General features: G+C 33.3%; 2 protein-coding genes across 3 annotated transcripts; both read left to right on the top strand.

Moving 5' to 3' along the window:
* Positions 1 to 43911: 43911 nt before the first annotated feature.
* On the top strand, positions 43912 to 47577 carry LOC114162743 (BTB/POZ and TAZ domain-containing protein 1-like). 2 transcript variants are annotated; one of them, XM_028046708.1, is made up of 5 exons: positions 43912 to 44169; positions 44269 to 44384; positions 44464 to 44778; positions 44866 to 45179; positions 47231 to 47577. In XM_028046708.1, exons 3-5 carry the CDS (start codon positions 44491 to 44493, stop codon positions 47379 to 47381), a joined length of 753 nt encoding a protein of 250 aa, XP_027902509.1. In that variant the 5' UTR covers positions 43912 to 44169; positions 44269 to 44384; positions 44464 to 44490; the 3' UTR covers positions 47382 to 47577. The 2 variants fall into 2 exon arrangements, with proteins under 2 accessions (XP_027902509.1, XP_027902508.1); XM_028046707.1 differs by having other exon boundaries at positions 43987 to 44169; positions 44475 to 44778.
* Positions 47578 to 52836: 5259 nt separating this feature from the next.
* LOC114163484 (uncharacterized mitochondrial protein AtMg00240-like) lies at positions 52837 to 53820 on the top strand. The gene is made up of 2 exons (XM_028047793.1): positions 52837 to 53022; positions 53407 to 53820. The coding sequence occupies exons 1-2, from the start codon at positions 52837 to 52839 to the stop codon at positions 53818 to 53820; spliced, it is 600 nt and encodes a 199-aa protein (XP_027903594.1).
* The last annotated feature ends 8606 nt before the right edge of the window (positions 53821 to 62426 follow it).

The raw sequence follows: 62426 nt of genomic DNA, 5'->3' as shown, positions 1-62426 counted from the left end.
TTCAATAAACCTTAAGGGCCTGGGTTAGGGTCCAGACCCACTCACAGCCCAAGCTAGAGCCCAAGTCAAGGCCCAGCCCATGGGATGATCAGACATCATTAATGCTCTATAAATACACGTGGACCCCACGCATTCATTAATCATTGATTTGACCCTCTAAGAGCTTTGACTTACTTGAGCTTCGGAGACTCTTCTGCAGGTAACCCCTATTGGGTTCAAGCTGACATGTATCAACCGGGGAGAAACCAACCGAAGAGATAGCGGCTTACATGGTAATGTGACATTTGTGCCTAACTCATCTTATTTGTTCTCTGCAGGAACAATTATTATTATTATTATTATTATTATTATTATTATTATTATTAACTATAATTGTTGTTATCAACTATAATTATTATGATAAGTATTACTACCAACTATAAGTATTATTATTATCATTATTAACTACAATTATTTCTATTATTATATTACTATTACTATTATTATTATTACTATTATTATTAATTAGAACTATAATTATTATAATAGTTATTATTATTATTATTATTATTGTTTTTATTATTATGGTTACATACACATTTTACTTTTACTTATTATCTATGAATCATGTTTCAATTACTTTACCATTTTATTTGTTTTGTTGTCTATTTATCATTACATTTGAATAATTATTTCAATTCAAAAAAATAGTTACTAAAATTAGTAAAATAATAAAACTGAAAAAATATTTTTTTATTTTAAATAATTATTTAAGTTTAAAATATAACAATTAAGAGGATAAAATTGAAAAAACAAAAAAGGATATCAAAGATGTTTATCTCTTTATACATGTAGTTGTATTATTATTATTATTATTATTATTATTATTATTATTATTATTATTATTATTATTGTGACATCTCATTTAAATAGAATAATCTACTCAATAAAATATCGCATGATTATAATAATGAGAAGCAATCAGATGAACATAGAATATAAGAAAGGTAACTATTACAATCATCCAAGAGTGTACTGTGAAAGCAAACTTGGGCATACCACCATGCCATAAACAAACACAAAGGAAGTTGACAGTTTTACAAAAAGACAATGCTCCACAAGAGCTTTGAATTACAAAAAGGCACTAGGGTCATAGAACTGCTCCTGAGAATCACACCTACGAATCCACTAAGCTGCACCACTGCTACTAGCAGGTCTATTTCTAGGATTTCCCCCATCTGCTCCCACCAAGGGTGATCATCGCAAAAGAGAAAACATAATAGGAACATATGCAAAAATGCAAGGGTAAACTAGTGTAATATAAATTTTATCATGGTATAACAGATAAGTACTTAAACAGTCCAAGCATGCAACACAGTAGGCACAGAGAATCATGTTATAGCAAACAAGCAGAACACTATGACTCAATTATCCGGATACATATGCTAAGATCGGATTCACTGGACGCTTGCACTTGTGATGGCCTCTACTGCTCTACAGAGCCATTGCCAATGGGTTTCACCCTACCACACACAAGGTTAGCCCTTAAGTGTCTAAGGCCATTATCCTGCCACAGACTAGGGCCTCCCGCCACTCTCACCACTTGGGTCAGTTTGCTCTACCTGAGACTCACTGACCTAATAGAATATCGGGATGCTGTCCTTACTTGAATCCATATCTTAACATATACACTACACACCACCATGAGATCCCCACCACGAGACTCATGGATTTACGCCTATCACACACCAAACTCATGTTTCGTATATTGCAACCACCACTTTCATTTCATACATTCAATTCTCATTTCACCAAACCATCATTCCACAATTCCATGCCATAGCTCATATCAAACATTCCAATTCCAGTACATGCAGATCAAACAACCAAGCATATTTAATACATACAACTAAATCATAAATAAATTCAAGGAACCAAGATCATTTCTGCCCCATTCTCACTCAGGCTAAAAGCCTTCGCTTAAGCCACAACATTTGTCTTGCTTAAGCTAGGCATTGTCGCTTGAGCGAGTCCTACAACAGTGGTCCTTCTGTGATCTCTCGCTTAGACGAAGCCAGCTCGCTTGAGCGAGACCACCACTCGCCCAAAACCAAGCATCTCGCCTGGACGAGGATGCAAGCAGAGAACATCGGGTTTTCCTCGAGGACTTGCTTAGGCGAGTCATTCTCGCCTGAGCGAGACAATGCGTCGCTCAAAGCAAGAACTCTCCGCTTGAGCGAGATGCTCGAGCAGAACCAGGGCGAGCTTTTGCTACTCTCGCCTAGGCAAGACGGGCTCACTTGGGCGAGAATGACAGTTCTCACCACTGTTAGCACACATGCAGCAGAGAAACAGTTCAAACCAAGATCCAACAATGCATACAACCCAACTTCATTCGATTAAACATACTACTCAAGCTTATAAACATGGAACAAACCAAAAACACACCAAAATAACATTAAACTGGTAAATCTAGCTTCCCTTACCTCACTTAGATGCTAACAAACGCAACAGACCCGCAACTAAGGAGTACTTAAGCTCCAAGGGCTAGAGTAGTGAGCTGAAACATAGAACGAAGACCAACCAGGGTATGAAACTAAACCCTAACTAGACCAACACACTTAAACGGTGAAAAGATGGGGAAAACAGATTCAAAACCTTAAGGTTCACTTACTTGAAGGAGAAATGGTCTTTGCTAGCTCGGAGCTGAACGAGTATGATGCCCTAGCAGAGCACTTACAAGAGATCAAGGGAGGGAACATAAGCTGGTTTCTTTTTCTGAAAAAGAGTAAAGTGATATTGTGAGGGGCTGGACAGAGTATTGGGGTCCCCTGGTGGCTGACCTTGGGCCTACGAAAAGGCTAGGCCCATACCCTTAATTTATTACGGGACGGAATGGTATTTCAATTACTTGTCCTTTTTATTTGTTTTGTTGTTAATGTGTATCTTTATATATACTTATAGATTATTATAGTTGCCATTAGTCTTAGTGTTAGCATTAATATTAATATTTATAGCATAAATATTATTATTATTATTGGTATCATCATCATTATTATTATTATTATTATTATTACTATTCATAATGGTGTTATTATTAGAAGTGCTTTTTTAATTTTTGAAAACGCGGTTATACTAAATACTTTTGCTAAATAGAGTTTTAATCTTTTAAAATTTTTATAAATTATAATTTATATTAATATTATTATTATTAGTACTTTTAATGGTTAAATAAATATAATAACAATTATATTATTATTTTAAAAAAATTTAAAATAAAAACAAAAAACAAAACACAATGTTCACACGGATCATAGGCTATTATAATTATTTCATAAAATTGAGTAATTATATTATATTGTGATATCAATTCTATTTATTGTATTTAAAACTGAAATTATTATTGCATCACTTAAATTTAGTATTTCATTACTTTAATAACAACAATATAACTTAATTTTCATAATATTTCATTACATAATACTTTCACTATCTTATTATTTTAATATACAAAATAAAACAAATACGCTCCGTGTGTACGCACGGGTCAATATACTAGTTAGTAAAAAATCAATAGTTATTTTAAGTATTTTAAAAAGGTTTAGATACAGTAGAAAAGTTAGAGTACATGGAGAACCCCTACAGAAAAATATTGAGTTTCCTACCCAACAATCTCATGGGTTGATCCAATTCAAGTTAGTGAAAAGAAGGGGCACAGTTTTTGTGCGTAAGCATGGTCAATATACTAGTTAGTATAAAAATCAATAATTACTTTAAGTATTTTAAAAAGGTTTGGGTATAGAAGTTAGAGTACATAGAGAACCCCGCAGAAAAATATTGAGCTTCTGACCCAACAATCTCATGGGTTGATCCAATTCAAATGAGTGAAAAGAAGGGGCAACTTTTTGGTCAATTTTTGCCTTATGTGACTATCTTTTGCAAGAAAAAAAGTTGTTTTGATATTTTGTAATGCTCATTTCAAATTCTAAATATTGAATAACAGATCTTTGCAATTGACATCTGTTATTTAATTAATAGATAATGATTTGGATATTTTATTTTATTAAGTGAAATGAGTGAGTTTCAATGTTCTTATTTTTATTTTCTTGATATCTTTTATATTTCTCATCCTTTATAATTCCATTTCTGCGCGTAAAATAAGTGATTTCACTTTTGCCACTTTTAATTTCTTTTTAATTTTCGTTTTGTAAAATATGATATTCCTAGTTGCATTAATAAATTTGGTTTTAAAATAAATAAATAAATAAAATTTGTATCTTATATAGTTACTTGATATTATTATCTTCAGAATATTCATAGTTAGAGAAAGTTATGATTCTAATTATTAGAATCAATACCAGATATATTATGTCAATAATATTATCTCAATATCCCTTATATTATGTTCGTGTATTATTTTTCATGTGTGCAGCCATCATTATCAATTATTTCCTATATTGTTTATTATATTCAATGATGACTTTATAATAGAGATTATGATTGTACTGTATTGTGTTTATATAAACACAACATCTACAATACAAAAACACTGCAATATTTCTCTATTTTATCTTTGTTGGTTTCAGAGCTCTTAAGCTTGAAGGCTCTCAATCTAATCATGTCTTTCGCAGCTAACACAAATTACAAAAATGACCTACCCACAACTGTTTTTGTCAGGTTGGACAAAGATAACTATCTTCTATGGAAGTCACTAGTTCTTCCATTGATAAGTGGTTGCAAACTTGATGGCTACATACTACGAATAAAAGAATGCCTATAACTGTTTGTCACTACGAGTGACAAAACTCAGAAAACCAATCCTAACTATGAAGAGTGGATTGCACAAGATCAAGTTCTCCTAGGGTGGCTAAGAAATTCAATGGCCATTGATATTGCAACACAATTGTTGCACTATGAAACCTTGAAGGAACTTTGGGATGAAGCCCAAAGCCTAGCAGGTGCACACACAAAATCAAGGACAATCTACCTCAAGTAAGAATTTCACAACACTCGCAAAGGAGAAACGAAGATGGATCAATATCTTCTCAAAATGAAGAACTTTGCTAATAAATTAAAGTTGGCAAGATTATCAATCTCCAACTTAGATTTGATGATTCAAATGCTAAATGGACTGAATGTTAATTACAATTCGATGGTGGTCAAATTATCTGATCAAATCAACCTTAGTTGGGTTGATCTACAACCCTAACTATTGCTTTTGAATGCAAAATAGAACAACTGAACAATTTCAATAATCTTTCAATGAATACTTCAACAAACCTTACAACCAAAACTGATTTTAGAAGCAAAAAATCAAGGACACAAGATAATTGGAGGGACTCTAACTTTAGAGGAGGTAGAGGAAGAGCTAGATCTAAAGCAATATGGCAGGTATGTAACAAGGTCGGACACATAGCAATGAATTTTTTTATCGCTATGATAATTCATACATAGGTTCAAATCATAATGTTGAAAATAACAAGAGAGAAAATTACAATGCTTTCATAGCCACCCCCTACAATAGTCAAGGCTATGAATAGTACTTTGATAGTGGAGCTAGAAATCATGTGACCCATCAAAATGAGAAACTTCAAGATCTCAATGAAAACAATGGTACGACTTCTTCTTTCTTCGTTAGAAATGGTGAAAGATTGAAAATATTGGCCTCATGCACAACTAAATTGAATAACCTCAACTTGCATAATGTTCTGTATGTTCCAGAAATAACAAAAGATTTGTTGGGTGTATCTAAGCTAATTATTGACAATAATGTCCTTGTTGAATTTTATGCAAACTACTGTTATATGAAGGGCAAATTGACAGGGAACATACTACTAAAAGGGAAACTGTAACATCCTGGTAGGATATTACTTAAATAAATAAAATAAACCATTTATAAAAATAAATTATTCATTTATTATCAAATCATTTCCCAAAACACGGGAAATTGTAAAACTATAAACTTAATAATCGCGATATAAAGTCAAAATTCCATAATCAGTCGTTACAGTCCAAAAGTCAAAAGCAGTAAAACCAATAATTAAATTACATGAAAATTTAATAAAACAAGTCTTTATAAATTCCCATGTAATATGCTTCCGCTCTCTGCCACTAGGCATCTCTTGGCTCACCTGTAGCATCATCTGCTCCTAGATAACAAGTTACTCGATCATCGCCACACACAAACAAATAGGGTGAGCTATGCACATAGATAAAATAAATAGGAAATAATCCCAACCAAAAATCGCATAAGCATTAAAAAAAAAACCACTTCCCCACACTCATAACCCTTATGAGTTTATGCAAGTATTCTTGATCATGGGACTTTCCCGTGCTTCCACGAACCTCATCGCTCGTAATCCAACCTACGAGTCTATCCCGCTCGTAGTCCTACTTTACGGACTCCCTCGCCCATCATTTGAGCCCATCGATCGGACCTGAACACGCATACCCGCCTTTCCTACTATGAACTCCCTCGCTCATAACATTCCCGAGTTTGAGCATGAAATGAACTCCGCCGCTCACTCATCCCAAACAAGAGTACCTCTAGTGAACAAATCCGTTCACGTTCCGCATGCGGTCCATCCATCACGAACTCCTCGCTCGTGACTCAAACCAAACACATCCCAGATCACCTTTGGACTTAGTCCTTCAAGCGCAACATTACAAACATATTTTCCATTCGTAGCCGTATCCGCCTGGCGCTGCCAAATGCCCCGCCGGCGAAAGAAATCACGCATACCGCCTGGCACCACACCTCGCATCGCCAGGTGCCACACCACAACAGGACCTCTGTTTAACCTCTATCGCCTGGCGGTTCGCCACCCACCGCCAGACGCCCTTCAGTTCAGGAACCCCTATGGTCTCCACGTTGCCTGGCGGCCTTGCTCGTGCCACCAGGCGCTATACCAGTAACGTGACTGTTACTGGTTTGGTTTCTCTACCTATTTGACGCACTTAGCAGTGCGTCAAATGGATGGTATGTGTATCATACCATCCATCTAGAAGTCTTTATTTCACAACTTAATACAAGATCTCAACTCAGATATTTATCCCTACATATAAGCTCACCATTTCAAAGCCCCTTATACTCATGTTAATACTTTAAAACTTCACCATCAACCACTTCCTACATAATTTTAATTCCAATAGTCAATCTCAATCACGACACTTCTGTGATAACATTCAAAAAAATACCTAATAGATTTGCTTAACCCAAAAATAGTGGCTCTCACACCCAATTCAAGTTATTACATTTAACCCATACTTATGTCTTTCCAAGCCTATATTCACCCTTCTTTCATTCTCCCTAATCCATATTAACCTTATTGCTATTTGTAGCATATTCCATTCCCCTTATTGAACCCCAAAATTACGAACCATCAATTAAAAAAAATAACAATTGGCGCTGCTATCCAGCCTATCGCCTGGCGGCGAGAATGAGCCGCCAGGCGGCACATAGTATTCTGGGTAGAACCCAGATTTCCTTCGCACCACCTAAGCCACCAAATTCCCAAGTCTCATCGCAGTCAATTTCTCACATAATCCTAGGCCAATTTCTTGTCTCTCACTTTCCAACTACTATCACCATAGTTTTACAATCGAATAGTCAACCTACTTTACTCCCAAGTCGAACCCATACACAATCTCCCAAACCCTACTAGGGTTGTCGCAATTGAACCTTCTCCACTCAATCACCAAAACATATACGCGCACTCAAACACCCTTTTACATTCGAGAATTTCACCCAATTCATGAATTTACATTGTGCACATAAACCATTCAGAAAATCCAACCAATCCAAAATTCAAAGCTTCGTACAAAAGAAAAATCAGCTTGCGTCGCCTAGCAGGCTTGCCCTTCCCGCCAGGCGGTTCATCTCCAAAAACCCAGAATTGGGTCATCATGTTGCTAAAGGAGAATTTGAATAGACAGCTTGGACACCTCAACAATAAAGTCTTAGAAAAGATGCTGAAGAATTGCAATGTCAAGACATCAACACGTGAACAATTTTCATTTTGTGCCCATAGTAGATCAAATTGCAGATTGTTTAACCAAACCTCTCACACACACAAGGTTCAACATTGAGACACAAACTTGGGATGATTGAGTCACCTCAGTTTGAGGAGGGAGTTAGAGAAAGTTACGATTCTAATTATTAGAATCAATACTAGAGATATTTTGTCAATAATATTATCCTAATATCGTTGATATTATTCCCGTGTATTATTTCTCATGTGTGCAACCATCATTATCAATTATTTCCTATATTGTTTATTGTATTCAATGATGACTTTATTATAGAGATTATGATTGTAATGTATTGTGTTTATATAAACACAACATCTGCAATACAAAAACATTGCAATATCAATAGAATCATGATATCTCCTTCATGATCCTCAATACATTACCTACTTCTAAACACAATTCTCTCCCTCTAGATTATATGACAACCATAACATTATACACTTTTATTCGTGTACATTTTATATTAATTTTAATTATTAATATTATTCATTCATCATTTATCACATTTAATAACATCCAACCCAATATGTAATCAATAACATAATAATATGATGAAAGATAAACAAATTTTAGTATTTATAAACATTTGAAAACATGTTTTACAAAGTTTAGAAAATACTCTCTTGCTCAACGAATTAAGCACATTGCAATTCACCCGGCCAACATTTTGCTCGCCTAACTAAAGGTACAGGTGTGCCTAACAAATTTCAGTCGTTGAACGATAATTTACTTGCACAACAAACAAAACTCCTTGGGTTTTCAATTAATTGAATTTTGTCCAACAAGAGTTGGCTCGCCCAACAACCAAAGCATTGTAAGTATTCATTTAAATAGCTCACCCAAACAATTGGACTTGTCAAACGACAAAAATTCTCAAGTTTTCAATTAATTGACCTTTATCCAACAAGAGTTTTGTTAACCCAACGACTTTGCATAATTAAGAAATTAAAGAGAAAAAAACAACTTATCCAATTGGTTCGAATTGAGATTTTTATTTATTCATTATACCTAATATAGACTATTTTGTTTTAAAATAACTCCTTTAATCAATTTAATTAAATTGAAATATTTTAACTTTTCACTACTAACATACAACAAACTTTTATTATGAATTGATTCATTTAAATCGTACAATATCATGACAAGTATTTTCAACCCTTTAATGAATAAAAATAATTTTTTTCTTCCCTCGACTCAATTATGAAAAGTATATAATAAAGAAGTTAAAATATATATTTGGTCCCTATTTTCATTTAATTTTGTCATTTAAGTCCTATTTTTTTTTTTCAATCAGGTCCTAATAATGTTTGTTAATTTCGTTTAATTTGGTCCTTTTATCTAACATCGTTTAGATAATTAACGGTAATGGATAGTGACTGTCACATGTCACTTCATTATTTTTTTAGGTTTTTTTAATTTTTTAATGTTTTTTAAAAATGTCCATGTGTCAACCCAGCAACGTGCCACGTGTTAGAGTCAATGTTTATATTCAATTTGGTCCCTATATTCGTTATTTTTGTTTAATTTAGTCCTTTTTTTTAAAATGGAGCAATTTTGTCACTCTCCAACTTGAAATCAAATTTAATTTTTATATAAATGTTATAATGATGTTTTTATTAAAATTCATATTTTTATTAAATATTTTGGTTTAGGGTTACAATTAGTTTAAAATTAGAAAGAAAATTTTAAGGACGAGGACTAATTTTAAAATTTAGATCAATGATGTTAATTCTCATCCTTAAAATTTTCACTCTAATTTTAAACTAATTGTAACCTTAAACAAAAAATATTTAATAAAAAAAGTGAATTTTAATAAACACACCATGATAACTTTTATATAAAAATTAAACTTAGACAAATTGCTCAATTTTTAAAAAAATTGGGACCAAAAAATAATGAATATATTGATCAAATTAAATCTAAAACATTGACTCTAACATGTGGCAAGTTACTGGTTTGACACATAGACATTTTTTCAAAATTAAAAAAAAATTAAAAATTTAAAAAAAGTAAAAAGAAAAAACACCACGAAAGAACAGGTAAAGTCACCATTCATTACCGTTAATTATTTAAACAATGTTAGAAAAAAATATCATATTGAATAAAATTAAAAAAAATAGTACCAGATTAGAAAAAAATATTAGGACTAAAACGACGAAAATAGAATAGAATGTATGTTTTAACCTAATCAAAATATATAAGAAGTGTTTGGATCTTGTCTATATAAATTTCAAGTAGGAAAATAACTAAATTTAAATTTTCGTAAATTAAAATTAGTTTATATACAAACTAATTTGTGAATTGTTATTATCTTACCTCTTTATAAGAATTTACTTTTAATGTGTATGAGTTAACTATTTATAAATATTTTTTAATTTTTATAGAAAAAACCTCACCCATACGTGTTCATAATGATTAATATGATTTAATAAAATTGATAGATAACTGAATTTTGAAATATTTGGCAAAGGATTATTTAATTAGACGAACACAACTTTCTTAATTTTAGATAAAATTTATTTTGATAAAAGAAGGTATATATTTTTTCCCAATACATTCTTATTTTAAACAATCAAGGACCATACGTTGATGAGACACCCAAGAATAACATTTAGAAGGACATTTATATTAATAGCAACAATAACATTTATAAGCACATTTATATGCATACCAACAATAACATTTATTATGTAAACCAACAATGTGGGTATTGCTCTTATCAATTTTTCTTTTTTTTAACCTTTCTTTAAATGCAATTACGATTTCGTGATACAAGTAAAATCTAGATGCATAACTAAACAACCTTTTATGATGATTTAAATTAGTAATTTTTAGTTTAATTATTGTTAAAGTAAAAATACAACACTTTAAATATTTTAATTAAGAGCTTAAATACAACAAGCTTAGTAGAACTTGAAAAATATGTAGTTTTCTCTAATAGACACTAATCATCACGAGAGAGGTGAAAGAAACAATATGACAATTCGATCATCAAAGCTGGCTCAAGTAAGTAAAACATTTGTTTTAGATCTTCAAAGAAAGAAGGTCTCAATTTTTTTCTATTAATATTTCTTATTAAATTAATTATAATATTATATTCAAGAAAAAAGGCCTTGAAATGTTTTTAGTACTAATATATCTCTACTAAATTAATTATAAAATTTTTTGTTTAAAAAAAAGCCAAAAATAATATTTTATTACTAATATAGTTCTATAAAATTAATTCTAAGTTTATGTATGAGAATAAAATTTAATTAAATTATTATTAGTGTTTGTTAATTTTTATTGGTATTAAAAATGATATTTAATGAGTTAAAATATTTTTTTAGTAAATTATGATTTTGTTGATGAAAAAGACTATGATTAGTAATATTTATTTTCTTGATCTTGATTATATTTTCTTCTTTTATCTTTATGATTTCTATTGTCTCTCCTTACTTTCTTATATTCTAGAGTCCTTCTTTAGGATTAGAGTTTTGGCAGATTACATTTCTTTAATCCCATGTTGCCAGTCGTGTCTATCAATTTTTTCATCCTCATTTATGGTTAATATATGTTTTCTTCCTATTTTTGTTGTTTTTATTTTGTTTGTTGTATTCGTATTAGAATTAAAAATGTGTTTCTTTTGCACAATTTTTTTGGGTATTTTTAGAATTACATGTTTCTCAAGAGTTTTTTTTTTTTTTTGCATATATCTTGACGAGGAACTAAAATTTTTCTACAAAACTAGTAATTAGATTAAGGTTTAGTCTTTTTTTAGTGGATAATAGATTAAGTGGAGCATAATTCAAAGTTGAGTTTTCTCTAGAAAGATAATTTAAGTTTAGGGATAAAAATATTTACTATCGAGTGGAGAAGAATAATATTTTATTACTAATATAGTTCTATAAAATTAATTCTAAGTTTATGTATGAGAATAAAATTTAATTAAATTATTATTAGTGTTTGTTAATTTTTATTGGTATTAAAAATGATATTTAATGAGTTAAAATATTTTTTTAGTAAATTATGATTTTGTTAATGAAAAAGACTATGATTAGTAATATTTATTTTCTTGTAACCAATCTTGATTATATTTTCTTCTTTTATCTTTATGACTGCTATTGTCTCTCCTTGCTTTCTTATATTCTAGAGTCCTTTTTTAGGATTAGAGTTTTGGCAGATTACATTTCTTTAATCCCATGTTGCCAGTCGTGTCTATCAATTTTTTCATCCTCATTTATGGTTAATATATGTTTTCTTCCTATTTTTGTTGTTTTTGTTTTGTTTTTTGTATTCGTATTAGAATTAAAAATGTGTTTCTTTTGCACCATTTTTTTCCGGTATTTTTAGATTTACATGTTTCTCAAGAGTGTTTTTTTTTGCATATATCTTGATAAGGAACTAAAATTTTTCTACAAAACTAGTAATTAGATTAAGGTTTAGTCTTTTTTTAGTGAATAATAGATTAAGTGGAGCATAATTCAAAGTTGAGTTTTCTCTAGAAAGATAATTTAAGTTTAGGGATAAAAATATTTACTATCGAGTGGAGAAGAATAATATTTTATTTTAATTATTTTTATTGATGATTAATCTTAAAATAAACTTTGCAGGTTTGTGAAAAAAATTGAGACTTGAGAACGAGAAAGAGACTTAAGACTTCAAGACATTATAAGTCTTAGAGAGTTTACTTTCCTGAGAACCTAAACCAGGTTTTATTGTTTTAACTCATTATTTTCATAAACTTATCTTTAGTAGTGTTTTATATATTATAATTTTTTATTTTATATAAAAATTTGTAGATATGTCAACTAGAAATTTTGAATTGAGCGATTTTAAATTCCAAAAGAAGAGAAAAATTGAGCTTTTATTGCATGACAAAAAGGAACTGTCAATAAATTTATAAAAATAAATAACAAAAAATCAATTAGAAAATACAAGTGGGTACTCTTTGAATGAAAGATAATAATAATATAGATATAGGTGAAACCAACAATAGAGAAAAATAAGTACTTAGTGATGAGGATAATTATGATTAAAAAACCCTTGATAATGAGGAGGACATTGAGAGATTAGATGATGATTATACTCTTGATAAAAATATATATTATCCAAGTTAGTGGAAGAATATTGATACAAATTTCAAAAATTTATTTGTAAAAAAAGGTTTTATTAAAATTGTAGTACACCCAGGCGGCTTAGCTTGACTATAGTTGTAAAATCCATCTACATAACCCCCAAGGACGTAAATAATCACCATATATGTTGAGCGAATAAGAGTAACCGGCCTAAGCCGCTAACTTAAGAAAATTAAGTGAGAACTTGACAGACTTAGAGCATTACTAGCAAAGCCCCTAGGGCCCACAATGATTGAACCAAAGGGCCTGGCCTAGGCCCAGGCCCACCTACGACCTAAATAGGGGTCCAGCCCATGACGTGGCTAGACATAATTAATAATCTATAAATATGCATTGACCCCAAATATTAAAGGTATGCATTCATTGATCCCTTGATCAAGAGATTTGACTTTTTGAGAGTTCTTTGTTGACTTGAGCGTCAGAGTCTTCTCCGCAAGTAACCCCTCTTTGGTCCAAACCGGTCCAAGTCGAGACACCAACAGATAGCATATACCAGCCAGAAGGAAGCCTACTAAGGAGATTGCGGATTGAGATAAGGTAACATTTGTGTCTGACATCTCTTATTTGTTCTCCGTAAGGAAGGAAGCCTACTCATCAACCCCTCCTTGTCTACATCACCGCCACGGATCACACCGTAAGCGCCACGCTAGTTCAAGATGTCGATAGCACTAAACACCCTATATACTTCGTCAGCTGAACCTTGCAGGATCCCGAAACCAGATACCAGATGGTGTAAAAATTAGCCCTATCCCTAGCACACACAGCGCGATGCCTATGCTCCTATTTCCAACACCACAACATCATCGTCAAAATTGATTACCCCATCCAGAAGATACTTCAAAAGCCAGACCTTGCCGGCCGCATGTCGTCCTGGGCAGTAGAATTATCCGAGTTTAATATCCGTTATGAACCCCACGACCCCATCAAAGCTCAATGCCTATTAGACTTCGTCAACGACCTGCAACGAACCCCCGACGAAGACTAGTGGACACTCTACGTTGATGGTTCATCAAACCCAAAAGAGGCACATGCCGACATCGTCTTGGAAGGCCCCAACGACATCCTCATCGAAAAATCCCTCCACTTCGCCTTCAGGACATCCAACAACCAAGCCGAATACGAAGCCATCCTCGCTGGCCTATCCCTCGCCCGCGAAGTCGGCGTCAAAACGCTTACGTGCAAAACCGATTCCAAACTCACAGTAGGCCATCTAAATGACGAATTCCAGATCAAAGACCCTACCCTCCTATAATACTATCACCTGGTCTGAAACATCATCCAATCTACTTTTGGATGACTATACATCCAACACATCACCAGATATGAAAATGTCAGAGCTGACATATTATCTAAATTGGCTAGCACTAAGCTAAAAAGCCGACACCGATCACTCTTACAACAAACACTATCCGTACCTTCCATAACAAACACTTGCCATAACCTAACCCAACACCAAGCTGACAATTGGATAACTCCCTACATCCAGTACCTCCGAACCGACATTCCCCCACCTGATGCCAACAAGAGTTGGCTAGCTAAAGCCGCCAAGTATACAATGATAGGTGATGACTTGTACAACCGGGGATATGGCCAGGCCCAAGCTTGACTATAGCCGTAAAATCCGTCTACATAACCCCCAAGGACGCAAATAATCACCATATATGTTGAGCGAATAAGAGTAACCGACCTAAGCCGCTAACTTAAGAAAATTAAGCGAGAACTTGACAGACTCAGAGCATTACCAGCAAAGCCCCTAGGACCCACAGTGATCAAACCAAAGGGCCTAGCCCAGGCTCCAGCCCACCTACGGCCCAAACAAGGGCCCAACCCATGACGTGGCTAGACATAATTAATAATCTATAAATATGCATGGACCCTAACAATTAAAGGTACGCATTCATTAATCCCTTAATCACGAGATTTGACTTTCAGAGAGTTCTTTGCTAACTTGAGCGTTAGAGTCTTCTCCGCAGGTAACCCCTCTCGGGTCCAAACCGGTCCAAGCCGAGACACCAACAAATAGCATATGTCAGCCGGAAGAAAGCCTAATGAGGAGATTACGGATTGAGGTAAGATAACGTTTGTGTCTGACATGTCTTATTTGTTCTCCGCAGGAACAAAAATGAATGATATAGATTTTTCTAAGGATATACGTTTTATCACTTTTCTTCATCAAATTATATTCCAAGGCCTAATTTTTTGCATAAAAAAAAGCTCAAAAAATAAATTTTAAATAAAAGACCTCATTTGTTTTAAGTTTGCTTTAGGTCTTCTAAACTCTTGAGTCGTCCTTGCCGATCATGGGTACTTATGAATTATTTGAAAGATATGATAGAACATTATGGCAACTTCCACTTTTTCCGGTAAGTAACTAAAAATCAATTATATGATAATTACATAACAATACTTAGAGTTAACACACATGAATAATATTCTAAAGTTTAAGTTTGAAAATGTAGAGAATGTCTTCATCATCTGTCTTTAAGAGATTCATGTCTAAGTTCAAAGCTCTATTCAAATATCTTTTGAAATTTGAGCTAAAACTAAAATATTTGCTAACTTTATCTGACACATGCATGCTAACTTGGGGTGTGCTTATATTAGTCGAAGAAGTAAAAAGTTATGCAACTTAAGGAGAAAAGTATGCTAGCTATAAAAGATGTTTTGCAAGGAGAAGAGAATTTAATGTTGCATGAAGTGTAACGACCCTGATTTGCAGAACATATTGCTAATTACATCACTACTTCAAACAACGACAAACAATCTTGTTTAGATTGTAAATGCAAATCTTCCCAAAAGCTTTCCAACTTGGCATAGCTAAGTTAGTCTTGACACCCAATACATATTATATTTTACATTTTTACAATATAATACATTTTTACATTATGATACAAGTTAGATTCGTAGTCTCGTTACTACTTTTCAAAATACTTTGTAGGAACATCTCCTTGATTCTCTGCTCACGTATAACACATATACGATCATTGCAGGTAGGTACCAAAACTCCACGAAAAAAAATGAAGGGTAAGCTAGTGAATTTATAAAATCCCTATTAATTAAAAACTATCACATAAGAAATCAATTTTCTTTCCTTCATCCAAAAACCATCAATTGTCATATATCATCAATTAGCAGATCACATATAATATGAATCAAATGTCTATCATAACACAACTGTCTCGACTCAATCATCACAACATAGCCCTAATGTCTCAATCCTAATGGCTTGAACAAAACACAAACATTTAACTCTACTTTCGAAAGACACATGTATTGGGTAGACTCAAATATATATATATATATATATATATATATATATATATATATATATATATATATCGTCTAACATTTTTGTACATCTACTAATATATCATCTAATACATTCAACTTCCCTACCATCATCTAACACGTGCATTTCTCTTCACATATATTAAAAAAGCTCATCATCACTTAATTTGAATCTTGAATACAGAAAAATGAATTTTTAAACAAAATTGAAACCACTATTTTTACAAATTAAAACTTTATTTTAAAAAGGCATAACACGAAACTATAACTGTAAACTCTCTAACTAATCTATTAACACATCTCTTCTGCATTCACTACTATTCATCACTACTTGAGTTATCCTTTGCTCCTGTGTAACATACATCATCATCGCAATCGACACAAAAATAAACAAACAAAAGGGTAAACTAATATAACAAAGTGTAAACCATAAGGAAAATTAACACTTTGATAGTAACCACATCACAAACCATCACAGATTAACAAAAATCACATTAAGTACTGAAATATGGATCAAAACATCTCATTCATGCTCACATAGAGTCAATCCACATCTCCCTCACATAGAGCTACCAACAAACTCTCTCACCTAGAGCTAGCATGCCTCTTTGTCACAAAGAACTACCATTTTCACTCACACAAAGCTACCTAGTCTCTCGCTCACATGGAGCTACAATGTTACCAATGCACACACACAAAACCAATGTTTCTTATTCATAACATATGACATATACATTTATTCACAAGGATCACCGTAGTACATACATACATATATTGATTTTCACACTAACATATCTACTAATGGATATGATGATGATGCTCAATGTGAATATAAAGTTTTATCTATCAATGAGGATATGAGTAAAAATGATCCTTTTCAAGAGCAAAGTTGTGAGAATAATACAATGGAGGAACCAAATGTAGTAGAAGAACCAACAATATTGGAAGATACACCTAAAGCATCTACTACTACAACAGACTTGGTTAACAATGAAGCAACAAAGTCAAATACTTCAGGTGCAAATGGTTTTCCACAAGATGAGATTATGAGGATTATTGATGATTTGGTTAACCATCCTAATGCACCTTGATGATGCTTAACTTGAGTTGAACTTAAAGGTTCCACACATCAAGTTTGTTGATGTGAATGATGCAAATAAAATTTTAATGGTTATCTTTGTTGACGTGGCTGCGGAGAAAAAAGAAAGGTTGCTCCAATAGATTCAAATTCATTTTATAGCATTGTTGATTAAAAAAAAGTTATATTACATACATATTTATTTTCTGTTTCTAGCCTAAGTAGAAAAATATCAAAAATATGTGTTTTTATTTTTAACAAAAATAAAAATTTTAAAATTAATATAATTGTACAAGGTGATTTGAACTTGGCAAAATTAAAGAACATAAATTTTGACATATGGCCAAATTGAGGCAGTAGTCACATAATCTTTTGCCTTCGCCACAAAATAGGTTTATCAAAGGCAACTTTTGAAATAAATATGAAGGAGACAAATCATATTTAGGATTTTTGTTTTCTCTTTTTGTTTTCTCTTTTGTTTTCTATTTTCCAATTTCTGTTTTATTTTCATAAAAAATATTGATTTCTTTTGAGAAAATTGTGAAAGTATTAACTTTCTACTTAGTGAAACTTTTAAACAATGTCTTATAAGAAATCCACCAAAAATTAATTTCCTATTTTCAGTAAAACATATTTGTATTGGATTGGATTCAACAACTGAGACAATCATAATTCTAGGAAAATAGGAGTCGTGTTGTTATGATTGGATTGTTTATACGATTTGCTAATTGAGTTGATTTGAGAATTACTTGATTTAATCTTTTGTGAAATGGTTTTGACCTTGTGGGTTTTGAGCCTTAATGTAAGGATGAACCATCTATGTCATTCCTATTTTTCTTGACTGACTTGCTCATGTTTTATATATACTAAAAAAATTAAATCGACTATTTTGCTTACAACTTAGGTAAATATGCATGATTTGATATGGCTGAGGCATTTCTTGTTTTTAGCTACTTAGCCAAATAAGCCTACCTGATATTAATCTATTGATAGACCCTTTGGACTTTAAATCTCGTTTTCTTATTTTAAGTCTATTACAAAACCTTAAAAATAAAAACACCATGTTGTTTCTTACCTCAGGAAGAAAGAATGAGCTAGTGAATTATGTAAAGATTGGTTGATGAATAAAGTGTGTGGGTGAGTACCTCACCCACAAATAATAAAAATGGCAAAAAGGAAGAAAAATAATGATGAAAGAGTTTTGAAAAAAAAAATGTAGAAAAATGAAAAATAATTGCCTTCCCCAATAGTGTAGAAAAAAAAAGAATTATTTTTGAAAATATGCTCATTTATTCTTTCTATATTTATTTCAAAAACACAAAAATCTTAACACTTTTTCTACCTTTGCCTTGGCCCCATTACGACCCGTAAAAAGTCTTCATTATATTTCACCACAATAAAAATAGGAATTATCAACGGATAAATTTTGACGGATTATGATCCATCGGTAAATTACCATTATGACAGATATATCTGTCAGTAATGTTAATGAAAGGATTGTCAGGCATAGACCGACGAAATCATTCGTTGGTAATGTCCATATGAAATTAGTCCGTTATTTACTGATGAAAATTGACACATTACAAACGGATAAAATCCTTTGGTAAATAAATAACTAATAACAGAATCGCATTTCACTTTCTTCCTCCCCCAATTTCACTTTACCACGAAAACGCGAAAATGCGAAAACCACGAGCCTAAATCAATCGAACATCGCCGGCCACCCTGCCCCAATTTCACCTTGCCGGTGCCGTGACGTTGCTGCTGCCATTCACTATGCCGTCGACCATTGTCGTGTTTGTGGGTTGGGTTGAGGGAACACAGTGGTCTGTGTAAGTCTTCCCAGCCGGTGCGTTCTTCGACCATCTGACCGTGGTTGTGGTAAGTCTCACTGGCCATGGTCACTCTAGTTCTGTTATTGTTTATCTCTCCACTATGTTTCTCACTATAATCTGTGATTGGTAGGGGCTGTCGTTGGATTCTCGCATTGAAGCTGTTTTGGTGTGGGGCATTTTCCAAATACCATGGGCATTGCTAGGTGTGAGTATTTCCCTCTCTCTATCGAGATCCAGTTCATTGATTGCTTACGTTTTCTCTTGGATTAAATTGATTGATGCATTTGTTGGAATGTGATACCTTCTATTTCACTCTTTAAGTTATGCAATACTTGAGCAATATCAGAGTTTTCCCTTGCTTATGTTTCAATTATTGCTTTCTCTTGCATGGCTTGTTATTGTCTTCCAATTGTTTGATATATGGCATATGGAATTATAATTGTGGGGTTTTTGCGCATGCTTCCCCTTTTCAAGGTTAAAATGGTTTTGTTTGATGTCCAAAAGAAGTGATGTATACTTGGTCAAGCATATAGTCATTCATTTGCATCTTGCAATGTCCAGTTCAGACTTTAGGCCTTAAATTCTTGCATTGTATTAGCTTAGAACAGATTGGTCATGGCCAACTCCTATTTTAGTGGCATTCTACATTTGTAAACTTTATTCTGCACCACTACGCTAAACCACCACTACACTGAAGATTGATCTAGTTGGAAGTATAAAAAAGGACTTCAATTCTCCCTTTTAGATTTTGATTGTTAATACATGTGAAGTCATTGCATATTTTTTCATCTATTTAAAACTTTATTGACATTGGTGTGTCCAATTGAATGTTGATTCTACTGAATTAATGTAGTTAATGGCATTAAAATTTTAGAGGAGCCTTAAACAAATTTTCTAAAGTATCCAACTTATCTTACAAAGCTACATATTTTCCTTCTTGATTCAGGATTATCCCCTTTCATCACCTCTAATTTGGAAGGATCCAGCAAATTCAGTGTTGTTGCTTGGCCATACAAGGTACCCACCACTCTCCCCAAACTGTTTTCAAACATTTTACTCTTTCCTCTGCTCTGTTTGCTTGAGTTATTCCTACTACATCTTTAGCTTGTAGTCTAGCTAATGAGTTCTTGCATGAATCATGGATTGTAGCTAATATATGTATCATATATTAGCTCCCATTCACATAAACAAATATAATGTGTTTTCTAAACTGTGCATAATTTGGCATAAGAGTGGTGTTTAGATGTCAAAAGGAGCAGGAAAACTGCATAATACCAGTTTTCTGCTTCAAACATGTTGTCATGCGCCACCTTTGAACTCTTTCTTGTGCTATGAAAGTTTCTTCTCCCTACTGCTAGAACATGCCGCATCTTGTTTAATTCACCTATATAAAAAACAAACTCATTATCTAAGCAAAGTCTAATTGATAAAAGAATGTTGAAAACTAGGATAACCACTTCAATTAAAAAGAAGTGCAAAATTTCACCTAATCAAACCTAGAATGCATTTCATAATAAACTAAACATAGAGTTGTAGTAAACTAATGAAAGAAAATATGAACAAAGTTTCTAAATAAGTGTAAAAAGGAAAGAGCAAATGCAGGAAAATTAATGCTACTGTAAACTAGTACTCAAATTAATATGCAAATCATGACGAAATGCTATAATATCCACCATGAACCTATAGAACTCTGAAGAGACATTAATGGAAGAGGTTTCATACCTCAATTCTACCTAAAATGTCTACTTAAGAAAAATGTGTTATAGCTCCAATTTCCCAAAATCATGTGTTGAACAAAACTTGGCAGCACATGCAACAAAATTGGTGCAAATTTTGTGCACATTTTACAGCATAAGAAATTTGGTGCAAATTTTGTGTTCTGAATGAATATGATGCTTCCATTCATGGTTTAACCATTTGAAGATGTAAAGTATGATGCAAATTGAGTGTAAACACAAGTGTTTGTACAAAATATTAAGGAAGTTGAAAATACATAATTATATAGAAACATATGAACCTAAAAATTAGTTAATGGGCAAAATGCATGAAATTGAGTCATAGATTATTCAAGGATATCCTATACACTAAACCAACATACTAAATTGCAAAGAATCATACAAATTCATAGAAAAGAAAAATCAAAGATGAAAACAAATTTAAGTGATAAGGACAACCTTGGTTAAGTGAAACAAGTCTTTCAATACCTCTCCAAATGTCCCTTAACCTTTCATCATGTGCAATCAAGTGATATTTAGGGTCTCCAACAATCAAACCTTGATTTGGAGCATTGACTTCAAAAGTCAACCTTTGGGTCAACTCTCCATCCAAACTAATTTTCAGAGTGCGTACTCTAAATCTTTTTCTTTTTGCATAGTAGTCCCTGGTGGGTCAAATAAAGTTTTGACCAACCTTACTTTCACTAAAACTCATTGTTTCATTAATGGTTATGCCTATGCTTATGCCTGCCAATTCATTAGAAATCTGTTTTTGAATTTTTCCTTGCATCTGAATGTGTTATGTTGGGACTTGACTGTTGTGAGTTGAATACCCAATCTGCATTTGTATTCACATTTCATATTCATACAAATTTAAATCTAATGTGATTCTAGGTTATTTTAGTCTGCTACTGTCTGGTGCTGGTTGTAGCTATGTTGCTAGTTTGTTGCCATATAGTGTTTGAACCTACATTTGAGTGATTTAATATTTCTGTTGTTAAGGTGTAAGACCCAAGAAATTTAATTAATTAAATAAACAATTAATTAATAAACTCTTATGAAAATTAATGTTAGCTTTTATGGTGTGTAATAGTACTAGCTCAAGTGGTTGGGAGTACTTAAACATGTGGAAAGGACTTAGGTTTGAGTCCGGTGTATGCCATTTGTGTGTTATTTTAATTGCTTATTATTTTAATAATAAACGCTTGGACATGATGAGTGATAATAAAATCCTAGATTTATAGGAATTATTTCTAAACATGAATTGGTTGAATTGGTTGCGCACTTGCTTCGAAACTTTGTGATTGTGTGTTCAAACCTTGGCTAGCGCATTATGTTTCTTTTATCGTTTATCATTTTTTTGCTACATTGGAGAAACTCTAGAAACCCTAGCAGCTGTAAGGGAAGCCAAAGAGGTGAGGGCTGAGTAGTTACCTAACATGAAATCACAAGTTAATGCCTTTAATGATCATTTTCGTTTTTTGGCAATCAATGGACTTAATTCTTAGGTTAGGAATTAGTTAGAGAGAGGGAGAGTGTGGTTTGTGAGTGCCAATTCATGGGGACTGCTAGGGAGGTTTTTCAGAGCATGAAAATGTGATCAAAGGAGATTGTGCAAAGGTTTGAGAGATTAACAACTGGACGTAGGGTCTTTTGATCCAAACCAGTATAAATACTTGTGTTCAATCTTCTTCTCTATTTCTTTATTTCATCTATTATTGAGTTTAAAGAAATTAATTATTGATTTAATTGATAAATTTTGGAAAAAATTTTAAAGTATTAATTTTATTACTTAAAACCAATTTACCCCCCTATTGGTTTTGTCTGCACGCTCAAACATTCCGTTACGCGATACCAACATTTATGTGTATAATTGTTTTATGATGTTTGTGTAGTATAATGCATGCATGTGGTGCCTTGGTATGATCAAAACCTTCGTTGATTTCACGTTTCTGGAATTTTTCCAGAAAGCGCCTGGCGGCATTGAAGGTTCGCCAGGCGATGCATGAATTATGTGTCGCTTTCTGGGTTTTTGTGATGAACCGCCTGGCAGCAAGGGTGACTCCGCCAGGCGGTGCGAACACTTTTCAAAAACACTAGTTATCATAATTTTCACGCAGTAGGAACTGTCAGGCACTAGTTTTATACCGCCAGGCGCCGAGCTTTTGATTTCTGGACGCTAGGCGCCACAAGTTTTTCTAGTTTGTGCAGTTTTTGTAAAACTGCATTTCCCCATTCGTTAACCGTCTGATTTAGGTGAAATTTTGACAGGTGGTCCATAACATGTTGTTCTTCACTTTGAACGGTGGAGATTTGATTTGGATGTCCGTAGCTAGAGATATAAGTTACTCATGATTGTTGGTTAGGAAGTCTTTAAAATGCATGAATAAACTCTTGATAATTTCAAGTAACTACTAATGTGGCATGAGTTGGAAGCATGAGTGGGTTATGTTGTAAGTCTCTATGAATTTGAATGTTTCTTTGGGTTAGTCACATGTTGAGAATTGGTTTATTGGTGAATACATGTGTATCAATATAAATTAAATTGTTGCATAGGAGGTGTGAAGTGCTATATTAATTTGCATTGGTGCATAGAATCATGTGCTTAAGTTGTTAGAGGATTGCTACTTTATATTTGATTTAAGCATGCATATTCATAAGTTGAAATTGAATGCTAACATGTATTTAAATGGTGGAGTATATATATGAATAAATGAGTCATGTGCCTATTGTCTTATTATTTTATAATTTCATATGAGCATGGTTTACTTTTGGGTTCAAATTGAATGTTGGCATTGATTTAAGATGTGAGTATATATGAATTATAAAAAAGAGGAATGTGTACTTATACTTGAAAGATGCATATGTGTTGTGATGTTGTAATTTGGAATATATGAATGTGGATGTTGATTTCTGGATGTTGAGAATTGAATGGTTGAATGCTAGGAAATGAATTAGAGTACCTAAAATCAGTAGTGTCACATTACTGGTGTAGCGCCTAGCGGTGTACGGTGGACTGTCAGGCGGTAGTAAGAAACAAGGAAATCGTGTGAGTTATGGCGCCCGACGGTGATGTGGAACCATCAGGTGGTCTGCACTGCCATTTCTCCTAGCTACGCTACGCAATGGTGCAGTGGCATGGTACGTTTGTGATATATTTTGCATGGCTTGTTGTGTTGGTCCTGGTATGGGATATGCTTGATCTTATCATGAGCGGGTAAGTTCATGACTAGTGATGAACACGTGATGATAGGAGCGGGGAGGTTCATATCCTGATACTCTCGTGTAGGGATACGAGCGGGGAGGTTCATATGTTCCATGCTCACACTTGAGAGATGTTGTGAGCAGGGAGGTTCGCAGCTGGTGGTAGGGGTGGCAAAATGGGCTGGACCCAACGGGCCAGCCCGTCAGCCTGTGCTAAAAGGAACGGGCTGGGTTGAAGATTTCAACCCGTCAACCCGTTCTGGCCCGTCCTGTCCAGCCCGTTAACTTGACAGGCCAAAATACGGGTCAGCCCGTCCTGACCCGTTGGCCCATTTTAAAAAAATAAAATAACATAAAAATAATTAAAAAGATTAACTTTTTAGATTATATATTTTAAATGTATAAATATATAATAGTATTGTAATTTAAATCATTAACACCTACAATAAGTTTGAATTATTAGTTATAATTGAATAATTTAATATGTAAATTTAATAATTATTTTAACTTATCTAATTAAAAACATTAACTAATCAATTAAAAGTTAAAATAATATTTTATTTGATTAAATATGACTTTAATAATAATTTATATGTATATATAAACAAATTTAAAAAATAAAACAAATTAAAAAAAAAACTAGACGGGCCAACCCGGCCCGGCCCGTTAGCCCGTCCTATACGGGACGGGTTGTAACAATTGGCTTGTTTTTGTTTGACGGGCCAGCCCAGCCCGACCCGTTCTTTTGACGGGCCACATACGGGCTGGGCCAAAACGGGCCAGGCTGGCCCATTTGCCACCCCTAGCTGGTGGATCACGTGTGTTGGACTACGAGTGGGGAGGTCCGTAGAGTTGGAGTACGAGCGGGGAGGTTCGTAGAGTTGGACCACAACGGGCAGGTTCGTGGAAGCATTGGAATCCCTAAGACTAACTTGAGTATGTACCTTGTGTAGCGTAGTATGCTTTTCTTGTTTTTGTTATCATGTTATGATGTGAGACTTGGATCAGGAGATGTTGTGTCATGAGCGGATAAGTTCATGGATGGTGGTGAACACGTGATATGATAAGAGCGAAGAGGTTCATATCCTGATAATCTCGTGTGGGGGGGGTGTTCGTAGGTTCTGTCCTCACACTTGAGAGATGTTGTGAGCAGGGAGGTTCGTAGCTGGTGGTAGGGGTGGCAAAATGGGCTAGACCCAACGGGCCAGCCCGTCAGCCCGTGCTAAAAGGAACGGGCTGGGTTGAAGATTTCAACCCGTCAACCCGTTCTGGCCCGTCCTGTCCAGCCCGTTAACTTGACGGGCCAAAATACGGGTCAGCCCGTCCTGACCCGTTGGCCCATTTTAAAAAAATAAAATAACATAAAAATAATTAAAAAGATTAACTTTTTAGATTATATATTTTAAATGTATAAATATATAATAGTATTGTAATTTAAATCATTAACACCTACAAATTAAGTTTGAATTATTAGTTATAATTGAATAATTTAATATGTAAATTTAATAATTATTTTAACTTATCTAATTAAAAACATTAACTAATCAATTAAAAGTTAAAATAATATTTTATTTGATTAAATATGACTTTAATAATAATTTATATGTATATATAAACAAATTTAAAAAATAAAACAAATTAAAAAAAAACTAGACGGGCCAACCCGGCCCGGCCCGTTAGCCCGTCCTATACGGGACGGGTTGTGACAATTGGCTTGTTTTTGTTTGACGGGCCAGCCCAGCCCGACCCGTTCTTTTGACGGGCCACATACGGGCTGGGCCAAAACGGGCCAGGCTGGCCCATTTGCCACCCCTAGCTGGTGGATCACGTGTGTTGGACTACGAGTGGGGAGGTCCGTAGAGTTGGAGTACGAGCGGGGAGGTTCGTAGAGTTGGACCACAGCGGGCAGGTTCGTGGAAGCATTGGAATCCCTAAGACTAACTTGAGTATGTACCTTGTGTAGCGTAGTATGCTTTTCTTGTTTTTGTTATCATGTTATGATGTGAGACTTGGATCAGGAGATGTTGTGCCATGAGCGGATAAGTTCATGGATGGTGGTGAACACGTGATATGATAAGAGCGAAGAGGTTCATATCCTGATAATCTCGTGTGGGGATACGAGCGGGGGGGGGGGGTGTTCGTAGGTTCTGTGCTCACACTTGAGAGATGTTGCGAGCGGGGAGGTTCGTAGCTGGTGGATCACGTGTGTTGGACTACGGGCGGGGAGGTCCGTAGAATTGGACTACGAGCGGGGAGGTTCGTAGAGGTAGGGCTACGAGCGGAGAGGTTCGTAGAGGAAGCATCATGATCGAGTAGGTTCATGGGAGCATCATATATCTTGAGTCCATGGTCAATTATTTGTCTAAATTGAAGGTTGAAAAACCTAGGGAAATTAAGGTCTTGGCTAAGAATTAACTAGAATAAAATAGATGGGTGTATCTTGATTTTTATTAACTTATATGTTAACTATTTATGAGCTCACCCTATCTGCTTATGTTTGGCGATGATCGTGTAATGCGTTACATAGGAGCAGATAATGTTGTAGGTGGTGTTGGTGAGGTATAGCATCAGAGAGAGGGTTAGTTAGGAAAAGCTTTTACTGGAGTTTATCATTATTATTTGTATGAACTTTGTAAACATTGTTTTACTGAATTTGTTCATCACATATGTCCAAGGGCCATTGTTGGAGCATACTATGCATTTGTTTCAGCACTTATGCATAATTGAATGAATTAATCTTGATTCACTTCTTTCACAGAGCAAGTTCTACTAATGTGTTGTGTAAAAATCACTATGGTCATATTCTGAGCATTATTCTGCTATTGCAGTTTTGAGCATGTGCAAAAGTTGCATGCTTTTGAGTTGGGGTGTTGTCTTTATTAGAGTAACACGTGAATTTTTTATGTGTGAAATGAATATTCACTGTAGTTGTGTTTTGATCCCTTCTATAATATGATTCTACATTTTAGATTTAGTTAGAATAGACTTTCATGTATTAGTGTTAGTTCCTTATATACAAGAAAACTAGGCTAAACTAGGCTAACTAGTTAGTCTCAAACTACTAAAAAGCATATTAAAGGTTAGTTGTTAGTAAATGGAAATCAAAATGTACTCTAAAATGATTCAATAATACTAATGCAACAATGCAAAACAACAAACACATATCACACTCTCATCTTAACTTTTAAAGTCTTAAAATGAGAATTTTTCTTCAAATTGAGTGTGTGGGATTTAAAATATAGTATGACAATGTTATTTTCATCCTTTGTCCATGCATAATATGATGCAAGTGGACTTTAGAAACAAACAAGTGAACAAAATATAAAGAGAATTAAAAAATGACTAGTTCAAGTAAAGTGAGTGCAGAATGGCTTGTAAAGAGTGCCTAAAAAGCATATGAAGGCAAAAAATGAGTTTCAAGTGTTGTTAATGCTTTGAAAATATTTCAATATGATGTAATAGGTAAAATAAACAGTGAGGACCCTCCAACAATCTTAGTTTCATGAAATCACTATCCAAACCCCACTTTCAAGTAAGAAAACTAAGCCAATTATGCACATGCTTGTATGATCATGGGTCAAAACGATTAGCAGTGTGCAAATTCATGATTCTACCATCTAGACATGGTTAATATGATGCTAATGAGTTACTGAAACAATGAATTTTCCTAAAGAACTAATGGAGAATAAAATTCCTAGTTCTAGGTAGTCTAGAAAACCTTCAATGAGCATATCACACTCAAAACTTGTAAAATGCTTGGAATGAGATAATTGAAGGCTTAAACATGTTTCAAATCACTAAACCAAAATTCTAAAACGCTCAAACATTGATTTGGAGCTTTAACGTGAAAATTCAACCTTTGGGTCAACTCTCCATCAAAAGTGACTTTTATAGTGGGTGAAATGTGAACCCTTGCTGAATTTTTTTGGTTTTAATTGCTGGAGCTAATTCTTTGGTTGTAATTGTTGGAAATAATTGTTTGGTTTTAATTGTTGAAACTAATTGTTTGGTTTTATTGGTTATGATTTGTGCTAATGTAGGTGTTTGTGAGTAGGGTTGTTGATTGGTGGTGATTGTTCTCCGCTGGAGCTTCAAAGTAAAGGTGAGTGGCTTATTTTGCTCTTCAATTGTTTTTTTTTGTCTGTTTATGCTTTGAATTTGGTTTTGGATCCATTTTACTATCATTAGGTAATTACTATCGGAATTCCTATAACTAGGTAATTTCAATCAATACTTTTGGTCTGCATAGTCATGGGACTTGCATTCCAATTAGGACAATGATGTTTGGTTACTATTTGGATATCTTACACAATAAGTGAGATATTTCCCCACATTGCTCCACTTAATTCCAATTCTCCCTTTAACAATCTAATTTAAGGCCTTTATTGTTTTATAGAATATGGGTGAACCTCCTTTCAATCGTGCTTGGATGTATGATCGTTGTTATAATGGTAGAAGGGGGTTGAAGGAGTCTTTTGTCTTAGATGTTGAAAATTCTATCCAAGTAGCAAGACAATCTAGATATTTTGAACTTGAAGGTGGGATTAGATGTCCTTTCATTAAGTATGATTGTACAAGGATTTTGACAAATGAGGTTGTCAAAGTTCATCTTTATAAAAAATGGTTCATACCAATTTATTGGATTTGGACATTACACGGTGAAGATATGATAGTTGTTGATTTACATGAAGGTGATAATTATGTTTCTAGAGATGGTGTACATATTGTTGAAATGGAGCAATTGTGTGAGAGGTGGTCAATAACGCTTTGTGTCAATTTCAATCAACCCAATAACCCATAGACACTAACTTAGAAGAGTGTCCTAATGAATCCACACAAAGGTTTTATAATTTGTTAGCAGAGGCAAATCAATCTTTATTTGAAGGGGCGAGAGACTCTAAATTGTCAGTATGTGTTAGACTTCTATCTTATAAGTCTAATTGGAATATTCCCGACCAATGCTTAGAGGCTTTCACCAAACTTTTGTTAGATCTCACACCACCAAATATGAGCTTGCCAAAGAGTTATTATGACGCTAAGAGGTTAGTATCAAAGTTGGGATTGGAGGCTAAAAAAATTGATTGTTATATGAGTGGTTGTATGCTCTGTTATGACAATGATAATGGAAAAAATATGCGGCATTGCTTGAATGTAAATTTTGTCACAAACCAAGATATCACCCACTTCATCAAGGATTAAGGCGCAAAAAACAATTACAGTTAAGTCAATGTTCTATTTGCCTATAATTCCAAGATTACAAAGAATGTTTGCTTCTATGCAAACCACGCCACATATGACTTGGCATAATGAAAACCAAAGCCAAGGAATGCTACGCCACGTATCTGATGGTGGAGCCTAGAAGCACTTTGATCGTAAACATCCTACCTTTGCGTCTGATCCACGCAATGTGCAACTTGGTCTATGTTCAAATGGATTTAACCCTTACATTCAGGCTTCACTTCTCCATATTCTTGTTGGTCCGTGATTGTTACTCCATACAATCTTTCTCCTGAAATGTGCATGTCAAAACCTTATATGTTTTTGAGTTATCTAATACCAGGGCCATCCAATCCAAAGGCCTCTATTGATGTTTACTTGGAGCCCTTAATTGATGATTTTAAGAAGTTGTGGGTTGGTATCTTGACCTATGATGTTTCAAGGAAACAAAATTTTATGATGTGGACTGTTAATAATTTCCATACTTATGGGATGTTATCTGGTTGGGGCACACATGGTAGATTAGCCTGTTTGCATTGCATGGAGCACAATAAGTCATTCACGTTAAATTATGGTCGCAAAAGTTGTTGGTTTGACACAACATCGTAGGTTCTTACCTAAGGGCCATCACTTTAGGAGAAATATTAAAGCCTTTCGAAAAGGGCAAGTTGAAACAGATGGGCCACCTCCTAGGTTGACACCATTACAAGTTTGGAGAAGAGTGAAGCATTTTCCAAAAGTCACTGAAAATGGTGTAACACGGATAGATGGATATGGAAGTGGCATAATTGGACAAAAAGAAGCATTTTTTGGGATCTTCCATATTGGAAAGATAATTTGTTAAGGCATAATCTTAATGTAATGCACATAGAAAAAATTTCTTTGAGAACATATTCAATACTATTATGAATGTGACAGGAAAGACAAAGGACAATGAGAAAACAAGAAGGGATTTAGGATTGTATTGCAAGCGAAAAGACTTGAAGTTGAAGGTTCAAGATAATAGGAAAATATTAAAGCCTAAAGCGAATTACACCTTAACTCCAGATGAAGCTAAATCAGTTTGTTGGTGGATAAAGGAACTTAAGATGCCAGATGGTTATGGTTCCAACTTGGCTAGATGTGCTAATGTAGAAAAGGGAATAATCCATGGAATGAAAAGTCATGATTGCCTTATATTCATGGAGTCATTACTTCCTATTAGCCATTTTTTCAAAGATTTATGCTCTGCAACATTAAAAGAGGAATCTCTAAGAAGAATGGAGGAAAATATTCCAATTATTCTCTGCAAATTAGAGAGAATAATCCTTCCTGAATTGTTTGATTCCATGGAACATCTCCTTATTCATCTCTCCCATGAAGCATTGTTAGGTGGACCAGTGCAATACAGATGGATGTATCCATTTAAAAGGTACTAAAGGACCTCCCTATTCATATTTATAATTAATTTTGTCATCAATTTTTTTCATCATGATGTATTTTTTTATTTGTATAGATTCATGGGTGATTCAAAATGATCAATAAAAAATAAAGCAAGAGTTGAAGGTCCTATTTATGCATCTTATTTACACCGTGAGACAACATATTTTTGTTCTCATTACTTCAACAACTTCATGTTGTCACCAAGCAATTGGAGGAATGAAGTTGAATGTCAAAGAAATGTGTCAACGTTGTCTATTTTTCAACAACATGGTCAACATGTAGGGAGAGAATCGATTCATTGGTTAACTGATGTCGAGTTCAAATCTGCTCATATTCATGTGTTAATCAATTGCACTAAAGTCAAACCATATATTGAGTAAGTTATATCCTCCTTTGTCAACAACTTTGTGGTCAATTTTATATAAGCCTCTAAAAATTTACCCTTGGAATTTATTTTCACTAACTCATTCCTTATGTGCTTGCAAATACTTGAGACTAGTGCTTCTACTCGTATTCATTAAGACTTTCCTGAATGGTTCCAATATCAGGTATGTAATGTACCATTAAAAAGAAGAAGAGGAAGAAGAAGAAGAAGAAGAAAGGGAAGAAAAGGAAGAAGAAGAAGAAGAAGAAGAAGAAGAAGAAGAATAAGAAGAAGAAGAAGAAGAAGAAGAAGAAGAAGAAGAAGAAGAAGAAGAAGAAGAAGAAGAAGAAGAAGAAGAAGAAGAAGAGGAAGAAGAAGAAGAGGAAAAGGAAGAAGAAGAAGAGGAAGAAGAAGAAGAGGAAGAGGAAGAAGAAGACAAAGAAGAGGAAGAAGAAGAAGAAGAAGAAAAAGAAGAAGAAGAAGAAGAAGAAAAAGAAGAAGAAAAAGAAAAAGAAAAAGAAGAAGAAGAAGAAGAAGAAGAAGAACTTAAGAAGAAGAAGAACTTAGGAAGAAGAACTTAAGAAGAAAAACTTAAGAAGAAAAACTTAAGAAGAAGAACTTAGGAAGAAGAACTTAAGAAGAAGAACTTAGGAAGAAGAACTTAAGAAGAAGAACTTAAGAAGAAGAAGAACTTAAGAAGAAGAACTTAAGAAGAAGAAATTAAGAAGAAGAACTTAGGAAGAAGAACTTAGGAAGAAGAACTTAAGAAGAAGAACTTAGGAAGAAGAACTTAGGAAGAACTTAGAAAGAAAAACTTAGGTAGAAGAACTTAAGAAGAAGAACTTATTTGCTCTTCATGTTCTTAGGAAAAACTTTCTTCAACATGTACTAAATTAACTTGTGTACTATTATTCTTACTTGGTATTGATCGTGCTTATGTAATATTTGACAAACATACATGTGGTACATATTATTTTGTATGTTTTATAAAAAATATAGTGTGTCATCTGATATATATTATGATGGAGTTTGATAATGATACAATATTTGATATAATGGAATGTTGGAATGTTGGACTGCTGGATTTATCTGTGTTGGAATTTTCTATATGCAGGTATTGTAGAATGTTAAAAAAGCAAATAAATCGAAACAAAAATTTTACACTTACCGACGGATTACCGACTGCCAGATCCGTCGGTAATAATCGACGGCATGAACGACGAACTTGTCCATTGGTAATTACCAGTGGACGTTTATAATTCGTCGGTAAAGTAGTATCGACGATGAATTTTTTGTCATCGAAAGTCCATCGGTAAAACATCATTACCGACGGATTATGGCCATTACCGACAGATTCAGACCGTCGGTAATAAGAGTTTTTCTTGTAGTGTTTGATTGCATGTTTTTTCAAAGTTTGTGAATATTAGATTCTTGTTAAATATCAGGAGTGTTTATTTACATGAGTATTTTGAGTGAAAATACAAGCCAAAACACTTGAGCGAATTTTGGTGAGAAAATATACATTTGAAACTTGAGTGATATTTCATATTTGATTTTCTTGTAACATCAAAAGATTAGCTCATGTGAGAAAAATATTTTTTTTGTTTTTCCATTTGCATGTACATGATAACTTGATTTCTAGAAAATTGATTTGTTTCTAGTGATGTTCATTTCTTTGACCTAGTCTAGATATGGAATAAAAAGAACAGAATAAAGTTTTGAAATTACTCAATTTTTCCTATGAGTGCAAAAGGATAAGTGTAGGGTGTGTGATGAGTGCATATTTATGTTCTCATTTAGTCCTTAATTTTAAATTATTAATTGACTTTTTGTGTTTAAAAAATTGATTAATTAGGGTTTGTGATAATTAGGTTTTTTGAGCTTATGAGAAAAAAAAAATCTTAAAAAGGGTTATTTACTTGCATAAATTATTTTGCGATATTCAAATATTTGTTTATGCAACTAAAGTTGAGTTAAGTTCATTGAGGGTGTAAAAATAAATTAGTTAAGTGACAAAACACATTTAAAAATAAAGCCAAACTCTGTAAACTCTAGAAAAGTATGTCTTACACCCTCTAATTTACTTATATACTCCCCATTTTCAACAATAGGCCACACAATCAGTTATCACTATTACACCCCCTATCATGTTATTTTTACACCCATTCTAAGACTCATATAAATCAACCCAATCAGAGAATGCCATGTGGCACTATCCTACATTCACAAAATTTATGCAATCACATCTTGACACGTGGTCATGATCCTTGCACACATATTTGCACCAACCATAGGATGCCATGTGTTAACCCCTCATTGCACAGTCAATGGATCAAAGTTGGTCAAAGTTTGGTAAAAACTCAAAACTAGTCAAAGTTTGGTCAAATGGACAAAACAAGAGGAGTTAAAATACAAATATTGATATCTTTGAATTTCTCTACAAATAGTGTAATTATAAAGGTTGAATTGGACATTAATGCAAAAATTAGTTGTTGATTATTTATTACATGTTTTTAAATAATTTACTTATTTAATTATATCAGTAAATATCAACAAACAATCGTTCCCAAATATTTTTAAAACTGGCTAGATGTCTTCAAATCCTTTTAGATATTTATAACCACCACAAAGATAAATTATATTTATGATTATTTAAAAGATATTTGCAGAATATTATATTAACAGAAAGGAGATTTCATCAACAAAAAAGCTAGATCCAAAGCTCAATCAAGTTCTATATAAACACCACAAGAAAATATCTCATTAACAACCAATTTTAGTGATCAAAAGTTGCTAGTCACTATAGTGACCAATTTAGACACCAACTTACAAAATAAAAAATTATTGGTTACTAAAATAGTCACTATTATGAATAAAAAATTATAATTGGTTGCTAAGTGAAAAAGGGGAATGGATCATCACGCACTTGCACAAGTGAAATAAATTGTTTCAAATGTCTTGGTAGAGGTCATATAGCATCTCAATGCCTCACCAAAATGACCATGATTCTTAGGGGTGTTGATAGAATTAGTAGCCAAGATGAAAGTGAGAGTGGAAGTGAGGAATCTAATGAGTCTAATGTAGAAGATGTTCATCCTTGTGATGGGGACCTTGTAATGGTTAGAAGGATCCTCAACAATCAACCTAGTCCACAAGCACTAACACAAAGAGAGAACATTTTTCACACAAGGTGTAAAATTTGGTAAAACACTTGTTCTCTAATTGTGGATAATGGATTGTGTGTAATTTTTGCAGCACTAGGTTGCTTGACAAGTTATCTTTGAATCTCTTACCTCTAACAAAACTTTACAAACTTCTTTAGCTTAATGAAGAGGAAGATTGGGCAGTCAATCATCAAGTGAAGGTAAATCTTTTCATAGGAAAGTATGAAGATAGTGTACTTTGTGCTGTAGTACCTATGGAAGAATGTCATGTCTTATTGGTGAGACCTTGGCACTTTGATATGAAAACCATGCACAATGGTCTCTCACCAACCATATTACCTTCACTCACAAGGATAAAAAGTTTGTTCTTCAACCTCTTTAACCATCTCAAGTTGTTGAGGACAAGCTTCAAATGAAGAACAAAAGAGAAGAAGAGAGAAATGAAGACAAAAAAAAGGTCCTCAAAATGTTCAAAAGCTAAATAAAGATGAATTTGAGGTGGGAGATATTGGTGTTCCTTCTCCTAAGATCATTCAATATGAGAACATTTTAATGATGATATCTTTGAATCAAGTTGTCAATGTTGAACAATCTTCATACCTCCTACTATGTAAAGTAACACTCACATGCACAGCCACATCTCTTGAGCTTAAGAATCTACCTCCTAACATTGAAAAACTTTTGAAAGAGTTTGAGGATATATTCCCCAAGGAAGGGCCTATTGGCCTTCCTCCTTCAGGGGATTGAGAATCTAATACATTTAGTTCTTGGGAAAAGTCTTCCAAATGGACCACCCTATAGAGTCTCAAGTGCAAGAGTTGTTGGAGAAGGGTTGGGTTCAAAAGAGTCTTAGCCCTTGTGTTGTGCCTATTTTGTTAGTGCCTAAAAAGGATGGCAAGTGGAGGATGTGCTGTGATTGTAGAGCTATAAATAACATCACCATAAAATATAGGCATATCCAATTCCTAGACTTGATGATATGCTTGATGAGTTGCATGGGTCTCTCATGTTTTCGAAAATTGATCTAATGAGTGGTTATCACCAAATAAGAATAAAAGAGGGTGATGAGTAGAAAACCACTTTTAAGGCCAAATTTGGATTATATGAGTGGTTGGTGATGACTTTTAGGCTTACTAATGCACCTACATATTCATGAGGCTAATGAATCATGTTGTTAGAGATTTCATAAGAAAAATTGTGGTTGTTTACTTTGATGATATCCTGATATATAATAAGAGCTTGCATGGGCACATAGATCATCTGAGGTTTGACCTTGCCATTCTTAGAGAGAATAAATTGTTTGATAATAAAGAGAAATGTAGATAGTGTTATCTTTTTAGGATTTGTAGTGAATAAAAATAGGGTTCATGTTGACCCTACAAAAATAAAGGCCATCCAAGAATGACCTACTCCTTAAAATGTTGGAGAAGTTAAGAGCTTCCATGGGTTGGCAAGCTTTTATAGAAGGTTTGTTCCTAACTTTTATACTTTGGCTTCACCCCTCAATGAGCTCGTCAAGAAATATGTATCTTTTGATTGAGATGAAAAATAAGAGTCTACTTTTAAACAACCAAAAGAAAGACTCACCAATGCAACCATTATTGCCTTACTAGACTTTTCAAAAACTTTTGAGCTAAAGTGTGATGCATCAAGTGTAGGAATAGGTGTTGTGTTGCTACAAAGAGGACACCCAATTGCTTACTTCAGTGAAAAACATAATAGTGCCTTCCTCAACTACCCCACCTATAACAAAAAGTTGTATGCCTTAATTAAGGCCTTTCAAACTTAGGAACACTATCCAATGTCCAAAGAGTTTGTCATTCATAGTGACCATGAGTTGCTTAAATACTTGAAGGGCCAATGCAAGTTGAATAAAGGCATGCTAAGTCAATGGAATTCTTAGAACAATTTCCTTATGTGATAAAGTATAAGAAGGGCAAATGTGGTGGCTAACGCCCTGTCTAAAAGATACACCTTGCTTTCAAAATTAGGAGCCCAAATTCTTGGATTTGATCACAATCCATAAATATATGCTCAAGATTATAAGTTTTCCTCTACTTATGCACAGTGTATGGAAAAACCTGAAGGAGGTTTCTATGTGAATGAGGGGTATTTATTTAAAGAAAGAAAAATATGTATTCCCCAAGTTTTGCAAAGAAAACTCCTTGTACAAGAAACACGTGAAGGGGGATTGATAGGTCACTTTGGGGTAGAAAAAACCTTAGGATTGATAGGTCACTCTTGGCCCTATATAAGGAAGCATGTCCAAAGATATTGACAAAGATGCATCACTTGTTTACAATCCAAATCTAGGATAATGTCTCATGGACTTTATACCCCCTTGCATGTTGCTTCAGTCCCTTGGGAGGATATGAGTATGGATTTTGTCTAAGGACTCCCAAGAACCCAAAGGGGTTGTGATTCCATTTCTGTGGTGTTGGATCGCTTTAGCAAAATGGCACATTTTATACCCTGCCACAAAGTGGATGATGCTAGCAACATTGCTAAGTTAGTCTTTAGAGATACTGTAAAACTTCATGGTATACCCCGAACTATAGTTCTGATAGAGAAACTAAGTTTCTAAGCCAGTTTTGGAAAAGTCTTTAGTCAAAGCTAGGAACTAAGCTTAATTTTTCTACTTCTTGTCATTCTAAAATTGATCGGCAAACAGAAGTTGTCAATAGGTCTCTCTCTACTATGCTAAGGGCAATTTTGAAAGGAAACCAGAAATCTTGCGATAAGTACCTTCCCCATATTGAGTTTTCTTATAATAGAGTAGCTTATAGAACTACTACGTTATTTCCTTTTGAGGCTATTTATGGCTTTAATCCTCTCACTTCAGTTGATTTGATGCCACTTCCCACATCTTATGACTTTGTTCATAAAAAAGGAGTAGCAAAATCTAATTTTATCAAGAAAATTCATGAGAGGGTCAAAAGTCAAATTCAACAGCAAACTAAGAGATATGTCAGATACAACAATTGGGGAAGGATAGAAGTTATTTTTGAATAAGGGGATTAGGTTTGGCTTCACCTAAGCAAAGATAGATTTCCTAAGAAAAGAAAGTCCAAACTTAGCCCCTAAGAGATAGTCCCTTTAAAGTGCTCAAGAGAGTAAACAATAATGCCTATAAGCTAGAGCTGCCCGAGGAATATAAAGTTCATGCCACCTTTAATGTTACTAACTTAATTCCTTTTGCATGTGGAATTAATGATGAGGTAGACCCTTCAAATTTGAGCACAAATCCTTCTCAAGCAAGTTGGGATTTGTATTTTGGGCCTAATAGAATAGGGTTTTCTTTGGGCAATGTATTAGGCCTTGGAGGGCTTTTGGGTCTTGGAAGTGATTTGGGCTAAATGATTGGGCCTACCTTTGGACCATGAGTGGAGCGCTCCACCAAAGGATCTAAATCCTTCTTTGCGCAAGCTTGTCCACCAAACTATTCCTTATGTGCCTAAAAGCAAGTTCCATGTGACTTGCTTAGTTGGCAAGTCACACCTTCCTCGTGCTCTCTTTTTTTTGCTAAATACAACCTTCTAGACCCTTTTTCCCTCCCTTTTTGTAGGCCACCTAGCTCTCCTTTTCTCCTATAAATAGACAATTTAGGACCTTGTAAAAATCAGACATGAATATAGTAGAGAAACTTTGTTGATATGACTCTAGACACCTCTCCTTTTGTGAACCAACTTAGAATAGAACTTCCCTTAGTGGCTTGCTCAAGCTTCCTTCCTTGAGTGTTAGCCTAACTTCACTTCAGAATCTCCTTCAAACATCATAGTCGAACCTCCAAAAATCCAAACTTCAGTTTACTTGCTCTTAATAACATGTAACTTCATCATATGATAATGACTTGAAACATGTCCAACACATAGCAAATGATAAACATAATTATTAATAGTCGTTTTCATGATATGACAATAACATGAACACACTTCCACACATAAACTATTGACAAAAACTAGCTAATAACATATGTCTTCACCACATTTATCAATCATGAATACTTTTCTTTTTCTAAGCATTCAACCCTCCCAATGCATTCATCAAGTTAAATCTAAACTTTAGTTTATTTTCATACAAAGCAACACGTACCTTCAATAAATGATAGCAACGTAGACACGGTTGAACATGTAATAATGATAGAACCCGAATGATATCACACATTTTATCACATGATAATGAAACAAACACACAATTCAACACAAACATTTAACCTAGTTAGCTCCCGTTACTTGATCTTAATGAGTTATTTGTAAGACCCACTAAATTTAAATAATTAAATAAATAATTATTTAATAAATGCGGGTAGTAGAAGCCTTTATGACATTAAATGTAAACCTTAATGATGTGAAAAAGTACTAGCTCAAGTGGTTGAGAGTACTTAATTGTTTGAGAGGACTTGTGTTCAAGTCTTATGGATGCCAATTGTGTGTACTTATTTATTATTATTTTAAATATATGTTAGTCATGATGTGAAATAATATAATACTTGAATTTTATTAGTTAACATGAAACATAAATTGGCTTGATGGTTGTACATGTGCTTGGTAATGGGCATGGTTGTGGGTTCAAACCTTAGTGAACCCAAATCAAACTTTATTTTTGTTAAACTTAGTTTTGGTTTGAATGTGAAAGGGTGGATGAAACCCTAGTAACCAAAGAGGGTTGGGAGTTCCTTCGTTGTTTTAAATTGTGATTGCTACGTAATCATGTAATGTATGGAATTGTTAAAGCTTGCATCTCGGTTAATGTCGAGTTCAGTGCTGGAAAATATGGGCAGAACCCAGTTGTGTATGCACCGCCTGGCGGCACAAGAACTACCGCCAGGCGGCCGGGCAGTACAGCCTATTTGGTTGATTGGCATGGATTTCGTGTTGTGGGCTATTTAATTAGAAATTCGTTATATATATATATATATATATATATATATATATATATATATATATATGTCTAAAATGGAAGATTTAGATGAATGTGGCATGTTAGGGATTAGGGAAGGTTAGAGAAAGTGAAGGTGGGAAAAGTGATATAATGTAATGGATGTTATAAATGTTTGGTTGTATGTGCTAAGCTATATTCCAGAAAGTATGCTAATTTGGTAAAACGAGAAGTGTGAATTAGCATGTGGCATTATTGTTAAAGAGATGGTATGCTAAGAAATGAGAAAAATGCCAAGTGCAATGTGTGAAGTGCAAACTAGTTTTAGGAACATGTAGGTATGAATGAAAATTATGTTTATTGGGTGGTGAAGCTAATATGCTACATTGTTTGTGTTATTTTTAAGAAGTGTGTACAACATTGGTAATTATTATTTGCATGATTAAATGGTGTGTATGATAATCTGGTGATAGAATCGTGCTTGGAGTGCCATAATTGTTATGTATTTTGGTGTGCTGTATGAATGGGGATCCTTGAGATCTGTTAAAGTGCCAAAGAAACCAGTAGCATTGCGCTACTGGTATGGCGCCTCACAACATGAGTGAGCCGCCAGGCGGTAGGGTTTTAACAGAGATAGTGGTCATTGTGTGCGCGGGGCGCCTGGTGGTGGGGAGGGTTCCACCAAGCGAATGGTGCAGCAAAGACCCTGATGGTGTAGTGGCGCCTGGCGACGTGAGGCGGGTGCGCCAGGCGGTGGCGGCGCGAGGCGCCTGACAGCAGGTCGGAGTCCGCCCGGTGATGACGGTGTAGTGATGATTCTGCAGGCGCGTGGCGCCTAGCGGTGTGTGATGCCCGCCAGGCGGTCTGGACCTAGTGTCCGCCTAGCGACGTGTGATGCGCGCCAGGCGGATTTGGTTCAGTGAGGATGTGCGAGGATAGGTTTCTACACAACTTTAGGTGATGTTCATGATGCAAGGCTTTGGCTGGGGGCCCAGTTATGAGTGCTTCTTGTATTGGGGTAACACGTGACCACTCTAGGTTGTAGCCTAATGGTTTAGGAAGTCCAGTGGAGTGTGCGAGTTGTGGCTCATACGGCGAGGTTTGGGTGATTGCCCTTTTCAGTGCATTCTGTTAGAGTTTTGGTAGTTTGGAACAACTACAAACTGATGTTTGTTTTGGGGAGCTCCACTTGGTGTCACGGTGAGATGCTGTGGCAAAGTTATTCCCACGTGTGGACTATCAGGTGGTGGCACGTAGTCGGAGGGGCGAGTAGACACTCGTGCAACAAAGATCGATCATTGATCTCACCTAAAGGGTATAGAAATGATAGACGTCTAATGCAAGTAATGGAAGTGGAGAAGTAAGGAAAAAGGGAGAAGAATACTAACCCGGGGTTTTAACGTTGAGATGTTGTATTGAATATTTAATCTTGTTTGGTTTTAATTACATGAGCTCACCCTATTTGTGTGTGTTTGGCGATGATCATGTAACTTGTTACATAGGAGCAGATATTGGTGCAGGTGAGCAGGCTGACGCATAGACTTGGAACGGGGATAGCATGGGAGTCTTTTAATTTATTATGTTTAAAAAATAAATTTGTAAACTCTCATGAGATACCTTGATATCATTTCCATTTTTATAAACTGATTATCGATTTTATTGTACCTTAATAAAAGTTTTAAATATTTTCGCGTTTTTTGTAAGTTGTTGAATAATAAATGAGGTCGTTTTATTAAAATTTATTTTTGTTTATTTTAAATAGTAATTTTCGGATACAACGTTACATTATCCATTCATTCCTCTCTTGAAATCTACTTTGACACTCTGATCTTAACGAGTTATCTCGTTATTTTACTTCAAGTTGTCCACCAATGTTCTACTTTAAAGTTGCAACCCTTTCCCCAATTTCCTCTTATTTTATTAATTTATAATCACAAAAGTTGAGAAACTATAGACACTCTCACAAAATTTTTGGAGATAAAATAAGGATAACTACCTCAAAGATAATTTTCATATGATAACACATCCCATGCATTACGGTTAACCTCTCTATTTCTTAAAAAAGTTTTATATGAAGTAATTTTTTTAAAATTAAATAATTAATAATTTAAATACAAAAAATTATATGACATACCCCTGCCCTTTAACATAGTGTCTTAGGCTTAAATTGTCAAATCCTTAATCAATGTAAATTATCACCTCCCGCAATCACATTGCTTGTGGCACCTAATGAATCACATTTGTCTATACTCTTCTAATAGAGGTCTACTCACTTAGTATGTGCAACGTCTACCAAAATGTTTGCTCTTCACCAATTGTTATTGAAACATCCATTTTGTTATTGTTTTGAAATTTTCATGTTCTTACGCATATACTAAAGCCTTAAAAAGACTAGAGATGACAACAAGTAGGTTCATGTACGAGTAGTATGCATAATCACTACGCGTCTTATCTGAAGATATTTGTCCCATTACCTCCCATTAGTGGGGTATCTGTGAAAAAAAAATACATGAGGATATAAAAAGACTCGGGGTTACCATTGATATCATAGATATTTTTCTATATTTTTTAAAATTTTAAATAATTTTATTTAAAAGTAAATCTTTAAAATATAAATTTAGGCAAAAGAAATTATTTTTAAGTACAATTTAAATCAAATTACACAAAAAAAAAATATTAACGCAAATACATTTGGTCTTTCTCAAAAGCAAATTAAAATGAATTTGGTCAAAATATAATTTTTTAAAATTAATTGTTTACAAAAGTAACTCCAATATCATGTAAATAAAAAATAGAAATATACAAAGTTAAATTTTAAATTCTTCCTCCATAATTAATATTTTCCACTAATAATTTTACTTAGATTACTTAAATTAAAAAAAAAATACTCAAATAAAATTTATTAGTAATTATTAGTGAGTAGTAGATGTTCGCATGTTGATACCATACCAACTCCATTAATAAATGAGTAATTTAAAGAGATACATTTAATATTTAATATATGCCACGGGTTAAGATTTTTGCACTACTCCAGAGATGGAAAGAAAATATTTCAAGGCACTATTTAAAAGGATCACTCTAAATATGGATCTTGAATGTAATATTAAATGTAATATTAAATGAATCTTGAATTAATCATTATAAATATAATTTTATTTTATTTAAAGGACAAAAATACTCCTAAATAATATATATTTCTAAATAATAATTTATTTAATGTTAAACTATAAAAAATTAAAAAATAATTAAATAATAAAATCACTGCTAAAAATTAAAATATAAGTAAATGTAAAAAAATAAAATTAATTTAAAGGAGTGACAAAAGATATTATGAAGAAAGGGGAATTTTTTCGCATGAAAGTACAATATTTTCATCATATTGAAAAAGACTAAAAATTTCAAGAGTTAATTTTTTGTTTGCAAAAGTTGAAGATTGTACCTTTCAAACGTTTCAAGCTTTCAATACTAAGACTTTTCAAGTGTCAGAGAGATATTTTTACTTATATTTTTAGTAAAGGTCTTAAAAATCTCAAAGTGTTTAATTTGTGTCAAAGATATTGTTTAAAAATTCTAAAAGACACTTTTATCTTTATAAAATGTGTTATATAAATTTATATTATTTTAATTAATAAAATTATTTTTTCAGTTTTTAATGTAAAAATGGTAAAATCATTAATTATACCTCACTAGTTAGTATTCTCATTTAAAAACTTCTCAACAATTGAACATCATTTATTAATAAGAAATAATTTTTTAAGATTAAAAAGATATATATAATAAAAAAATTTGAGAAATACCACAACTGTGAATTAAAAGTTATAATTATAACGTAGTTTTTAGGGATGATAATGTGGGTCGAGCTGACCCGCATTAGGTTCGCACATTGCGGGCTTGCGAGTTCTTCTGCATATTTGGACATTTTGACTTAAAAAAAAATTGTGGATATCATAATTTTAATATTTGAAGTATCAAAACAGACTAATAAAACGAACCTAAAGCATGAAAATAGTCCAATATAATAAATCAAAATAGTCCATAATATTTAGAACATCATAATTTTAATATTTGGACTATTAAAACATTCAAATAAGTTACTTAGAGTGATAAGTGTTAGGTTATGCAGGCCACGGTCTAACCTGCGTGGGCCATTGTTTATGTGGGTTGCGGTCTAGCCCATACGACCACAGGTCATGCAGGTCGGACTTTGACAGACCTGTGAGTTCAATATATATTGGTCCGTCCCGCATATTTTCGACAAGTCTACGCGCCGAACCGCTGGACCAAGCCCATATTATCATCTAGTAATTTTAAATACCATTGAATTAAGATGTATGAAATTGATGTTTATAATAAAAAAATGTACTTGTTTTAAAAAATTATTTCTTAACAATTCAACATAATTGTATAAGCAAAGACAAATAATCTTTTAATATTGAAAATATATGATAATGAACTTTTCAATTAAAAACTTACAATTACATATTAGTTTTATGCATTAATATAGCACCTCTTATATTAATTTTTTTATTAAAAACATAAGTGTTTTTTTTTTAAAAATCATTATTTCTTCTAAATTTAAAAAAAAAAAAAAAAAAAAAAAAACTACTCTTGTATCGTGAATGTCTCTCTCGTCCATCTTCACCGGTTTGCTTATATATATCCATCGTCTTCTTCTTCCTTGCAAAATACCAAATTTGAATATATATCATCAGCTCCCAAACCAAAACCTGCTTCAATCAGTGACGAGAGTCTGAACTCAACAAAACCTAATACTTCATATTCAACATATGGATGCCCCAATCCTCCTCTTGCCCCAACCCGATCTCTATTTACAAACTCCCGCTGGCAACCGCATTCCAGCGCACGCTACCATTCTGGTACCTCTCTTTCTTCTTTCTTCATTCTTCAATTCGTAATTTCGCTTCTCACTCTCTTCAAATTTAGTGTAATTTAATTTAATTTAATCAATACCCCAGGCTTCCGCATCCCCGGTTCTGCAAAACGTGATAAAGTCCTCCAACCGAATCGTCAAAATCCACGGCGTTCCAGACGCTGCCGTCACGGCTTTCGTAGCGTTCCTCTACTCCGCCAGGTTCTTAGTTAGTTATCATAGTAATACGAAAGTAGAGGTGGTGAGTTAGTTATAACTAATTGCTGACGAGGAATGATAGGATGCGTGCAGGTGCACGGAGGAGGATATGGATAAGTACGCAATGCACCTTCTGGCACTGTCGCACGTGTACATGGTGAAGCAGCTGAAACAGCGGTGCATCAAGGGACTGGGCGACCGCGTCGGTACGGAGAACGTAGTGGACGTGTTGCAACTGGCGCGGCTCTGCGACGCGCCGGATCTCTACCTCAAGTGTGCCAGGCACCTCACGAACCGTTTCAAAGCGGTGAAGGAAACCGAGGGATGGAGATTCTTGCAGAACAACGACCCCTGCCTCGAGCTTGAGATTCTCTGTTTCATGGAAGAACATGAAAAGGTAATTATAACGATGACTTATGGATGTGATGTGAGATCTGGAATAAGGATCAGTGTAGTGGTTAATCGGTTGTGTTTTTGTGAACAGAGAAAGAGGAAGGCGAGGAAGAGGAGGGAGGATGGAATGCTGTACACGGAATTGAGCGAAGCGATGGTATGTCTGGAGCACATATGTACGGAGGGATGCACGGAGGTTTGGCCGTATGATGTGGAGGTCAGGCGAGAGAGAGAACCGTGTTCAAAGTTTGGCACGTGTCAGGGTCTGCAAAATTTGATTCGACACTTTGCCACCTGCGAGAGAGTTAAGGGGCGGTGTTTACGGTGTAAGCGCATGTGGCAACTCTTCAGACTCCATTCCTCCATTTGCCTGCGACACGATGCCTGCAAGGTTCCTCTGTGCAGGTCAACATCTTCTCTCTTTTACCTGTTTTCTTTATGGTTTTATGTTTTTCAAAATCTATAATTTGCATATAAACCATTAATTTATTATTTAATAAAATAATAATAACGACAGCAACAATAATTTAACTGTGAATATTCTTTCTCCATCTCTACGAGCGCAAATAGGTTTTGTGACGTGAGTTTTTATGTCATTATATTCTTTGGCAAGAATAAAGGTACATGACATTTCGTAAATTGAAAAAGTTTATATGTACGATAGATAGGAAGAAAGAGACAAAACGAAAAAATAAATGTGAAATAGCTGTTTGTGATATTGGAGTAATTTGGTAAGATCAAAGATGCATGGATATTCTCTACTGTTGGACACGTTGGAAGAGAAAAAAAAAGAAGTGTCACGATGATATATGTTATTCTCGTTAAGAGAAAAAAAAAAGGAGATGGAGTAACGGTGAATGTTAAATTGAAAATTATTTTTTAACAAACTTTTTTTAACAATATTAATGTCAGCACCTCATTGATAAAAAAAAATGTAAAAAATGTTTGGTAGAGAGGAGAAAAAATTGATGTAGCTTAAAAGAAACTGTCAAAATTTATTAAAAAAAAAAATTCAAAGTATCAACATGTTAAATGGGTAGGTGTTTGTGTTTGTGATACATGAGTCTCTACATTTCTATGTACTTTTGGGTTAGGATAAAGATGAATGGATTCTAAATGCTATTTGAGGCCTGTTGACAGAGAGATATGGAAATAAGATTGATGATAAGTGTTGACGTATGGATGCTTTGTAAATCTTGTCCTTTTGGCAAAATTTTTATTGTAAATAATTGTCCTTTTGGTAACTTAGTAAAATTCTTAGTTGTGCCTGAGTCATATTATAGCTATATTAGGTGGTAGCATGCAGAGCTGCTTCGGCTTTACTTTGCTGTTTCACATACACAAATATTCTATTTTTTTCTCACCTCCAACATCAATAAAATGTAACACTTTTTATTTTTAAAATATAAAAAAGTTTAAGATAAATTAACTGAAAAAAGTACAAATATTTCTTTTTTACTAAGTATCAGAAAGATGTAGGTAAAGGGAAAGGTATACATGTAAAACTATACTTACTTTGTTACTGGACTTTTAGATTATAAGGAAATTTAAACTGTCTTCTTACAAAAGAGAATATGTATGTATGTATAAATTAAAATTAAAATGAAAAAAGATAACAAGGGTAAAATAAGATGATTGATGTGATGGAAAGATATAAAAGAAATAATATTTATATATAACAAAGGGGAACATGTTATGGTTTGCTTCTTTCTTACGTCCCTTGCTCCTAAGTTCGTCCCTCATATTCTTGGATAAACGTAATAATGATGAATAACATCGTTATACGTCTAGTGGATAATTTATTAGGACAATTAACAAACACAAAGTTTTTACTTTTTTGACTAATTAATTTTTACAGTGAATTGTTAAATGGTTATTTTTTGGGTTAAACAATCTTTTTCCAATTTATTATCTTGTATCTTTACACAGACGACCAAAACACTGACGCTAGTCATAGGATGTAGAGGGCCAATTGGTATAAAGTTATTATTACATTTAGACCTAACTTTAACTTGGGTAGCATGGGTCGGGAACAAGCCAAACATGCGTGCTTCGGTGACAGTGAGAGGTTCCCTCCTCAAGGATTATAATTATAACCGCGTATAGTGGATACAACATACTTCAGTTATTATCAATTAAAAAGAAGCAATAATGCAACAAACAAGTTGGTCTTTATCTATCAACTTGTCTGGTGGAACAAATTGGTGGATTAAACAGACCAGACAATTTACTATGCGAATTAATAAGCTCGCACTCATCTTACACATCATGTTTTGTAAGTTGTAGCATTCGATCACCAAAGAGTTTATATAACTATACTATAGTGATCTCATGTTGTCAATGTCTTGTTTCGGTTTAATCTTTGTTTATCTTGCTTGTATATTATTATTATTATTATTATTATTTTATTGATAGGTCTGGGTTAACATTGTTGTTTTGACTGAATAATGTGACAGTCAAATCAGATTAAAAATGGAGCAAGAGAAGAAGAAAGGTGACGGAAGGTGGGAAGTACTAGTGAGGAAGGTGGCCTCGGCCAAAGCCATGTCTTCATTGGCACTGCCAAAGAGGAAGCGGGTTGAGGAAATTAGACGAGAGTTACCATAAGAATACCTGCGAGAGGACCATGTATATGTATGCTGCCCTGCTTCATCGTCTTGCTTCTATAGTCCGGTGTACTATATATAAAATAGTGTATAAAAAAAAGAGTTAGATGTGTAAACATTTACAAGATCTTACTATTTCAAAAATTTACTTAAGAGTTTAAGAAAATGCTAATAAAAGAAGTTTGTTTAAGATGTACTAGTAATACTCCCGTACAAAAATTTTTAGGTTTAAATATTATTTTTTATCAGTCCTTTTCCTTTCTTTCTTTTTTTGTTCAATTTGGTTTTTATTTATTTATTTTTTTTAATTTGGTTTTTATTTCGTTAAATTATGTTTAATTTCGACGTTTTCATTAATGTCGTTTAAATTGATAACGGTAGAATCTAAAGACTTAGGTAAACTGTTTTAATTATGACGGTTTGTGTTTTGGTCAAATAAGTTCCTATTTTAGTTAAATTTGTTTAATTTAGTCACGCCCTCAACTTCATTACTCTCAACTTCCACTTCATTACGACCCCCACCATGGACTCCTTCATCACTCTCACCCTCCATTTTATGATCATTCACCACTGTCAATACCATCACCACCAAACTAAACCCACAACTACCCTGCAACCACCAACACAACCACTCCCTACAGTCAGTACCACCTCACTAAAATCACCACCACCACTATCACCCACATCACTACACTAAAATCACATTCATCACCATTACACTAAATTCACCAACAACACTCATGGTAGTAGGGGTTTTAGTATGATGGTGGTGAATGTAGTTTTAGTGTGGAGGTGAGGATGGTGGTGGTGGTGGTTGTAGGGAATGGTTGCAAGGTGGCTATGGTGGTGATAGTTATGGATTTAGTGTGCGGTGGCGGTGGTTTTAGTCTGGTGGTGATGGTGGTGGTGGTGGTGAAAGGTCGTGAAATTGAGGGTAGGTTGATGAAGAAGTGGATGGTGAAGGTAATAAAGTGAAAAGAAAAATTAAATTGAACAAATTTATCCAAAATAAAAACTTATTTGAACAAAACATAAATGTTCATAATTAAAATGGTCCATTCATGTGGACCAAAGTTTTACCAAATTCATAAACTAATCTAAATATCTAGCAAAATGTAATTAAAATTAACACGTCATATACCTTTAAAACAAATCATAACCTCCTAACATAAATGTTATTTTTTATCTGTTTAAGAAATAAAATTGAAGAGACTAACTACTTTCTTTCTTTTTCTCAGTTTTGTGTGAAAGATTTTTTGTTTCCATATACGGCGAAGAAAACAGTTAAGACCTTTATTTTATTATATAACATATAAAAAAGGTAAATTACCTGTTTTTATTTCTGCATCTTTTTCCTATTTCTTTACTAATTTGTTGTCACAGTAATTCAAACTGTTAATTGTATTATTTATTTCATGTGTTATAATTATTGGAAGGACAAAAAATAAATACAAAATATAGATATGTATACGTAATTTTAATAGGCTTAAATCTTAACATTAGACAAAATACTACTTAAACTCAAATAATATTTTATCGGTAAAGAATAATATATATACATTGGTCTGTATATCAAAAAGTCCCTTTAGAAAATAAGAGTGAGACTAATTACAGTAAAGTGAGAAATTGTTGGGAATCAGAATGGGGGAGAAGATCAGAATGCAAAAGAACATATTTAAAATGGGGACTTTGTGGCATAGCCATGTTGGCTTTCTGTCCAACATGATCGAACATGATCTTTCTCTTGTCCTAAAGATGTACTTTCTTTACAAAATCAAATTCTAATTCTTGGTTGTTGTTTTAAGTATTGTCTCTCATATTCTATGTCAATGTATCCATCAATATATTATTACATCAGACAGTATTTTAAGTATTTTAATTTGACTTGAGTGCGTGCAGTTAAAAGAAATAAAATTAAATGTAATAGATTTATTACAAGTTATGGAGTTGTCGAGTATGTCTATATTTTATTTTATGACACTAAATAATACAGTTAAACTTTTTTTGGATAATTACTATTACAATAAAAAAAAAAAAGTGTAATAATGTATATGTAAAACAAGCATAAGAGAACATTAAAAAGAAAGTGAAAACATGTTGGATGAGTGTAAATGAAAACAAAGAGAAAAGCAAAAAGCCTAAATATGGTTTTGGGAGACTACGAAGTCTTGGAATACAACAGAACCCGTGCACAGTCTCAAATTCTACTGCCCCGTAACAGGAAATTCATAATTAAATAATATTCTGTTTATAAAAAAATCAATAGTTAGTTTTTTTTTTTTTACTATGTAACTCCTTTCAGTGTTACTCTGTACATAAGCTTTTCATAGTAATAAATTCAGTTTCAGTTTTTCTCTCTCCTCTTTCCTTTGAATTCTGCAAACCTTCTCATTCTCTGTCAGCGTAAACTTGCTTCTACGTCTAAGTTTCTTTTGTCTTCATGAGGATGCATGGGGTTTAAGATGGTATCAGAGCTCTTCAAATGAAGAGCTATGCTGCGTTTTTCTTTACTCTGATTGTTAGCACTTGTAACTGTTTTTCTTTCACCATTTCTTGTTTTTCATCTTCGTGTTTCATTTCAACATGGCTAAAGAAGAAGCGTCGACGACCTTAACCAGTGAAGCTACCTCTACCTTCATCCTGGCGAAAGCCCAGTCGTGGCTCTTGTTTCTCCCATTCTTGACTCCACAAATTACCACTCTTGGAGCAAATCAATGCTCACCACCTTGAGTGCAAAGAACAAATCCCAGTTTGTCAATGGTTCGGCCAAGAAACCAGAGAAGGAAAATTCTTTGTTCAACGCATGGCAACGATGCAATGATATGGTTGTGTCGTGGATCGTTCATTCAGTGTCTTCTAACATTAAGCAAAGCATCCTTTGGATGGAGAATGTAGAAGACATTGCGCATATCAGATCTTCAAACAGAGGTTGGCCAATTGAAGCAAAGCGACTTAAGCGTAAGTGAATATTTTACGAAACTCCGTGTAATCTGGGACGAGCTTGAGAACTTCAGACTAGATATGGGGTGCACATGCAAACCTATGTGTTCATGCAAGGCTTCTGAAATCTATATACAAAGAAGAGCAGAAGATCACGTGATGCAGTTTTTACGAGGATTGAATGATTCTTACAGTAATGTGAAATCTCATGTCTTGTTGTTAGATCCCTTACCTCATATTTCAAAGATTTTTTCTTATGTAGTTCAGCAAGAAAGACAAATAATGGCTAACAATGCCTTTGTAAATTTAGAGACCAAGAATTTGGTTGCTGCTTCTAGCACCATTACTTGCACTTTCTGTGGAAAACTAGGACACACTAAGGCAATATGCTATCGAAAGAACGACTTCCCATCCAGCAAAACCAGCAAATGTGCGTGCACTTATTGTGGAAAATCTGGTCATCTTATTGATATTTGTTACAAGAAACATGGTTTCCCACCAGGTTATAAGTCAGTCAACAACAAGCCAAAGAACGTAGATGTCAAGGACGATGGGGATAATGAAGAGGTTAGATTGACAAGCAAACAATACCAAGCTCTTATGGCACTCATAAAACCAGGGAATGATTCCAATGAATCAAACAAGAATAGTCAAGTCAGTAATTTCTCTACAAATTCCATGGGACAAGGTAATATCTTTCTTAATCTTTACAACTCTCATTCTCATAATTGGATTTTAGATTTAGGTGCAACTGATCATGTCTGTATAAATCTATCCATGTTTTCTTCACATAAAATAATTAAAGATCTCAATGTTAATTTGCCAAATGGCTTGTATGTGATAGCCATGCATAAAGGCCTTGTTCAACTCCATGATGATATTATTTTAAGAGATGTTTTGTTTATCCCAGATTTTAAACATAATCTCATATTTGTATCCAAATTAATTGAAAAGTCACAATTGCAAGTTGTTTTCTCTGAATGTGGTTGTTTCATACAGGATCAAATGACCAAAAGGATGATTGGTTTAGCTAAACATCAAGCAGGATTATATGTGTTTACTTCTTCTAAACATAATGTTAATAACATGTATATTAGCAATCTTTGGCATGGGAGACTTGGGCATCCTTCTGATAAGAGATTAGAAATTTTGAGGCAAAGATTTGATTTCATTAGTCTTAAAGACATGTACTGTGATATTTGCCACATGGCTAAGCAAAGAAAATTGTCTTTTCCAAATAGTGATTCGTATGCTGCTAACTTGTTTAATCTCTTGCATGTTGACATTTGGGGGCCTTCCCCTGTTATCTCTCTGCATGGGCAAAAATATTTCTTGACCATAATTGATGATCACAGTAGATTCACGTGGGGTTTTCTTATGAAAACAAAATCTGAAACTAGAGAGCATCTTAAAACCTTTATTTCTTATGTTAAAACCCAATTTGATACTAAGATCAAAGTCATACGAAGTGATAATGGATTTGAGTTTAATATGCCAAGTTTCTTTAATTCTAAAGGTAATATACATCAAACAACATGTGGAGAAACCCCTGAACAAAATGTGATAGTTGAAAGGAAACACCAACATATTTTAAATGTCACTAGATCCTTGCTTTTTCAAACCAAATTATCGAAATAGTTTTGGTCTTATGCTTTGATTCATGCAACGTTTTTAATCAATAATATTCCTACACCTCTTTTAAAGAATTCTACCCCTTATGAAAAATTGCATAATAAGATGTATGATATTAGTTCTCTTAAAGTCTTTAGTTGTTCATGCTTTGCTCAAACTTTGTTTGCAAAAAGGTTCAAGTTTGATCCTCGGGCACGTGCTGGCATCTTTCTTGGCCTAAGCTCTCACACTAAAGGGTACGTTATATTTGATCTAAAGAAACATGACATTATCATTTCACGAAATGTTGTTTTTCATGAAGATGTTTTCCCTAGTTGTCATAACATAGATCATGAATCCACTGAACAAGTTGGCTTACCCACTCCTCATAATTGCAACATTCAATTTGATTATAATGATAATGTAACGCATGATGAAACGCTTGATGACAACAATATTCCATGCAATAATGATATAGATACACAAGAAATGCCATTAATAATATTAATGTGAGAAGAAGTAAGAAAGCCACAAAGATGCCTACACATCTCTAAGATTATTACGTAAATAACACTGATATTGCTAGGAAAAGTAAATATCCTATACAATCTTTTCTTTCTTTGTCTCAGTTGTCTTCCTCTTTTCAGCATACAGTTATGAACATTGATGGTGGCATTGAACCCAAAAACTACAATGAAGCTACAAAAGAATCTAACTAGCAAAAGGCTATGAAAGATGAACTGTTAGCTTTAGAACAGAACCACACATGGACTTTGACTAATCTTCCGCCCGGCACCAGCACAATAGGCTGTAAATGGGTTTATAAGGTGAAGCACAAAGCAGATGGATCTATTGAGTGACACAAAGCTCGTTTAGTTGCTAAGGGATATACACAACTTGAGGGCATGGACTTCCATGACACGTATGCTCCTGTTGCCAAGCTCTCCACAATTCGTCTCATCCTAGCTATTGCAGCCTCTAAAGAATGGAAGTTATCCCAGCTTGACGTGAACAACGCATTTCTCCACGGGGATCTTGATGAGACTATCTACATGGACCCACCTCCTGGTCTTACCATTGAAAAGGGACAGGTTTGTCTTCTGCACAAATCCTTATATGGATTAAAGAAGTCAGCAGACAGTGGTATGCAAAGCTTTCCTCTTTTCTCTTCACTCATAATTTTACCCAAACTTTTGCTGATCATTCTCTCTTTGTTAAATTTGTTGATAATCGCATCACCATTTTGCTTGTTTACGTGGATGATCTCCATAGATCATATTACTTCACAGCTTGATAAGAACTTTAAAATCAAAAACCTAGGGACCCTTACTTATTTTCTTGGTTTCAAAATTGCTAGAAATAAGCATAGTATCAATTTATCTAAGCGAAAGTATACCTTTGATATTTTAACTGAGACTAGTATGATCAATTGCTCTCCTGTTAGCACTCCTCTTAACTTTTCTGTCAAGATGCAGGCCGCAAGTGATCCTCTGGATGACCCTACCACTTATAGAAGATTAATTGGAAAGTTAGTCTATTTGACCAACACCAGGCCAGACATAATGTATGTTGTTAGTCACCTTAGTCAATATGTTGTTGCCCCCACAAAGGATCATCTACAAGCCGCCTTTCGTGTGATAAGATATCTTAAACAAACCATTGGTCAAGGCATCTTTCTTCCTGCTCATAGTGACATCCACCTCCGAGGCTACAACGACTCTGATTGGGCGAATTGTGTAGATACAAGACGATTTGTCACTAATTTCATTGTTATCTTAGAGAATCACCAATTAGTTGCAAATCCAAAAAGCAAGCAACCAACTCCAGAAGCTCCTCAGAATCAGAATATCGTGCTCTTGCTCAAACATCCTGTGAAATTTAGTGGTTAACTCAACTCTTACAAGCCCTTCATATCACCTACACATCACCGGCTACTATCTATAGTGACAATGCTTCAGCAATTAAAATTGCCACAAACCCAGTCTTCCACGAACATCCAAACATGTGGAAATTGACTGCCACACTATCAGAGAAAAGATACAACAAGGATTACTCAAATTACTTCTTGTCCGCACCAACCAACAATTAGTTGATATCCTAACCAAAGCTCTACCACCTGGGTTATTTTCTAAGCTTAATTCCAAGCTTGGCCGTCACAACATCTACTGCCCGTTTGATGGGGATCTCAGAATACAACAAAACCCGTGCACAACCTCAAATCCTACTGCCTCGCAACAGGAAATTCATAATTAAATAATATTCTGTTTATAACAGAATCAATAGTTAGTTTCTTTTTCTGTTATATAACTCCTTTCAGTGTTAGTGTGTACATAAGCTTTTCATAGTAATAAATTCAGTTTTAGTTTTTCTCTCTCTTCTTTCCTTTGCATTCTGCAAACCTTCTCATTCTCTGTTAGCATAAACCTGCTTCTGCATCTAAATTTATTTTGTCTTCATGAGGATGCATGGGGTTTAAACGAAGTAATAGTAGGTTTGTTGCACTAACCATTTGTTAGTGTAGAAAAGATACAAACATTTAAGATTGCAAGTGCCTCTCATGTTTTAAAATTGGTTGAATAGTATACTATGATTAAGAGACTCTTAATAATTACTAGTAGACATGGTAGTTCCTTCTAAACCAAAGATTTTATGTCCCCATTGTACTAAGTAATATATGATGTGTTAATGTGAATACCGGGTTTTAAATTATATAGCCTCATAATATACGACAAATCATAATTGTTAAAACATGCATTAATTACTAATCAAATGAGTCCAATAACCCGAGTTTTGGTTAATTGGTTATACAAGGAGCAAATAGTGCTTTCTTTTAACATAATATTTACATTTTCATCTTTGTTGTTTTGTTTATCCTCATCCAACACCTATTTCTTTTCATTTTCTTTTCAATCTCATCTCACGTTCAATCCTTCACTTGTTCTGTAGTTTTCCAACACCGTATTTAAGTTTTTTTTTTCTATCATCTTCATTTTCATTTACCTTCATCCAAGAATAATATAGCCAAATATGGTAACCACAAAATAATGTCATTTGAAATTAATAAAAAAATATTATGTGGGAATGACTAAGGTGACGAGACAGTGATTAACAGAAAAATTAAACGATTAGAAACTTAATTAAAAATATACAACTTTTTAATACTCATTAAAAATACGTAAATTTATCAAGAACTGAACATACAAATATTTTCAGTGTTGTAACTATGACTGCTAACCAAAAATAATTTTTTTTTACATCATGCAAATTAAAAATTGCTAGGAAAATGTTAAAAAAAATAGGCCTTCCCATTTTTTAAAATCCAATATAGTTCAATTTACAATTTTAATTTTTCACTTAAAATAGAAAAAAAAAACAGCCTTTCCATTCTTTAAAATCAATAATAATGTATTTACATTAAAAATAATGAATAAATAAATAAGTAAATTTATTCTCATGGAAAGCGGAAATGGGTAACGCTTACCCATATCTCATCTGTCTTAAAAATATTGTATCCATGTCTGGTTTATATTTGAAAAAGATTTCCGCATATTCTTTTTATTATATCTGTATTTTGTATACCCATAGAAAATTTTAATTTTAAATAAATTCATTTACAAAACTATTTTAAAGTTTAAATTCAGATAAAACATTTACTTTAGGAATAATTCAAATATAATTACATATTAAAATATTAATACAACAAATTTAATACTTTTTTAAAAAATTAAATAAGTTTAATTAAAAAATATAAATATTAAAAATTTAATTTCCTTAAAAAACTTTAATTTTGTAAGTCTAAATAATATATATATATATATATATATATATATATATATATATAAAATTAAATTTTAAACATTTTTTAATGATTAGAGATTGTTGTTACCATCCTTAAGCTCCCACAATGTATATAGCAGCATGAAAATAAATCTTAATATCTTAGCAATCATTAATGAATTTTAGATTATTGGTCTAAAATTATTAGCTTCTGAAAATCAAAATTTTATTTTAAAATTGATTAAAAAAGTATAATTATGAGTTGCTTAAGTGTATAATTTTTCCCTTTTTCACTTTGGAACATGAGATTTAGCTTATAGAAAATAAAGAATCAAATCTGAGAAACTGATAAAAAACAAAATAAAGAAAACATATTTGGACAATAAACTTGTTAGTGAAGTTGTTCCGAAATCAAAAGCCAGATACCACATTCCACTGAAAAAAAGCTAGTGACCACATAAGACAAATATTGAAAAACTAAAAAGTGATTGATTAAATTTTAAAATTATTTTATTGACAAAAAGATTTTAAATTATTATGTTACTTAAGAATATTAATGGATTCTAGAGTAAAATCTTAATAAATTAGCAAACCCCTTTCATAACATTGTAAACAATTCCTTTTATATAATTTCCGTTTTTTTTTTGTCTAACTGTAAGTACTTTAACTTCAGTTTTTTATAAGCTATAATATTCTTTGATTAGAAGAAAAAGAAAAGTTTATCCATTGAGAACTAATGTTAAATAACCAATAAGTTTATGTACAATGGAATTTTATATTCTAAATTGAGAATCATCGTAGTCTATTATTTATAGCAATTGTTTTTTTCTTTTGTCTTTTTTGGTTTCTTTTTTGTCTTTTTATTTGCTTTACTTTTTCCCTTTATGCGGTCTTCCATATCCACGCGAACACTATCTCATCTCATCTTATATCTATCATTGTCCTAAATTTTCTTTTTATTTGATATAGTGTGTTTCTTTCTTTCCATTCCTACGCACAATCCCATAATTCTTCAATGAATACTATAAGAAATATATTATCAATGAAATTTATGAACACTATATGTTCCTATTGTTTATACATCAGCCCCTGGGGTCGAGATGAACACTATAAGACATATATTATCGATGAAATTTTATGCACACTATATGTTCTTGCTTGGTCGAGATGTACCTAGAGGGGCATTAATCTTCTACTTATGCTGAGACGTATCAGGTAGCTCCAATGTCTACTTTCCTTCGTTCTCTTCAATTGGCCCCACTTCTTCCAATCCTCTTCATCACTAGCCTTGCTCAATACTCTTGCCAAGATGTCCTCTTTTGATAAGGGAAGGATAACCTCGGTAGGGGAGCTTGCAAAGATAATTCGACATCCTAGTTAGTTATTGCTAGTAACAACAAGAATGCAATAAATGAGATCACTAACTTACCTCATAAATATTGTTATTTATATTACCTGGATGTGCCTTGCTTGTTGGGCCTAAGTTCGTAGGATTAACTTGTTTTAGGGTTTCCTAATCCGCCTACGTGTCCCCTAATTACTCTATGATTTGTTCTTTTGCCGAGGTGGATTCATACTACAACAATGCATATGTGTATTAGTGCATGTCGAGATGTCTTCAACCTATATATATATATATATATATATATATATATATATACTAGGTCGACATGTTCTCAACCTATTGTATATACATTAGCCCCCAGGGTTGACATGAACACTATAAGCCCTAAGTTAATTGAGCAGCTCCCAATATCCAAAGAATATACTGCAGAAGCATACATAGCCATTGGGGACAGTAAATAAAAGATTGGCACCTGATCTTCCAAGGTTCCCTCTTGATTTTCTCTTCTAATGGGGAGGAAGAGAAAGAAAGAGGAATAATGTACGTGTATGCTAAAAAATGAGTACCAGAACCCTTTATGTAACTTCTGTTAGTTACTTAATTTCAATATTTATAATTTGACTCATTCATCAAATTAGAATATTGTTGGTATCTACACATTTAATATATCATGACATATATATGCTCTTAGTTAGAGATTTAATTAATTAGATCACTTTAATACTTTAGCTAATAATAAATAACCCTAACACATTTATTATATATATATATATATATATATATATATATATATATATATATATATATATATATAGTGACCGAAATTGCTTCTTATTTGCAACATCGTGGTACAACAAAGGAAAAGAAAATTAACATTGTGTTCCTTTGCACAAATTTACTGCACAAGAGGATTATGAAGCGAGGAATAGGCAACAAATTCTTATTTGCAACATCGTGGTACAACAAAGGAAAAGAAAATTAACATTGTGTTCCTTTGCACAAATTTACTGCACAAGAGGATTATGAAGCGAGGAATAGGAGGTGTTTCACGTATTCCTTTCAGGTTGATGGAGGGGGGTGGCGAGGGAGGATTAGCAAGATACCTACAAAATGCCATCGTGCTATACATAATGAGATTGGACGGTGATGCAGAAAAAATTACTATTATCCTCATTATTATTAAAAAGAAAATAAAATCTCCATGTAAATAAAGTATTTCCTATATAAGCATTCAATATGTAAATGTTAAATTTATTTTCATATCAAATATATTGTATTATTCATTTTTTATAAATAATTTTTTTTATAATTTCAATCATTCAATAAAATTTATAAAATAATTCTAAATTATTTATATATTATTTTATGTTACTTTTAACATTAGAGACAATTTTGTAACCTAAATATTTTATCTATTAAAAGTTTTTTTTAATGTCATAACAATCAATTCAATCACAAACTTTTACGAACTTCACTCTCTAATCTACTCTAAAATTACTTCAAAATCCCTTAAAAGAAATAACAACAACTTCACCCTCTAATTCTTCCAATGTCTTCCTCTCCCTCTCCCCTAAATTAATCTATCAAAAAGAGTATAACCTAAAACTCAACATACACAAAAAGTAGAAAAAAAATATTATAAAATATTTTTAAATAGAATTTAGCCTTGATTTGTTGTGTTTTTATGAGTGTTCACTTGTCTTTATTTTTATAAAATATTTAAATATTCAATGTAAAAATAATATGTGTTGATTTTCTTCCCATCTAATAAAAGAATATGTTTAAACCATTCGAATGTCCTTATTTTTATTCCAAAATCTCATTTGACTCCTAGATTTTAAGTCATCCTAATTGGGTCTTTTTTTTTGTGAAAATGTGTATCAAATAGGCCATTTTTTGTTATGTACTATCAAACTACGTCAACTTTGGTATCAGGTGTCAATACGTGATTTTTTTAATTTTTATTTTGTTTTTACATTTTTTAAAAAAAAATTATTGTCACATATCAAATTAGGATTTTGCCACTTGTCAACTCAGTTCGTGGTTTTTTTTAAATTTAATTTTTTTAAATTTTTAATTAAAAAATGTCATGTGTCAAAATAGAGTTTTGTCATGTGTTAGCTCATGTTTTTTTTTTTAAATTAAAAAATAAAAAAAACTAACACATGTCAGAATAAGGTTCTACTATGTGTCATTGCTGATGTGAAAAATCTCAACTTCGTCTTATATTTATTATTTTGTCTCAAATTAGTCCCAACATCTCTTTAAATTGGAGCAATTTTTTTATTCCAAATTGAGATAAAATTTTACTTTTATATAAATATGACAATGATATTTTTATTATAATAGATATTTTTAACCAAATTAAGTTTATTTAAATTTATATTTTATATAGAATTTTATTTAAAATTTGTTTTAAATATTTATATATCAATAATTTCTATACAAATGTTAGAGTTGGTATAAACATAAAAACTTTATAAATTCCCTAAACCCTAAAGAACATTATTTAAAATTTACATTTGAATTTATAAAGTTGTTACTTTTAAACCAACTCCGACATTTGTTTACAAATTATTGATATCTAAACATTTAAAACAAATTTTAAATAAAATTCAATGAAAAATCTAAATTTAAATAAACTTATTTGGTTAGAGATATCTATTATAATAAAAATATTATTGTAATATTTATATACAAGTCAAATTTTGTTTCAATTTGAAATCAAAAAAATTGCACCAATTTAAAAAGATGTTCGGACTAAATTGAAACAAAATAACAAATATAAAGACCAAATTGAGATTTTTGACATCAACAAGGGGTAGAATCTTATTTTGACATGTGCTAGTTTTTTTCTTTTTTTAATTTACAAAAATAAAAAAAATAAAAAAAATAATTAAAAAAATAAAAAATATAATTAAAAAAATTTAAAAAAAATCAACACGTGATATAATTCGGCATGCATTAATTTTTTTTAATTTAAAAAAATTAAAAAGTTGAAATAAAATTTGAAAATAAAAAATTTCACGAGCTGTCACGTGACAATATTTTTTTAAATATAAAAATAAAATAAAAACTAAAGAAAAAAATAACTACAACACTAACATTTGGTACCAATGTTAACGTAGTCTGACAATATATAACAGAAATGGTCTATTTGATACACATCTAAAAAAAAGAACTCAATTGAGATGTTCCAACAAAAATTGGGACATCGGAGGATCTAAACCTAAAATAATACTATTGGAAAACTAAAATTAAATATTCACAGAATGTAAAAGAAATTATGAACATTTTTATAAAAGAATTTATTAATCTGCTGAGATTGTACTCTTAGAACCCATTAAAATTTTAAGTAAAATAATAATTCAAAATCTATTTTCCTTTATTGAGTAAAGCAGGAATTTTAAAAGTTGACTTATCTTTTTAATTTTTCAATATGTATTTTATATGGTCCTCTGGCCTTTTTTTTTTCGGTTCGATATTGACCCATTATTTAATAATGTGGTTATTTTATTTTGGAGCAAATAGACCCATTAAATTATAGACCAAAATAAGCTTTCATGATTTGTTATTTGTTTGATTTCTTATTTTCTATAAGCTAAAACTCATCCTCAAAAAGCCAGAAATGAAGAGAGGAAAATTGAATACTTAAGTACTTATTGTATTATCTCATTTTGAACTTAAACAACTCGAAATAAACAAGTTTTATTACTATTGAAATAATTTTTTTTACACGTAAAAAACTTAGATTAACCATCTAATATAAGGCCTACTTTAATTCTGTCCTAGTTTTAAAGGGCCTACTCTAATTAGTTGGGCCTAAGGTAAGCCCATAGGGTGTCCAAACCCCTAAACCTGCCCTAACCATCTCATTCACTTCACTTTTTATCTCTCACCCTCTCTTAGAACTATAGCAACAATGCGCTGCTAGGGTTTGCTTCTACTCCATGGCAAGCTAGTTCAACTCCGTTTTCCCTCCACGTAAGTTGGTCCCCAACTTATACCCTTCTTCTCTGGTTTGTTTTTCGTGGTCCAGTTAGGATTCACCTCAGTAATCACGTGCTCAATCTGTTCCACTATTCTTTCAGCTCATGAACTTGCTCTTGGAGCTATATTTCTCAACTGTTTAAGTGTCGGTATCCCTTACTAGCCTTTTCCAGGTAAGGGAAGCTAGAGTTCCTCATACCTTTATGAATGTTGGTCTATTTTTGGCTTACTTCGTGTGGATATTGATTGTATGCTACTATGGTTGTATGGAATGCCTTATTATGTTGGTTGGGTCTGGATGTATGGCTGATACAGGTGAGAACAGAGGCGAGATCTGCTACTCTCGCCCAAGCGAGCTTGCCTCACCTAGGCGAGAATGGCAGAACCTCACCCTAGTTCCTATTCGAGCTCTCGCTCAGGCGGAGAGCTTTTGTTTTGAGCGAGGTATTGTCTCGCTCAGGCGAGAGGGGCTCGCCTAAGCGAGAACTCGTGAGAGACTGTTTGAGTTTCACGTGATCGTAGCTCAAGTGAGGGATCTTCCCTCAGAGCGAGGAGTGGTCTCGCTCAAGCGAGGAGGACTTGCCTAAGCGAGGACTCTCGAATCTTGCAGGGCTCTCTGTTGGCAGTCTCATCTAAGCGAGGACCTGTAGCTTGAGCGAAAGATCTCTTTTTCCTGAGCGAGGGTCCCTAGGCTTCAGCGAGACGGGTGCGGGAATTTGCTCCATGGTTGTTCTTTTCCATGCTTTTGGTTGTTGATTGTAAGTTTATTTTGGATTACCCTATTTAAAGTATGAATTATATGAATATGCATGTAATATCTGATGGTATGAGATGGAATTGATGAGTTTGGCATGATATACGTATGAAATATGGTTGGATGGTTGATGATATATTGGAATGAGATTGCTATGGGTGATAATTTCATACTTGGTTGGTGTGACATGATTTTGGTATGGTCAGGACGTAATTCCACAAAGGTTTCGTGGTGGTGCCTCATGGTCAGGACGTAATTTCATAAATCTTTAGGTTAGATCTCATAGTGGTGCCTCATTGGTCAGGACATAATTCCACGATGGTTGCGTGGTGGTGCCTCATGGTCAGGACGTAATTCCATGTCCCCTATTAGTGGGAGCTCATGGTGGTGCCTCATGCTTAGGACGTAATTCCACAAAGTTCATGGTGGTGCCTCATTATATAATTTAGTAAGGATTCAAGTAAGGCCTGCATCATGACACTCTAAAGAGTTAGTTAGTCTCACGTAGAGCGTACTGACTCAAGTGGTGAGAGTAGTAGGAGACCGTAGTCTTTGGCAAGATAATGGCCTTAGATGTTTAAAGACTAACCTTGTGAGTGGTAGGGTAAAATCCATTGGCAATTGGCTCT

This window comes from Vigna unguiculata, chromosome 9 (assembly GCF_004118075.2).
Source record: "Vigna unguiculata cultivar IT97K-499-35 chromosome 9, ASM411807v1, whole genome shotgun sequence".
Taxonomy (NCBI): domain Eukaryota; kingdom Viridiplantae; phylum Streptophyta; class Magnoliopsida; order Fabales; family Fabaceae; genus Vigna; species Vigna unguiculata.
This window is presented reverse-complemented; position numbering and strand designations above follow the sequence as displayed.

Excerpts from the sequence above, each read along its gene's own strand:
- LOC114163484 (XM_028047793.1), top strand. The coding sequence starts at position 52,837 with ATGGACTTCCATGACACGTATGCTCCTGTTGCCAAGCTCTCCACAATT. Across the intron at positions 53,023-53,406 it reads TTACCATTGAAAAGGGACAG|GCCGCAAGTGATCCTCTGGA; the intron begins GTTTGTCTTCTG and ends GTCAAGATGCAG.
- LOC114162743 (XM_028046707.1), top strand. The coding sequence starts at position 44,080 with ATGGATGCCCCAATCCTCCTCTTGCCCCAACCCGATCTCTATTTACAA. Across the intron at positions 44,385-44,474 it reads GCGTTCCTCTACTCCGCCAG|GTGCACGGAGGAGGATATGG; the intron begins GTTCTTAGTTAG and ends GGATGCGTGCAG. Across the intron at positions 45,180-47,230 it reads TGCAAGGTTCCTCTGTGCAG|TCAAATCAGATTAAAAATGG; the intron begins GTCAACATCTTC and ends ATAATGTGACAG.